Source organism: Hyla sarda, chromosome 2 (genome assembly GCF_029499605.1).
Source record: "Hyla sarda isolate aHylSar1 chromosome 2, aHylSar1.hap1, whole genome shotgun sequence".
Taxonomy (NCBI): Eukaryota; Metazoa; Chordata; class Amphibia; order Anura; family Hylidae; genus Hyla; species Hyla sarda.
Genome location: NC_079190.1, coordinates 366,519,007 through 366,591,095, shown reverse-complemented (window position 1 = coordinate 366,591,095; position 72,089 = coordinate 366,519,007). Strand labels below are relative to the sequence as shown.

Below are 72,089 nucleotides of genomic sequence, written 5' to 3'. Positions count from 1 at the left end.
CTACCGCAGCGCTCCGGGCAGCTCCACTGACCCGGTGCGCTGCGATACCGTCTCCAGCCGGGATGCGATTCGCGATGCGGGTAGCGCCCGCTCGCGATGCGCATCCCGGCTCCCGTACCTGACTCGCTCTCCGTCTGTCCTGTCCCGGCGCGCGCGGCCCCGCTCCCTAGGGCGCGCGCGCGCCGGGTCTCTGCGATTTAAAGGGCCACTGCGCCGCTGATTGGCGCAGTGGTTCCAATTAGTGTGTTCACCTGTGCACTCCCTATTTATACCTCACTTCCCCTTCACTCCCTCGCCGGATCTTGTTGCCATTGTGCCAGTGAAAGCGTTTCCTTGTGTGTTCCTAGCCTGTGTTCCAGACCTCCTGCCGTTGCCCCCGACTACGATCCTTGCTGCCTGCCCCGACCTTCTGCTACGTCCGACCTTGCTTCTGTCTACTCCCTTGTACCGCGCCTATCTTCAGCAGTCAGAGAGGTTGAGCCGTTGCTAGTGGATACGACCTGGTCACTACCGCCACAGCAAGACCATCCCGCTTTGCGGCGGGCTCTGGTGAAAACCAGTAGTGACTTAGAACCGATCCACTAGCACGGTCCACGCCAATCCCTCTCTGGCACAGAGGATCCACTACCTGCCAGCCGGCATCGTGACATGCATCCATATTCCTGTATTGTATCACCAATGGTTTCCATCTTGTGGTGAACCCTCTGTATTCACTCTGGTGAAGTCTTCTCTTGATTGTTGACTTTGACACACATACGCCTACCTCCTGGAGAGTGTTCTTGATCTGGCTTCAACTGTTGTGAGGGGGGTTTTCTTCACCAGGGAAAGAATTCCACAGTTGTTTTCCTTGGTCTTCCGGGTCTTTTGATGTTGCTGAGCTTACGGGTGCATTCCTTCTTTTTAAGAATGGTCCAAACAGTTGTTTTGGCCACGCCTAATCTCTCTGATGGGTTTGTTTAGTTTTTTCAGCCTAATGATGGCTTGCTTAATTGATAGTGACAGCTCTTTGGATCTCATCTTGAGAGTTGACAGCAACATATTCTGAATGCAAATAGCACACTTGAAAATAACTCTGGACCTTTTATCTGCTCATTGTAATTGGGATAATGAGGGAATAACACACACCTGGACATGGAACAGCTGATAAGCCAATTATCCCATTACTTTTGGTCCCTTAGCAAGTGGGAGGCACATATGCAAACTGTTGTAATTCCTACACTGTTCACCTGATTTGGATGTAAATACCCTCAAATTAAAGCTGACAGTCTGGAGTTAAAGAACATCTTGTTCGCTTAATTTCAAATCCATTGTGGTGGTGTATAGAGCCAACATTTTTAGAATTGTGTCGATGCCCCAATATCTATGGACCTGACTGTATATATGTGTGTGTGTGTGTATTTCATGCATTAGTTATACCTATCTATGACTATAGTGGAGAACAGAAATGGAAAAAAAATATTACGTAGTGTCTATCTACTGCTCATTATCAAAGGAAGTAATGTCTAAACTTACTTCACCACACATCCAGGAATAGTGGAATGGTCTTTAAAATATACGAATGGCTGCTGCTTGTCCAAACAAGAAAACCACTGTGTATTGTTTTTTTCTGTATATTACAGGATATGTAAATATATACAGTGCACTAGATGAAGCATTCTGACCTACTATATTTTACCAATGTTGTGGGGAAATAAAGATCAGATTGAGTGGCAAAGCACACAAATTACACTTTAGACAATTACACTGTCAGATCCCACAAAAAAAAAGAAATAATATGTTACTTTGTACCTTAGACCATGTATACCAAATTTTATGCTTCTATATTTATTATAAAAATACCTCTTTTCATTAGTTCACAATGTTAGAAAGGGGGCATGTTCCTCCTTTTGGTGGTGGGATGTGGTTTGTGTGTCCGCTCATGCAGCATTGTTCATGAATCATCTATTGTCCATGATTCATGGACAAGCTGCTGCTGCTGCTGCAGAACTGGTTAATGTTCCAGTAGATATAGGGAACCCTAGTGGTGGTATATTCAGGGGCCATTTTCTTCAAATGTTCAATTATTTATTTATTTTTTTAAACAACCATTTAACAAAAGGTCTTACATTTTCATCAGTAACAACATATAAAAAGTTTTTGGATCTGACATTTAAAGGCAATTCTACAAGAAAATCCATATTGTTCTGCAGTAACGCTGTATAGTGTATATTTACCCTATGAATCATAAGTTTTGGCATATCACAGTGCATTAAGTGTGAATCTCAGTTCTTACAGCACATTTTAGGATGACCTCCACAACTTTAGGTAAGTTTTTTGTATTAAAAAAAAAAAAAATCACATTTGGTTAATTATTCTAGCAAAGTAGAGACAAACATCTAATTGCCAAAAAGTGTATTTTTGACATGCAACATTGACTCCTTGCTGTCTACATCCATGTCACATTTACTTTCCTAATAAATCAGTAATTACTATCATTCAAAAAAAAAAAAATGTCATAGAGACTAAAACTCAGAACGAGTGGGGAGAAGCGCTGAGTTGACTTCTTCTCCCCACTCGTTCTGGCTTTCAGTACCTGGACCCAAACTGATAAAAAAAAAAAACTTTTGACATGTCTATATGACATATCAAAAGTTTTATACATGACAGTAAAACTTTACAGTGTCCAAATGGATTGGCAAGATCTCCCTGTCTAACTTGTTAAGTTGAGTTCACAATAAGAGAATAAACTCATACAATATATATATATTTTGACTACTCCAGAAATCAAGACTTATGGGCTCCCAGTAATAAAATCAGACCTCCCCATACAATCAGATGCTCCAGGGAAATTATTTTAATTACTTATTACCATTTAAATAGCTGTGTCCTACATGCACAGCATCTAGGCAGTTCTCTGCTTTTACCGTATATACTCGAGTATAAGTCGACCCGAATATAAGCCGAGGCCCCTAATTTCACTCAAAAAACCTAGGAAAAGTTATTGACTTGACTTCGTGGGAAATACATCATCCCCCCTGTCATCATCCAGACCCCCGTCATTAACACCCTCATCATCATCACCCTGTCATCATCCCCCCTTCATCATCACTGCCTGTCATCATCCTCCCTTCATCATTACCCTGTCATCATCCCCCCTTCATCATCCCCCCCTTCATCATCATCATCATCACCCTGTCATCATCCCCCCTTCATCATTACCCTGTCATCATCCCCCCTTCATCATTACCCTGTCATCATCCCCCCCTTCATCATCATCATCCCCCTGTCATCATCATCCCCCTGTCATCATCCCAGACCCCCCCTTCATCATCACCGCCTGTCATCATTACCCTGTCATCATCCCACACCCCCCCCCCCTTCATCATCACCGCTTGTCAATGTCTGATTTAACAGTGGTCTTCAACCTGCGGACCTCCAGATGTTCCAAAACTACAACTCCCAGCATGCCCGGACAGCCATCGGCTGTCCGGGCATGCTGGGAGTTGTAGTTTTTAAACATCTGGAGGTCCGCAGGTTGAAGACCACTGCCCGGGCCTTCGTCATCATCCAGACCCCTTCATAGGCCCCAATAGAGATTATCGAAAATAGATAACCCTAGTTTTCGTGATAATTTGGTAAAAATAAGATATTTATTGACACTTATAGAATAAATACCATGGAATCCACTAAGGAACCCTTTTACGCTCTTTAATTTCTTTCTCTGACCAATTAGAGAGTATTATTATTTATGTAACCTTCCTCAATTCTACCTTCTCATTAAAAATAGCAGGCCAGAACTAGACAAGAAATGCAAGAAATATCAGATTTGAGACGAAGTACCAAACCCACAGAAACATTTTCTTCACCACCCATAACTTTTTCCAACATTATTTTTCTTTAAACACAGGTTATGGAACAGTCTGACAACATGAATGTCTTGTGTAAGATTGCATCATCTCAGTAATGCCATTTACAGTCCGCTGAATCAGAATCATTTCTTAGTAATAAAAAAGGAGAAACTTCCCAATCACATTGTTATGCAGTGCACCTTAACCTTTCCATGTGCATTTTGCCCTAAATCTGTAGTAAATTCTTGGAAAAGGCTTTTAAAAAATAACAAAACACAGATGTTAGATTCTGAATTTAGGGGAAAAGTCAGCCATAGTCAATGCAATAATTTCCAAAAACTGTGATGACTTCCAGATAAGCATTTCCTCTTATACTACTCATTGTAATGTCATGCTGAGTTGTTATAAAGGAGGAGAAAAACAAAGCATTGTGCTACAACTATTTTATTCAATATTACAAATGTTAAGGCCCATTTATACTTGCATTGAGGATATGAGGGCCATTTAGTCCAGAACGATTATTTCAGTGAGCAGCATTATGGCTGGTGCCAGTTATGCCACCAATCATTTTTATAGCAGCGTTATCAAACAACAGTGCCTGGTAATCATAACTATAATTGGCCAATATACACAGGAATTCCAGTGCACCTGTCATTAGCAAAAACTTGTTATATAATGTAAAAAATAACGTTATGAGGGAAATGTATCTATTTTTATTTTTGTCTAAATATGTAGCATGAAAAGTCACAGGCTGGCCCTTTAATTTCATGTAGTACCTTTAAATGTCATTACCATGAAGTGTCCTTATTTAGAGCACTTTGTGGAGTGGTCGCTAATTTATCACGTGCGACTTTTTGTGAAATGTCGCAGAAATGTCTTAAAATTATTGTGCTGGCCCAATTTAGAAGATATCACAGGGAAAGTCAACCCTGCCCTATAGAACTCTATGAGGCAATTGGATTAAGGTCCATGCGACATTTCATACATTTGTTGCACGGCCCCACTTCTCATTTAATCAGGCTAAAGTAGAGCAGTTCTTCATGATTCATCAAACTCTGTGCGACATTTGATACATTTTGCGCATGCCTGCCACTTTCTCTGCAATATTTGTGGACTAATAGTGGCCAAAACTCACAGCAAATTTGATAAATTCCCATTTATATGTATATTTGTAATATACATTGGCTTAAAAAATGTGTATATTTTTGTCCCCGCAGACATTGCCTGTGTGTCTCTGTGAGGAGTCAAAATACAGTAAGTGTGGGTGGACAAGCAGGGCTCTGTACACTGAGGACAAGCAGGGCTCTGTACACTGAGGACAAGCAGGGCTCTGTACACTGAGGACAAGCAGGGCTCTGTACACTGAGGACAAGCAGGGCTCTGTGCACTGAGGACAAGCAGGGCTCTGTACACTGAGGACAAGCAGGGCTCTGTGCACTGAGGACAAGCAGGGCTCTGTGTACTGAGGACAAGCAGGGCTCTGTGCACTGAGGATAAGCAGGGCTCTGTGCAGTGAGGACGAGCAGGGCTCTGTGCACTGAGGACAAGCAGGGGTCTGTGCAGTGAGGACAAGCAGGGCTCTGTACACTGAGGACAAGCAGGGCTCTGCACTGAGGACAAGTAGGGCTCTGTGCACTGAGGACAAGCAGGGCTCTGTTCACTGAGGACAAGCGGGGCTCTGTGCACTGAGGACAAGCAGGGCTCTGTGCCAGGGGCGGACACAGACAGCAGACGGCCCCTGTGCAAAGAATGTGCCTGCCCCCCCCCCCAGCACTGTGCCCCCTCATGTACATAGACCCCACCGGGGGGCCTCCACTTACCCTGCGCGTGTAGTGTAGCCACTTGCCTTGTCCACCACAGGTGGATGGAACGGCCCACCTGGTGGGCTCCGGGTGGCCCCTGTCCCTCTCAGTGTGTGGCCCAGGCCCCGTGAGTACTCCCCCAGGTCAGCCTGACCCGTATCTAGCTGGGAGGCAGAGGGCAGTGCTCCCCTTTACATTCGCACCCCTGGACTTAGCACGACACTCCTTGGCACCCCCTGGTTCCTTGGCTTCTTATCCTTAGTGATAGAAGTGACTTACAGGCAGGGCCCGACTGGTACAAAAAATAGGCCAAGGCATTTTAAAATAAACAGCCCATTTTTATGGTGGGGGTCTGACTCATGGGACCCCCACCAATCACCTTGGTTCAAGCAGCTCCCCAGATGTTGGAAAGCTGTAACTCCCATCATGTCTGAAGTGACTACAGCTGATGGGACAGTCAGGAGACTACACAATGATATCAGTGACTACAGCTCTGATGGGACAGTTAGGAAAATACACAATGATATCACTGACCTGAGTGACGTCTTCTCTGTTGTCTTTACTTTTCTTCTTCATCTGGTCCAGACACCAGGATTTCTTCCATCTTCTCTGCAGAGTCTGACACCTGGACATCATTGGTTCCTTCATTTGTCAGTAGATCCTCATCCTCTGTATGATGACAATAATCATTATAACCTTGCCAAATACTGTACCCCCTGAATATAATACTGCCAACCACTGTACCCCTGAATATAATACTGACAACCACTGTACCCCCGAATATAATACTGCCAAATACTGTACCCCTGAATATAATACTGCCAACCACTGTACTCTATCAATATAATACTGCCAACCACGATACACCACTGAATCACCCCATACACCCCACGCACTCCATCCTCAGTCTCCTCATCACCCCATATACCCCACGCAACCCATCCTCAGTCTCCTCATCTCCCCCATAAACCCCACACACCCCATCCTCAGTCTCATCCCCCCATACACCCCACACAACCCATCCTCAGTCTAATCATCACCCCCATACACCCCACGCACCCCATCCTCAGTCTCATCACCCCGTACACCCCACACAACCCATCCTCAGTCTAATCATCACCCCATACACCCCACGCACCCCATCCTCAGTCTCATCACCCCATACACCCCACACAACCCATCCTCGGTCTTCTCATCACCCCATACACCCCACACACTCCATCCTCGGTCTCCTCATCACCCCCATATACCCCATCCTCAGTCTCCTCATCACCCCATACACCCCACGCACCCCATCCTCAGTCTCATCACCCCATACACCCCACACAACCCATCCTCGGTCTTCTCATCACCCCATACACCCCACACACTCCATCCTCGGTCTCCTCATCACCCCATGCACTCCATCCTCAGTCTCCTCATCACCCCCATATACCCCATCCTCAGCCTCCTCATCACCCCACGCACCCCATCCTCAGTCTCATCACCCACATACACCCCACGCACCCCATCCTCTGTCTCCTCATCACCCCATCCTCAGTCTTCTCATCACCCCATACACCCCACACACCCCATCTTCAGTCTCCTCATCACCCCATACACCCCATCTTCACTCTCATCACCCCATACACCCCACACAACCCATCCTCTGTCTCCTCATCACCCCATCCTCAGTCTTCTCATCACCCCATACACCCCACACACCCCATCTTCAGTCTCCTCATCACCCCATACACCCCATCTTCAGTCTCCTCATCACCCCATACACCCCATCCTCAGTCTCCTCATCACCCCATACACTCCATCCTCAGTCTCCTCATCACCCCATACACTCCATCCTCAGTCTCCTCATCACCCCATACACCCCATACACCCCATCCTCAGTCTCCTCATCACCCCATACACTCCATCCTCAGTCTCCTCATCACTCCATACACTCCATCCTCAGTCTCCTCATCATCCCATACACTCCATCCTCAGTCTCCTCATCACCCCCATACACCCCATCCTCAGTCTCCTCATCACCCCATACACCCCATCCTCAGTCTCCTCATCACCCCATGCACTCCATCCTCAGTCTCCTCATCACCCCATGCACTCCATCCTCAGTCTCCTCATCACCCCATGCACTCCATCCTCAGTCTCCTCATCACCCCATGCACTCCATCCTCAGTCTCCTCATCACCCCATACACCCCACACACTCCATCCTCAGTCTCCTCATCACCCCATGCACTCCATCCTCAGTCTCCTCATCACCCCCATACACCCCATCCTCAGTCTCCTCATCACCCCATGCACTCCATCCTCAGTCTCCTCATCACCCCCATACACCCCATCCTCCGTCTCCTCATCACCCCATGCACTCCATCCTCAGTCTCCTCATCACCCCATGCACTCCATCCTCAGTCTCCTCATCACCCCATGCACTCCATCCTCAGTCTCCTCATCACCCCATACACCCCACACACTCCATCCTCAGTCTCCTCATCACCCCATGCACTCCATCCTCAGTCTCCTCATCACCCCCATACACCCCATCCTCAGTCTCCTCATCACCCCATGCACTCCATCCTCAGTCTCCTCATCACCCCCATACACCCCATCCTCAGTCTCCTCATCACCCCATGCACTCCATCCTCAGTCTCCTCATCACCCCATACACCCCACGCACTCCATCCTCAGTTTCCTCATCACCCCCATACACCCCACGCACCCCATCCTCAGTCTCATCACCCCCATACACCCCATCCTCAGTCTCCTCATCACCCCATGCACTCCATCCTCAGTCTCATCACCCCCATACACCCCATGCACCCCATCCTCAGTCTCCTCATCACCCCCATACACCCCACGCACTCCATCCTCAGTCTCCTCATCACCTCATACACCTTAAGCACCTCATCATTATTAACCCCCCCACCAGTCCTTCTCATCAACATTGAACCCCCTAATCACTACACCCCTGACCCCCCTTCTGGTCCTCCTTATGAACACTACGCTCTGCCAGACCCCAAATCCTTCTTATCATTACACCACCAACCTCTTCAACACCCATCCTGTCCTCTTCTTCATCATTACAATCTCCCCCCCCCCCCCGCCCTGCACCCGACCGTCGCTCTCCTCACCTTATCTGCTCAGTGATGCGGCCGTGTGACGCGGGAGGGTTTGCTGCTCCTGTCGCTTCTGCCGGGGTCAGAGGACATGACACGTGACGTCAGGGGCTTGGAACAGACGTGCGTGCCTGCGCGGGGCACGTCTGTTCCCATCACCCCCCGCGCCTGTCTGTCTATCCCGGCCGGTTTAAAGGTAAATTACTGCTGTCAGCGGCAGGTCCGGGACCTGTTGCTGCAGCATATAGTATGAAGTACTGGCAGGGGGCCCTGCAGGGGCCCAGACTGTGAGGCCCAGGCTGTGACCTGGGCCACTAGGTGGGCCCCCTAACACGCTGGGCCCCTGTGCAGCCGAACCGGCTGAACAAGTGATATGTCCGCCCCTGCTCTGTGCACTGAGGACAAGCGGGGCTCTGTTCACTGAGGACAATTGGGGCTCTGTGCACTGAGGACAAGCAGGGCTCTGTGCACTGAGGACAAGCAGGGCTCTCTACACTGAGGACAAGCAGGGGTCTGTGCAGTGAGGACAAGCAGGGCTTTGTGCAGTGAGGACAAGCAGGGCTCTGTGCACTGAGAACAAGCAGGGCTCTGTGCAGTGAGGACAAGTAGGGCTCCGTGCACTGAGGACAAGCAGGGCTTTATACAGTGAGGCTCTGTGACAAACTCCAAGCTCAGAAAGCAGGATAATTGACAATCTAGGAGCCTGCACAGAGCCCTGCTTCTCCAGCTCTTATTTCCTGTATTTGGTCACCCCTCAGAGACCAAAATATACACATTTATTAACCATTGTATATTATACTTATACATATAATGCTATTAACTACATTTTATAAAAGGTTTTTGATTAAGACAGGTGCACTTTAAAGGGGTTGTTTCATGGTATAGGAACACTACAAAGGGGGCTCGCTTTCTCATTTGTGAGACAGAAATGGAACCTATGTAAGATAATGTAAAAATGGGCTGTCCTGGGGAGGCAACATTTTTAGTGGATTTTAAAGTTTTTTAATTAGTTTCCTATATGTATATTCAGATATAGTTCTTTAGAACAATATGATTTAAAGGGAATCTGACAGCAGGATCACCCACACTTACCTAAATATACAGGTTTATAGTGTGGGGGATTCTGATTAAAATGCTGTGTACTTTGTCCATATGCCTGCAGTCATCTTCATCAATATGAATATCCTCTTTACTCCTATGTCAGTCAGGGTGTTAGAGTCTAAGCACAAGTGACCAAAGGGTTTAGTATCCTGTGCGCATGTGCCGCTTACTGGTTATACCCGCAACTCAGGTGCATAGACTTTCATGTCCGAGCTGACATAAGATGGACTGGTCTGTCTGTACGATTTAGTATATATTTAGGATAGTTATTGCTAGTTTAAATACACATATGGGACTGTCTTTCTCCCCCTTCATCTACAGCAGTCAGTCACTTAACCCAACTTCTCTTTCTGCCTGGCTACTGTAGCCCCTCCCTATGTCCGCTGACCTCTCTCTCCATGCTCCTGTATCGGCGCAAAGGGAAGAGTGTGCTATATCTGCAGAAGATAGGAGAGAAGATATACTCAGGCATATATAGCAGTCTGGAGCCCTTTCTCAATGCTGCCAAGCTGCTGAGTAATCCTGCAGTCTGCCTTTATGTAACCACAGATCAGCGCTAGAATGGGCAAGCCCTACTGTTCCATTGTGTTTTTATTTTTTTACTAAGTTATGCTAGAACTTGTTGTGCCAAAATGATCCACTGTATATTTATTTATTACTACTGTAGGTTAGGCAGGGACTTAAAGGGGTACTCCAGTGGGGGAAAAAATTTAATCAACTGGTGCCAGAAGGTAAAACAGATTTGTAAATTACTTCTATTAAAAAATCTTAATCCTTCCAGTACTTATCAGCTACTGTATGCTCCACAGGAAGTTCCTTTCTTTTTTAATTTATTTTCTGTCTGACCACAGTGCTCTCTGCTGACACCTCTGTCCATGTCAGGAACTATCCAGAGCAGTAGAGGTTTGCTATTGGGACTTGCTCCTACTCACTGTGGTCAGACAGAAAAGGACAACTCATCTTCCTCTGGAGCATACAGCAGCTGATAAGTACTGGAAGGGTTAAGATTTTTATATAGAGGCAATTTACAAATCTGTTTAACTTTCTGGCGCAAGTTGATGAAAAAATTGTTTTCCACCAGAGTACCCCTTTAACCCCTTAAGGACCGAGCCCTTTTTCACCTTAAGGACCGGAGCGTTTTTTGCAATTCTGACCACTGTCACTTTAAACATTAATAACTCTGGAATGCTTTTAGTTATCATTCTGATTCCGAGATTGTTTTTTCGTGACATATTCTACTCTAACTTAGTGGTAAAATTTGAAGCTCTCTGCTTGTAAGGAAAATGGATATTCAAAATAATTTTTTTTTGGGTTCACATATACAATATGTCTACTTTATGTTTGCATCATAAAATTTATGAGTTTTTACTTTTGGAAGACACCAGAGGGCTTCAAAGTTCAGCATCAATTTTGAAATTTTTCACAAAATTTTCAAACTCGCTATTTTTCATGGACCAGTTCAGGTTTGAAGTGGATTTGAAGGGTCTTCATATTAGAAATACCCCATAAATGACCCCATTATAAAAACTACACCCCCCAAAGTATTCAAAATGACATTCAGTAAGTGTGTTAACCCTTTAGGTGTTTCACAGGAATAGCAGCAAAGTGAAGGAGAAAATTCTAAATCTTCATTTTTTACACTCGCATGTTCTTGTAGACCCAATTTTTGAATTTTTGCAAGGGGTAAAAAGGAGAAAATTTTTACTCGTATTTGAAACCCAATTTCTCTCGAGTCAGCACATACCTCATATGTCTATGTTAATTGTTCGGCGGGCGCAGTAGAGGGCTCAGAAGGGAAGGAGCGACAAATGGTTTTTGGGGGGCATGTCACCTTTAGGAAGCCCCTATGGTGCCAGGACAGCAAAAAAACACACATGGCATACCATTTTGGAAACTAGACCCCTCAGGGAACGTAACAAGGGGTAAAGTGAACCTTAATACCCCACAGGTGTTTCACGACTTTTGCATATGTAAAAAAAATATTTTTTTTTTACCTAAAATGCTTGATTTCCCAAAAATTTTACATTTTTAAAAAGTGTAATAGCAGAAAATACCCCCCAAAATTTGAAGCCCAATTTCTCCCGATTCAGAAAACACCCCATATGGGGGTGAAAATTGCTCTGCTGGCGCACTACAGGTCTCAGAAGAGAAGGAGTCACATTTGGCTTTTTGAAAGCAAATTTTGCTCTGGGGGCATGCCGCATTTAGGAAGCCCCTATGGTGCCAGGACAGCAAAAAACACACATGGCACACCATTTTGGAAACTAGACCCCTCAGGGAATGTAACAAGGGGTAAAGTGAACCTTAATACCCCACAGGTGTTTCACGACTTTTGCAAATGTAAAAAAAAATATTATTTTTTTACCTAAAATGCTTGCTTTCCCAAAAATGTTACATTTTTAAAAAGTGTAATAGCAGAAAATACCCCCCAAAATTTGAAGCCCAATTTCTCCCGATTCAGAAAACACCCCATATGGGGGTGAAAAGTGCTCTGTTGGCGCACTACAGGTCTCAGAAGAGAAGGAGTCACATTTGGCTTTTTGAAAGCAAATTTTGCTCTGGGGGCATGCCGCATTTAGGAAGCCCCTATGGTGCCAGGACAGCAAAAAAACACACATGGCATACCATTTTGGAAACTAGACCCCTCGTGGAACGTAACAAGGGGTAAAGTGAACCTTAATACCCCACATGTGTTTCACGACTTTTGCATATGTAAAAAAAATTATTTTTTTTTACCTAAAATGCTTGGTTTCCCAAAAATTTTACATTTTTAAAAAGGGTAATAGCAGAAAATACCCCCCAAAATTTGAAGCCCAATTTCTCCCGATTCAGAAAACACCCCATATGGGGGTGAAAAGTGCTCTGCTGGCGCACTACAGGTCTCAGAAGAGAAGGAGTCACATTTGGCTTTTTGAAAGCAAATTTTGCTATGGGGGCATGCCGCATTTAGGAAGCCCCTATGGTGCCAGGACAGCAAAAAAAAAAACACATGGCATACCATTTTGGAAACTAGACCCCTCGGGGAACGTAACAAGGGGTTAAGTGAACCTTTATACCCCACAGGTGTTTCATGACTTTTGTATATGTAAAAAAAAATTTTTTTTATACCTAAAATGCTTGTTTTCCCAAAAATTTTACATTTTTAAAAAGGGTAATAGCAGAAAATATCCCCCAAAATTTGAAGCCCAATTTCTCCCGAGTACGGCGATACCCCATATGTGTCCCTAAACTGTTGCCTTGAAATACGACAGGGCTCCAAAGTGAGGGCGCCATGCGCATTTGAGGCCTAAATTAGGGATTGCATAGGGGTGGACATAGGGGAATTCTACGCCAGTGATTCCCAAACAGGGTGCCTCCAGCTGTTATAAAACTCCCAGCATGCCTGGACAGTCAGTGGCTATCTGGCAATACTGGGAGTAGTTGTTTTGCAACAGCTGGAGGCTCCGTTCTGGAAACAGTGGCGTACCAGACGTTTTTAATTTTTATAGGGGAGGGGAGGGGGGCTGTGTAGGGGTATGTGTATATGTAGTGTTTTTTACCTTTTATTTTATTTTGTGTAAGTGTAGTGTAGTGTTTTTAGGGTACAGTCACACGGGCGGGGGTTCACAGCAGTTTCTCGCTGGCAGTTTGAGCAGCGGCAGAAAATTTGCTGCAGCTCAAACTTGCAGCCGGATACTTACTGTAATCCTCCGCCCATGTGAGTGTACCCTGTACGTTCACATTGGGGGTGGAACATCCAGCTGTTGCAAAACTACAACTCCCAGCATGGACGGTCTATCAGTGCATGCTGGGAGTTGTAGTTTTGCAACCGCTGGAGGCTCCGTTTTGGAAACAGTGACGTAGCAGACGTTTTTCATTTTTATTGGGGAGGGGAGGGGGGCTGTGTAGGGGTATATGTAGTGTTTTTCACTTTTTATTTTATTTTGTGGTAGTGTAGTGTAGTGTTTTTAGGGTGCAGTCGCACGGGCGGGGGGTTCACAGTAGTTTCTCGCTGGCAGTTTGAGCAGCAGCAGAAAATTTGCTGCAGCTCAAACTTGCAGCCGGATACTTACTGTAATCCTCCGCCCATGTTAGTGTACCCTGTACATTCACATTGGGGAGGGGGGAACATCCAGCTGTTGCAAAACTACAACTCCCAGCATGTACGGTCTATCAGTGCATGCTGGGAGTTGTAGTTTTGCAACAGCTGGAGACACACAGGTTGTGAAACACCGAGTTTGGTAACAAACTCAGTGTTTTGCAACCAGTGTGCCTTCAGCTGTTGCAAAAGCTACAACCCCCAGCATGTACGGACAGCGGAAGGGCATGCTGGGTCTTGTAGTTATGCAACAGCCGGAGGCATACTACATTGGCTGGGGATGCTGGGGATTGTAGTTATGCAACAGCTGGAGACACACTGGTTTACTACTTAACTCAGTGTGCCTTCAGCTGTTGCAAAACTACAACTCTCAGCAGTCACCGACAGCCAACGGGCATGCTGGGAGTTGTAGTTATGCAACCACCAGATGCACCACTACAACTCCCAGCATGCACTTTAGCTGATTGTGCAAGCTGGGAGTTGTAGTTACACAACAGCTGAAGGTACACTTTTCCATAGAAAGAATGTGCCTTCAGCTGTTGCAAAACTACAAGTCCCAGCATGCCCATAAGGGCATGCTGGGAGTTGTGGTGGTCTGCCTCCTGCTGTTGCATAACTACAGCTCCCAGCATGCCCTTTTTGCATGCTGGGAGCTGTTGCTAAGCAACAGCAGGAGGCTGTCACTCACCTCCAACGATCCAGCCGCACAGGTCAGTCCCTCGCCGCCGCCGCCGTCGCTCCTGGGGCCCCGATCCCAACATTGACGCCGGGGATCGGGGTCCCCAGCACCCGGGGTGCACGTCCCGCACCCGCTCACGTCCTCCGGAAGAGGGGCGCAGCGGGTTGCGGGAGTGACACTCGCAGCAGGCGCCCTGATTGGTCGGCCGGTAATCCGGCCGACGAATCAGGGCGATCGTGAGGTGGCACCAGTGCCACCTCACTCCTGCAGGCTCTGGCTGTTCGGGGCCGTCTCTGACGGCCCCGATCAGCCAGTAATTCCGGGTCATCGGGTCACTGGAGACCCGATTGACCCGGAATCCGCCGCAGATCGCTGGACTGAATTGTCCAGCGATCTGCGGCAATCGCCGACATGGGGGGACATAATGACCCCCCTGGGCGATATGCCGGGATGCCTGCTGAACGATTTCAGCAGGCATCCGGCTCCGGCTCCCCTCCGGCTAGCGGTGGGGGCCGGAAATGCTCAGGGCGTATCCATACGCCCTCGGTCCTTAAGGACTTGGAAACGGGGGCGTATGGATACGCCCTATGTCCTTAAGGGGTTAAAGTACCTCAGTATTTCAGTGTTTAATTTATTTTACAAAATTAAATAGGTACATAATGGTAGACAATGGTGAGAGACACCACTAGGTATTGGGTACAGGTCTGACATTCGGGACCACAAGGTTACCAGGCTGCTGGTCATACCAACAAGCTGTGCATGTGTATCCAATGGTTTTCTGCTGAGCAGGGGTCCTGGCTTTCAACCCAACACCGGTTCTCCATTGATGGTCTCAGCTTAGCATGGGCCATCAATATTTATCCCACACATTATGCATAATTCATCTGATCAGTTCTTCCTCATATTCCTGCCTTTACAGATATGTACTAAGTATGAGATGTTTCCAATTGCCGTACATGGGTGCAAACTTTAGTTTAAAACAAAAAGTACCAATAAGTCTGAATAATGTTTCTAAATTCCAAAGTCATTGAATCTTTAAAATACGTCAATGATGTAAATACTACCTTCAACGTTTAGTAAACTAACTAACGCTTTTGTCATTGCAGTCAACATTTTGCTACAAGATTTCACAATACTGTCATATGTGCTGGTGGGAGGCACAGCACTGACGTCTTTTTATTTTAAAATGTTCTTGTACCATCTGTGCCAGCCTGCAGCCAGCTGACAAATTACATCTGATTCACGTGAGCCCTAACATTCTTTCTCTTTCTCAATTGATTCACACTATGACTTCCGACAAAACCAGAGTAGAGAACTAAAGTCTCACACCTTCCCCTTAGGCAAGGGAAGAACCATCCTTGATGTATTCCTGTGTGTTCACCATAACAGCTGACTCGCGCACATGCTATTCTGAAAGCCGAAGTAAGTAAAGTCTTCCTTCAAAGACTAGTTCAAACTGACCATGCAGAACTTTGTATCTCACAGTAGAAGTTTATTCATTCACTATTATTCACCAAGCTGGTCCTAAAAATCATGAAATAGAGCCAACATCAGACATTTCGAAAAGGGATTTTGCAGCTGGTCAGTTACAGAACAAAGGAACTGGTATTGCCTGGTACATGAAAGAAGCATTGTTAGTAACAAAATATCAAACTGTACATCAACAATATAGTATTTAGAAGCTCTGATCTCCAGAGCAGTCCTAGTTCATCTTGTTTTTACTCTACCAAGTAGTACATTTAGGATCATGTACTGTACGATGCTGATCTCCCAACATCCTTGCAATTCATTAGGGATTTGTAGACATATAAGGGTGCGTTCACACTACAGAATTCCCACGGAATTCCACGAGCAGAACTCTGCGACAGACATTTCCGCCGCTGAAATTGTTCCACGCAAAGAAAGAACATGCATAGCTGCCAATGGTGACGGCTTAGTGCCCCGCAGCCCTAGCGCTGAAGCACCCTCGGCAGCGGCCGCCAGGCGGAATCTCCGCTCGCGGAATTCAGCGGGCGGAGATTCTGCATGTGAACGCACCCTAATAAAGAATATGCACACTTTTGCAAACAAGCATTTTAATAATAATAATAATAATAATAATAATAATGATAATAATAATAATAATAATGTCTAAAGTAAAATAAAAATAATCAACTTTGTAAAAAGTGTTCATTTGAAAACACTGCTCTTTTGTGTATATGGAGATCTCCGAGTATTGTTGTATCCTGCAGTTATGGTTTTACTCCTGTCTATCGGCCTCCTTTCCTACTGTAAGCAGGGAGAAGGGATAAAGGCAGTTGGATGTGGCTATAGGTCAGATGGGACTTTTAGGTCTATATCAATGACAAAATGCATAGACGTGCTTGTTAGGTAGAAGCAGCAATGTCAGTGCTGGTATGCATTCAATTTTATGGTGTAAAGACAGGCAGCTCCCCAAGAAACAGACCACAAGAAATGGAGCTTAATTTTTGCCTATTGGGAAGAATAGCATTACCAAAATGACTGCTGTAAAACTTCCCAATAGCTGGCAAGTTTGTAGCAGGAGAGAAGTTTGTCTTTCCTTTCTCACCTTTGTGTCGGGGCCTTTAACAGTAATGCAGTACGGACATGCACTGCAAGATTCAGTCCACTCTGTAGGGCGCTATCACAGTTTACAGCAAGCCAGTCGTCCAACCGTGTGTGTCAGGTATAAGATATTTGAGCTTATGGTGCCTTACAGATTTTCAGAAAGTTATGTTGCCCAACTTACAATACACTGGCTCAGTGGTTAATACTGTTGTCTTGCAGCGCTGGGGTCCTGAGCAGGGGTAAGTCCTGGGGAAAAAGTGTGGGAACTCAACCCAAGATTTCCCCTTAAAGGGGTACTCCGGTGCTTAGACATCTTATCCCCTATCCAAAGGATAGGGGATAAGATGCCTGATCGCTGTAGTCCCGCCGCTGGGGACCCCCGTGATCTTGCACGCGGCACCCCGATTAATATTGTAACTTGAGGGACCACTGTATTTAGACCCACTAAATAGTGTTTATTAAAAACAAAATAAAAATACTGTTTTGTGTATACAGTTCCTATGCATGGAAGGGAACTGAGGATGTAGTGGTACATGGTTCTTTGGGAGCTTCCTTGCTGTCACGCCCCCTCCCATAGAGGGGCTGAGCGTGACGTTACACGGGGGTGGAGGCGTGACGCCACGCGCCGTCGGTCCTGTGGTCGCCGGTAATCAGACCTGGAGCGAACACGCTCCAGGGACTGATTATAAACGGGGTGCCGCGTGCAAGATCACGTGGGTCCTCAGCGGCGGGACTCCCGCGATCAGGCATCTTATCCCCTATCCTTTGGATAGGGGATAAGATGTCTAAGCACCGGAGTACCCCTTTAACGGCTTGTCCTTCTAATGGGGATGGTGTTCCTGCTGTGGAAAAAATGCAGGAACTCAGATCCCACGTGTTCCTGCAGGGCTTGAGCCCTGGTGCTGAGTTCAGATCCCACCAAAGACAACAGTGGTTCCTCCAGGTACTCTGGTTTCATTCCACACTTCAAAAATGACCAGAAACATAAACCAGGGATAGCAAGGAAGCTCCCAAAGAACCATGTACCACTACATCCTCAGTTCCCTTACATGCATAGGAGCTGTATACACAAAACAGTATTTTTATTTTGCTTTTAATAAACATTATTTAGTAAGTCTAAATACAGTGGTCCCTCAAGTTACAATATTAATTGGTTCCAGGACGACCATTGTATGTTGAAACCATTGTATGTTGAGACCATAACTCCATGGAAACCTGGTAATTGGTTCTGAAGCCACCAACATGTCATCCAAAAATAGGCAAAAGTGAGGATTAAAGATAAATAAGTAGATAACTTATATAGATAAAGCAAGATAGTACATATAAAAGTAAGAAAGAGCTGCTGTAAATCACTGTCTATGTCAGTGTTTCCCAACCAGGGTGCCTCCAGCTGTTGCAAAACTACAACTGCCAGCATGCCCAGACAGTAAACACAGTGTCCTAAAAAAAATGGAGCTGCCCTTACCTGGTGTCCAAATGAGCAGCTAACCCTGGCACAGGTAAAGAGTACAGAACATGTAATACCTCCCTGTACTGTAGGGGGCGCTACCAGACAGCCAGTCAGTGCATGCACTTCAGTAATAGAGGGGTTTTACCAGTGAATGTCCATTCTGATTGGTCAGTTCTTCCAGCGATTGACATGTTTCACAGGTCTGGACTGTCTGTACATTGTATGATGAGTCTGGTTTCAAGTTACAATGGTCCAGAAAAGACCATTGTATGTTGAAACTATTGTATGATGAGGCCATTGTAAGTTGAGGGATCACTGTACAACATCTGTAAATTGTGTACCAGGCTATAATGTAATTAAAATAAAGTGTGAAGCTACAGAAACAATATGGCCCAGATTTATTAATCTTTTTTAGGACAGAAACTGTCTGGTATATCCCATAACAACCAATCACATCTCCGCTTTTATATATTAATGAGCTCTGGTAAAATGATAGCTGAGCAGTGATTGGTTGTTATGAGAAATACCAGACAGTTTTTTTCTCAGGCAGATTGATAAAGCTGAGCCTTAGAATTTAGAAAAAGGCAGGTATAGACATATTTGTTTGTAGAACAATACAGTTAAAAAATATCAGTTAACCTGTTGGGGACGAAGGGCATATGTATACGCCCTTGCGTCCTGGTACTTAAAGGACGAAGGGCGTATCCATACACCAGTGGGAGTTTCGGTCCCTGCCATGCGCTGGGCGGGGACCGGACTGGGGTGACTGCTGATATCGATCAGCAGGCAGCCCGTGCAAATGCCCAGGGGGGTCATTAGACCCCCCCCATGTCGGCGATCGGCGCAAATTGCAAGTGAATTAACACTTGCGATTTGCGCCGATTCCGGGTCATTATGGGTCTATGGTGACCCGGAATATAAGGGGGATCGTGGTTGTCTAAGACACCCACGATCCCCCTGAAGGGATAGGAGTGAGGTGGCAGGGGTGCCATCCCTCCTATCCCTGCTATTGGTGGTCTAGACGCGACCACCAATAGCAGATCGGGGGCGGGGGGGCTTTACTTTTGTTTTCCCTGTCCTGCCCACCCACAATAGGCAGGGCAGAACGGGGAAAATGAAGAGGACCGGGCGCCGATGTCCACTTACCCGTCCGGAGGCAGCGGAGTGATGGTGATCGGCGGGCGGCGACGGAGATCTGCAGCGGCGAGGGGCAGAAGAGGACGGCTCCCTGGATGCGACGGAAGCCGGTAAGTTGCCTAGCAACATCTAGAGGGCTACAGTCTGAGACCACTATAGTGGTCTCTAGACTGTAGCCCTCCAGATGTTGCAAAACTACAACTCCCAGCATGCCCAGACAGCTGTTTGCTGTGTGGGCATGCTGGGATTTGTAGTTTTGCAACATCTGGAGGTCCAAAGTTTGGAGATCACTGTTCACTGGCGTAGAATACCCCTATATCCACCCCTATGCAATCCCTAATTTAGTCCTCAAATGCGCATGGCGCTCTCTCACTTCAGAGCCCTGTCGTATTTCAAGGAAACAGTTTAGGGTCACATATGGGGTATTTTCATACTCGGGAGAAATTGCAGTACAAATTTTGGGGGGGCTTTTTCTCCTTTTACCCCTTATGAAAAAGAAAAGTTGGGGTTTACACCAGCCTGTTAGTGTAAAAAAAATATTTTTTACACTAACATGCTGGTGTTGCCCTTTACTTTTTATTTTCACAAGAGGTAAAAGGAAAAAAAGACCCCCAAAATTTGTAAATACCCCATATGTGGGCGTAAAATGCTCTGCGGGCGCACAACAAGGCTCAGGAGTGAGAGAGCACTATGCACATTTGATGCCTAAATTGGTGATTTGCACAGGGGTGGCCGATTTTACAGCGGTTCTGACATAAAAGCAAAAAAATAAATACCCAAATGTGACCCCATTTTGGAAACTACACCCCTCACTTAATGTAATAAGGGGTACACTGAGCCTTTACGCCCCACAGGTGTCTGACAGATTTTTGGAACAGTGGCCAGTGAAAATGAAAAATTTTATTTTTTTGTTTGTACAGCCCACTGTTCCAAAGATCTGTCAAACGCCAGTGGGGTGTAAATGCTCACTGTACCCCTTATTACATTCCGTGAGGTGTGTAGTTTCCAAAATGGGGTCACATGTGGGGGGGGGGTCCACTGTTCTGGCACCACGGGGGGCTTTGTAAATGCACATGGCCCCCGGCTTCCATTCCGAAAAATAATCTCTCTAAAAGCTCAATGGCGCTCCATCTCTTCTGAGCATTGTAGTGCGCTCGCAGAGCACTTGACGTCCAAACATGGGGTATTTCCATACTCTGAAGAAATTGGGTTACAAATTTTGGGGGGCATTTTCTCCTATTACCCCTTGTAAAAAAGTAAAATTTGGGGAAAAAACAGCATTTTAGTGAAAACATTTTTTTTTTCATTTACACATCCAACTTTAACAAAAAGTTGTCAAACACCTGTGGGGTGTTAAGGCTCACCGTACCCCTTGTTACGTTCCTTGAGGGGTGTAGTTTCCATAATAGTGTGCGATGTGGGGGAGGGGTTGCTGTCCTGGCACCATAGGGGCTTCCTAAATGTGACATGCCCCCCAAAAACCATTTCAGAAAAATCCCATTGTTGCTCCTTCCCTTCTGAGCCTGTCTACTGCGCCCGCCGAACACTTGACATACACATATGAGGTATTTTATTACTCAAGAGAAATTGGGTTACACATTTTGAGAACATGAAAACACCTAAAGGGTTAACACACATACTGAATGTCATTTTGAATTCTTTGAGGGGTGCAGTTTTTATAATGGGGTCATTTATGGGGTATTTCTAATATGAAGGCCCTTCAAATCAACTTCAAACCGGAACTGATCCATGAAAAATTCAGATTTTGAAAATTTAGCGAAAAATTGGAAAATTGCTGCTGAACTTTGAAGCCCTCTGATGTCTTCCAAAAGTAAAAACACGTCAATTATATGATGCAAACATAAAGTAGACATATTGTATATGTGGATCAATATATAATTTATTTGGTATGTCTATTTTCCTTACAAGCAGAGAGCTTCAAAGTTAGAAAAATGCAACATTTTCAAATTTTTCATCAAATTTTTGCATTTTTCACCAAGAAATGATGCAAGTATCGACGAAAATTTACCACTAACATAAAGTAGAATATGTCACGAATAAACAATCTCGGAATCAAATTTATAAGTAAAAGCATCCCAGAGTTATTAATGCTTAAAGTGACAGTGGTCAGATTTGCAAAAAATGCTCCCGTCCTTAGGGTCATAATGGGCTCTGTCCCCAAGGGGTTAAAGGGGTATTCCATAAAAAACTTTTTTCATATATATCAACTGGCTCCAGAAAGTTAAACAAATTTGTAAATTACTTCTATTAAAAAATCTTAATCCTTTCAATAATTATCAGCTTGAGTTGTTGTTTTCTGTCTGGCAACAGTGCTCTCTGCTGACATCTCTGCTTGTCTCGGGAACTGCACAGAGTAGAAGAGGTTTTCTATGGGGATTTGCTTCTAAACTGGGCAGTTCCCGAGACAGGTGTCATCAGAGAGCACTTAGACAGAAAAGAGCAACTCAACTTCAGCTGCTCATAAGTACTGAAAGGATTAAGATTTTTTAATAGAAGTAATTTACAAATCTGTTTAACTTTCTGGAGCCAGTTGATATATAAAAAAAGTTTTTTCCTGGATAACCCCTTTAATATGAGGGAGATTCAAGGTGTATGACAGCACATTCCTATTATCGACACCAAGGAAGCCTATAATAATAGAGATATAAATGGTGATGATGGGGTTTTCACAGCCTCATAATTGAGCCCTTAAACCAAAAGATTATCCTATAAGTAAAGTTACTGTTTACATTTACACAGCATTGCCATTGAGGAGTCATAGACGGTCTTTTAGTGCACTATTGCCATGATAATCGTACAGATTACACAGCACCTTTAAGAGCTTTCTACTTAAATTTCATAGTGGGAGTGAGGCTCATTTGACAGCTTGGTTTTTAATTGGGAATTACAACCTACTTATTAGTAGAATGTATTTTCCCTGAAACAGTTTGTTAAAGAGCCAACATGCTGTTGGCTGCTTGAAAAATCCTCCTCCTACATACTGAAATTTGTATATTCCCTTAAATTAAGTGAAACAGTTCTTCTTAAAGGTACTATCCACATATCCAAATAATGCCAGAAATGCAGAGGCGTGTACTAGGGATGTATCTTCCTTATTCAGGTCTAAAAATAAATTCAGTATTCTGCTGGTTTTCTGCTACAGATGTCCAGTGCATTCTGGGAGCTTCGATGACAGTTTCATGGCTACAGCTGATCTATTAGGTCATGTGTCAGACAACATATTGGAGCTCAAAGTATCTTTGTTTCCAGAGGTGACTAGGTTTTAAAATGTGAACTCAACATAAAATAACTCCATATTAACGAAAAAACAATAAAGCAAAGAGTATAGCATACAGTAGAGCAGATTTTCAGTACTTTAACCAGTTAAGGACGCAGGGCGTATGGGTACGCCCTAACGTCCTGGTACTTAAGGATACAGGGCCCCCGTTACCGGAGTTCGAAGCTTGCTCACGAGTTGAGCACGCTTCAAACCCGGTGGGTCCCGGCAGCTATCAGCAGCCAGGACCCAGGGTTAATGCCGGACATCGCTGATCGGGCCGATGCCCAGGATTTATCCTTTAGACGCCGCAATCAAAGCGTCTAAAATGCTGGGTTAACATGTCAGTTAGCTCAGGGCAGCTGATTGGGACAAATGCAGTGAAACTGTGATGTCCTGATCAGCTGAGAGGATGGCAGGAGGGCCCTTACCTGCCTCCTCGACATCCAATCGGTGCTCTGAAGCTGCCAGCCATGGCAGGCTGGAGCAGCAGAGCACCAATAACACTGATTAAAGCTGAGCCAAAGCTCAGCATTGAAAAGTGTATGCAACCAAAAGATTGCATGGTATTGCTCCCTATGGGGACAAAAAAAAAAAGGAAAATGTATATTAAAAAAGTTAATAAATGTGAATAAGCCCCTCCCCTAATAAAAATTTGAATCACCCCCCCCCCAGTTTCCATTTTTTAAATAAAATAATGTAATAAAAAATAAACATAAACATATGTGGTATCACCGCGTGCATAAATATCCAAACTATTAAAATAAAGGTTTACTAAGCTGCACGGTTGATGGCGTTACACATAAAAAAGTCCAAAATTAATACATTACAGGGGTCAGAAGATGACAATTTCAAACATACTAATTTTGGTGCATGTAGTTATAATTATTTTAAGTAGTGAAATAAAATAAAACCTACATAAATTGGTATCATTATAATCGTATTGACCTACAAAATAAAGATAATGTGTAATTTTTACCGAAAATTGCACTGCATAGAAACTGAAGCCCCCAAAAGTTACAAAATGGTGTGTGTTTTTTTTATTTAACCCCACAAATATTTATTTTTTTGGTTCGCTGCAGATTATGTTATAAATTAAGTGATGTCCCTACAAAGTACAATTGGTGATGTTAAAAACAAGCCCTTATATGGGTCTGTAGGTGCAAAATTGAAAGCATTATGATTTTTAGAAGGGGGAAGAAAAACAAAAGTGCAAAAATGAAAATTGGCAGGGTCCTTAAAGGGGTACTCCGGTGGAAAACATTATTTTTTTTTAAATCAACAGAAAGTTAAACAGATTTGTAAATTACTTATATAACAAAAATCTTAATCCTTCCAGTACTTATTAGCTGCTGAAGACTACAGAGGAAATTCTTTTCTTTTTGGAACACAGTGCTCTCAACTGACATCACGAGCACAGTGCTCTCTGCTGACATCTCTGACCATTTTAAGAACTGTCCAGAGTAGGAGAAAACCCCACAGCAAACATATGCTGCTCTGGACTGTTCCTAAAATGGTCAGAGATGTCAGCAGAGAGCACTGTGCTCATGATGTCAGCCGAGTGTTCCAAAAAGAAAATAATTTCCTCTGTAGTATTCAGCAGCTAATAAGTACTGGAAGGATTAAGTTTTTTAATAGAAGTAATTTACAAGTCTGTTTTACTTTCTGGCACCAATTGAGTTAAATAAAAAAAAAGTTTTCCACCGGAGTACCCCTATACGACCTTTACCCCTTAACGACCACGGACGTAAATGTACGTCCTAGTACGGCGGTACTTAGCATCCTATGTATTACCGTGAGCATCGGAGCGGTGCTCGCGTCATACACGGAAGGTTTCAGCTGCTAGCAGCAGCCAAGGACCCGCCGGTAATGGTTGACATCCGCAATTGCGCAGACGTTTGCCATTAACCCCTCAGATGCCGTGATCAGTACAGATCAGTGCACATGTTAAAATAGACGATCGGATCACCCACAGCGCTGCTACAGGAATCCAATCATCTGTGATTGCGGACGGAGGTCCCCTCACCTGCCTCCATCCGTCTCCCGGCGTTTCCTGCTCTGGTCTGAGATTGAGCAGACCAGAGCAGAAGATCACCGATAATACTGATCAGTTCTATGTCCTATGCATAGCACTGAACAGTATTAGCAATCAAAGGATTGCTATAGGTAGTCCCCTATGGGGACATAAAAAGTGTAAAAAAAAGTAGAAAAATTTTAAAAAAATAAAAAGTAAAAAAAAAGTGAAAAATCCCCTCCCCCGGTAAAAATGAAAATTGTCAGTCTTTGCCATTTTACCCCCAAAAAAGCGTAAATTTTTTTAATAAACATATTTGGTATCGCCGCATGCGTAAATGTCCAAACTTTCACAATATAATGTTAATGATCCCGTACGGTGAATAGCGTAAACGTAAAAAAATTTTTAAAAGTCCAAAAATGCAGCTTTATAGTTACATTTTATTCCAAAAATGTATTATCTAAAAGTTTTATATATGCAAATGTGGTATCAATAAAAAGTACAGATGACGGCACAAAAAATAAGCCATCATACCGCCCTATATATGGAAAAATGAAAAAGTTATAGGTGGTCAAAATAGGCTGATTTTAGATTACTGAATTTGTACAAAAAGTTTTAGATTTTTTTTAAGTGGTACAAAAATATAAAAGTATCTAGCCATGGGTATCATTCTAAACATATTGATTCACAGAATAAAGAACACATGACATTTTTACCGTAAAGTGTACAGTGTGAAAACGAAACCCTCCAAAATGTGCAAAATTGTGGTTTTCATTTAAATTTCCTCCCTAAAAAAATATTTTTTTGGGTTCACCGTACATTTTATGGTAAAATGAGAGGTTTCATTACAAAGTACAATTGGTCACGCAAAAAACAAGCCCTTATATGGTTCTGTAGATGGAAATATGAAAGAGTTATGGATTTTAGAAGGCGAGGAGGAAAAAACAAAAACGAAAAAATGTAATTGGCCTGGTCCTTAAGGTTAAAAGGGGCTGTGTCCTTAAGGGGTTAAAGATGTTAAAGTGGTTGAAAAATATTGTTTATTTTTTTCCAAAAACACTCTTGTCTATGATCTGGTATTGCAGTTCATCTCCATTTAAGGAAAGTAGGCAGACAAGAGTGGCACTGTTTCTGGAAAATAACCATGCTGGGGGTAGAGCAGTAGAGAATATGGGGAACTGCCCCTTTTTCTAACAATGTGGTTTCTATATACCCGTAATCTATATTTCTTTATCTTAGCTACACTGAGACCTAATTTAAAAATTGAATTTATCACCATTTTTACTAACTAAATCAAGATGAAACATAATTTTACTTTTATTCTTTTAGAACCGTGGAACGTGCTCTCGAATCACCCAAAGTGCAAGAAATAGTGCAAACATGTTGCACAAAAAACCTGCATAAAGGATGCGGTCTATCGCAAGCCCTTATCCGAAAGGAGAGAGGCCCCCTCGTATTGTTTCCTCGTATTGTAATCCTGACTAGGATGAAAATAGGATTACTGCTGAGAAGTGATCTCTACACAACTCTTGTGAAGCTCACCGGTCAGTGCAAAAACTGTGAAATGTTAGGATTTTTAAATATATATGGAAAATAAGAAACAAAATCACTTTTTTTTTTAAACATTTAACATGACTTGATGTTGATGTAAACAATAGGTCATTTGGATTTACAATATATCCCCCTTTAAAGGAGTAGTCCAGTGGTGACCCAGTGGTGAACAACTTATCCCCTATCCTAAGGATAGGGGATAAGTTACAGATCGCGGGGGGTTCGACCGCTGGGGCCCCCTGTGATCTCCTGTACGGAGCCCCGACAGACCGCGGGAAGGGGGCGTGTCGACCTCCGCACGAAGTGGCGGCCGAGACGCCCCCTCAATACAACTCTATGGCAGAGCCGAAGCGCTGCCTTCGGCAATCTCCGGCTCTGCCATAGAGATGTATTGAGGGGGCGTGTCGGCCGCCACTTTGTGCGGGGGTCGACACCCGCTATCTGGCCGGAGAGCCTGGCCCCCGTACAGAGAGATTGCCGGGGGCCCCAGCGGTCGGACCCCCCGCGATCTCAAACTTATCCCCTATCCTTAGGATAGGTGATAAGTTTTTCACCACTGGACAACCCCTTTAAGGCTAGGTTCATCCAGCATAAAATGAAAACGAAAAAACACATGTAAAATAGGTATAAAAAGCTACAGTTTTTTTTTATTTAATAAGTGTTGTATTAAAGGGGTTATCCAGGAATAGAAAAACTGAGCTAACTTCTTTTAACCCCTTAAAGGGGCACTCCACCCCTAGACATCTTATCCCCTATCCAAAGGATAGGGGATAAGATGTCTGATCGCGGGGGTCCCGCCGCTGGGGACCCCCGCAATATAGCATGCGGCACCCACCTGTTTCTTGTCCGGAAGCGCTGGAGGGTCTGGGTGGCGACCACGGGAACGGAAGTCTGTGACGTCATGACTCCGCCCCCGTGTGACTCTTACCTTTTAAAAATCATAACCCTTTCAATTTTCCACCTAAAAATCCTTATTATAGCTTATTTTTTGCGCCAACAAACTCTACTTTGCAGTGACATTAGTCATTTTACCCAAAAATCCATGGCGAAGTGGAAAAAAAATCATTGTGCGACAAAATTTAAGAAAAAATGCCATTTTGTTAAATTTGGGGGCTTCCGTTTCTACACAGTACATTTTTCGGTAACAATGACACCTTATCTTTATTCTGTAGGTCCATACGGTTAAAATGATACCCTACTTATATAGGTTTGATTTTGTCGTACTTCTGGAAAAAATCATAACTACATGCAGGAAAATTTATACATTTAAAAATGTCCTCTTCTGACCCCTATAACTTTTTAATTTTTCCGTGTACGGGGCAGTTTGAGGGCTAATTTTTGTGCCATGATCTGACGTTTTATCGGTACCATTTTTGTTTTGATCTGACTTTTTGATCGCTTTTTATTCATTTTTAATGGTATAAAAAGTGACCAAAAATACTCTATTTTGGACTTTGGAATTTTTTTCGTGTACGCCATTGACTGTGCGATATTTAATGCGATATATTTTTATATTTCGGACATTTACGCACGCGGCAATACCAAATATGTTTATTTTTATTTACACAGTTTTTTTAATGGGAAAATGGGGGTGATTCAAACTTTTATTAGGGAAGGGGTTAAATCACATTTATTTAAACTTTTTAAAACTTTTTTCACTTTCACTTCAGACGCGGTGGTCAACTTTGATCGCCGCGTCTGAAGGGTTAATACAGGGCATCACTGCGATTCTGGCTAACAGCTGATTGGCAGGTTGCTGGGTGTTGGTACCTTGCCGATATGATATTGATGGCCTATCCTAAGGACGGCTGTCATGCCCTTTCCCATAGACTTGCAGTGAGGGGGCAGAGCGTGACGGCACACGGGGGCGCAGTCGTGTCGCCACGCTACACACTCGGAGCCTCCAGCGCTTTCACAAAGGTGGGTGCGCAATGACAGATTGCAAGGGTCTCCAACGGCGGGACCCCCGCGATCATACATCTTATCCCCTATCCTTTGGATAGGGGATAAGAAGCATTAGGGCCGGAGTACCCCTTTAATTTAAAAAAGATTAGGGTATGACTTTTCTCTTTATAGTATAATGACTACAATATACATATGGTGTATTTATGTCCATGTGCTGCTTTGTCATTTCACGCAGGAAACATAAATAATAAATAAAAAAAGTCCAGAAGAGGGAAGCCACCATGACCCGAGCACAAATGTATTGTTTTACCATCAACCGTAATGTAATTTCACATTGGTAGATTCATTTATTTATGTCATAAACAACTGGAAAGGAAGCAGTCATATCCGAAAATAAAACCACTTTGTAATATTTGTGGTTGGATATTAGGTGTCAGTCCTAGCCAGTTCTTATTTCCTGAATATAATTGTCACCAGCAGGAAAAGTCCTTCATTATGTAATGCTTTGCATGTTACGACTAATGTTACTACTAGGATTATATTTACAGCCCGTCTGTCGATCTGTAATTTATAATCAATCTTACAATTCTAAACTTAAAACCTTCACTTACAAATAGCATTTTCTTCTCACTAGAGCTTTTACCAAGCAGTGACGTCGCTAGGGGGGGCAGAGGGGGCCATGGCCCCCCCTAGATCAGGCCGTGCCCCCCCTTGGGCCCCCCCAATTTAAAATTAATAGGGATGTCCCGATACATTGATGGCTCCGCCCCCAGCACAGGAGAGGACAGGCCGAGAGGTGACAGGTCACACAGCAGAGCGGCCGCTTCATGTGAGGTGAGTGATGTCCTGTGTCCTCCCTCTCTCCCTCTGATCAGCAGTATAAGGCTGGGTTCACACTACGTTTTGTCCCATACGGGAGCGCATACGGCAGGGGGGAGCTAAAAGCTCGCACTCCCGTATGTGACCGTATGCGCTCCCGTATGTCATTCATTTCAATGAGCCGACCGGAGTGAAACGTTCGGTCCGGTCGGCTCATTTTTGCGCCGTATGCGCTTTTACAACCGGACCTAAAACCGTGGTTGACCACAGTTTTAGGTCCGGTTGTAAAAGCGCATACGGCGCAAAAATGAGCCGACCGGACCGAACGTTTCACTCCGGTCGGCTCATTGAAATGAATGACATACGGGAGCGCATACGGTGACATACGGGAGCGCGAGCTTTTAGCTCCCCCCTGCCGTATGCGCTCCCGTATGGGACAAAACGTAGTGTGGACCCAGCCTAACCCGGGGCTGAGTAATGTGTATGATAGCAGTCCAGAGGGTCACCAACAGGCCACATTATCACAAACATTTTTGGGAAAAATCGCGGCAAAAATTGCGCGCTTTTACCGCGCTTTTTCGTAAATTGCGGTAAAACAGCGCAATTTTTGACGCGATTTTTCCATAAATTGTTCTGGTAATGTGGCCTGTTGGTGACCTGTGGACACTGGAGGAGGGAAAATGACCCCTCTGGAAGGACAACATGTGAACACATTAACCCCTCATTAACCCCTCAAGGGTACATTCACATGTACAGGATCTGCTGCATATTTTTGCTGCATGTTTTGTGCAGCTGATTTTGCAACCCATTAGCTTCAATAGGTAGCAAAATCAGCTGCAGAAAATATACAGCAGATCCTGTACATCTGAACGTACCCTAAGGGCTAATTCAGGGGTGGATCCACAGTGTATTTTATGCTGCAGATCCACCGACAATGGACCCTACAGTGCTGCCTCTATCTGTGCCTGATCATAATGGCAATCCTCCGCTACGAGCAGACACACTTTGATGTGTATACTCGCGCACATCATGGCCGCTCCTGCTCTCTGAGTTAGGCCGAGAGCAGGCGCTATGTGTGCATTGTTGGGGATCCGCAGCGTAAAATATGCAGGGGATCCCTCCGTGTAAATGAGCCCTAAGGACGCAAGGCGTATGTGTACGCACGGTTCTTGCTCCCACTGTGTTGTATAAATCATTAGCTAGAACCCTCGGCTAATGCCAGACATCACCAATCAGGCTGATGTCCGACATTAACACTTTAGATGCCGCTATCAAAGTTGATGGTAGTGTCCAAAAGTTTTAACGCCTTAAGGTCCGAGCGTTTTTCCATTTTTGCACTTTTGTTTTTTTCCTCCTTACCTTTTAAAAATCATAACCCTTTCAATTTTGCACCTAAAAGTCCATATGATAGCTTATTTTTGCGCCACCAATTCTACTTTATAATGACATCAGTCATTTACCCAAAAATCTATGGCAAAAACGGAAAAAAAAATATGTGCCCCCCCTAAATTTGAATGCTGGAGACGCCACTGTTACCAAGTCCAGACACCTTATAATATTATTAGGTTTTATCTGCATGCTGCCAGATGATGGTCATATTTACTGCTGGGAATGTTACTGGTCATAGTTCTCTTTGGGAAAGTTTATGGGGGAATTTATAAAACCTTATGCAAAGGATCAGATGAGCAATCCGACTGTTTATTTTTTATTTTTCACAGGGCAACTGCCCTACTGATTCTGTGCACAAGGCTTGATACATCTCCCCCTATAAGCTGTTCTCCCTACATACAGATATAGGTGAGAAACTCAAACTAGCCATACACATTAAATAGCTATAAATCAAAAGCTATCTTTCCCAATCCCACCATACACCTGCACGGTCGACCAACCACATTTCTGTTCTGAACAGGAAGAAGGGGAAAAGCCACATTTTCTTTATACAGAAAAAGAGTTAATGCATCTATATGAAGTACAGGGTGGGCCATTTATATGGATACACCTTCATAAAATGGGAATGGTTGGTGATATTAACTTCCTGTTTGTGGCACATAAGTATATGTGAGGGGGCGAAATTTTTCAAGATGGGTGGTGACCATGGCGGCCATTATGAATCCAACTTTAGTTTTTTCAATAGGAAGAGGGTCATGTGACACATCAAACTTATTGGGAATTTCACAAGAAAAACAATGATGTGCTTGGTTTTAACGTAACTTTATTCTTTCATGAGTTATTTACAAGTTTCTGACCACTTATAAAATGTGTTCAATGTGCTGCCCATTGTGTTGGATTGTCAATGCAACCCTCTTCTCCCACTCTTCACACACTAATAGCAACACCGCAGGAGAAATGCTAGCACAGGCTTCCAGTATCCGTAGTCTCAGGTGCTGCAGAATGGGCAAAACAAAATTTGGAACAGGACCCTCAGTTTACGCAGAAGATTTTATTTAGTGATGAGGAAAACTTTTATGTGAATTGTGAAGTTAACAAACAAAACCACCGCTATTGGTCTGACACTAACCCACATTGGATAGATCGCTCCAAGACTGTTGGAACACAAAAATTGATGGTATGGTTTGGTATATGGGGTACAAAGATAGTGGGGCCATTCTTCATCAATGGAAACCTCAAGGCCACTGGATATGTGAAATTGCTACATGATGATGTGTTTCCCTCTTTATGCACTGAAGCTGGCACGTTCCTTGAGTTTTTCCAGCAAGATGGTGCACCACCACATTATGGGTGTCAGGTCCGAGCATTCCTAGATGAACAGTTTCCTGGAAAGTGGATTGGTCATCGTAGGCCAGTTGAATGGCCCCCAAGGTCTCCTGATCTGACCCCCTTAGACTTTTATCTTTGGGGTCATCTGAAGGCAATTGTCTATGCTGTGAAGATAAGAGATGTGCAGCACCTGAAACTACAGATACTGGAAGCCTGTGCTAGCATTTCTCCTGCAGTGTTGCTATTAGTGTGTGAAGAGTGGGAGAAGAGGGTTGCATTGACAATCCAACTCAATGGGCAGTACATTGAACACATCTTATAAGTGGTCAGAAACTTGTAAATAACTCATGAAAGAATAAAGTTACGTTAAAACCAAGCACATCATTGTTTTTCTTGTGAAATTCCAAATAAGTTTGATGTGTTACATGACCCTCTTCCTATTGAAAAAACTAAAGTTGGATTCAAAATGGCCAACTTCAAAATGGCCGCCATGGTCACCACCCATCTTGAAAAGTTTCCCCCCTCACATATACTAATGTGCCACAAACAGGAAGTTAATATCACCAACCATTCTCATTTTATTAAGGTGCATCCATGTAAATGGCCCACCCTGTATATTCAAAATTGCCCTAATTAATATAGTATGAATAGATTGAGGGTAATGGGTAATCCAGTGAAAAGCCTTTGTTTAATGATATTCCCAGACTTAACAAACCATTATTTATCTCCCAAGCTCACCTCCAGTATCTCTGCTCCCAGCTCTGGTGCAATCCTCTCACTGGCCTTAGTGGTGTCCTGCCTCAGCCAGGCCCCAGCGCCATTGAGCCCCAGCACCAGTTTTCTTCCTGGTGCTCGGGCCCAATATATCACATTGCTGCTCAGCCAATCACTGACTGAGGCGGGACACTTTCACTTTTGCTTAAATGATCTGTATTAATTGTTGTTTAATAGTGTATATGAGGTCACCTGACAGGCTAGTTAGCTATCTGCACCTAATAGGAAGCCCCATGTATTGAAGGGGCCCAAAGCTCCCTGAGAATAAGCCTATGACACATCTGAAGTGTCAATAAGGGAGGACCACATGAATGATCATGCAGCTCTTTGGGGTAAACATCCATCAGCCGCCCATACCTATGTCACAGAAAATTGTGTGACAAACAGCCAATGATTTCTTTAGTAGGTCAAAACAACCCAATTTCGCCCCACAGCTCCAGGGAACTTGTTATTTAATATTATGTTTTTTTGTCCTATGTTTTATGCCATTGTATGTTGTTTATCTTGTATAAAGTGTAGAATGTCTTTAACGGAAAGGTTGCAGAGGTGTCATGTGATCACTATGGCAAATTAGAGTCTCCGACCGTAAGCCCCCTGGTCTGTCTGGACAAGGAGTAGTCAATTCTAGTTGGGGTACAGAAGGAGAAGGAGCTAAGTCTTGTCCTGGGCAAGAAGGAGAGGGGATTGCAAGCATCCCACTGTCCAGGTAAAGTCAATGAAAGTCCAGTTGTGGGGAAAAGAGCCAGAGAGCCGAAAGGGCCCCATAGCGCGAGTCAAGAATAGTGAGAGTGGCGTTCCTTGCGCCACTCCAGTCCATAAGTCAAAGTCCACCCCTGGCGGTAAACAATTCCGTGGGTGCATTGTGAAGTACCCCAAGACTGTTTTAGTTGCTTCCAAAGCCACAACAAAGTCAAGTCATAACAGCTGCACTCTAACTACCAGTCCCAGGGTGCCCAGTGATCTAAAGTGACTCTCTTTGCAACTTTATAGAAAGTTTTGCACTACCAAAGTTGGCCGTTATATTGCATGGACTTTAACATCTGCATGCAAGTACTTTCAGTAAAAGTGGTTTAAAGGGATACTCCGGTGAAAAATACATATATTTTTTAAAATCAACTGGTGCCAGAAAGTTAAACAGATTAGTAAATTACTTCTATTTAAAAATCTTAACCCTTCCAGTACTTATCAGCTGCTGTATGCTCCACAGGAAGTTGTTTTCTTTTTTAATTGCTTTTCTGTCTGACCACAGTGCTCTCTGCTGACACCTCTATCCATGTCCGGAACTGTCCAGAGCCAGATAGGTTTGCTAAGGGGATTTGCTCCTGCTCTGGACAGTTCCTTACATGGACAGAGGTGCCAGCAGAGAGCACTGTGGTCAGACAGAAAAGAAATTCAAAAAGAAAACAACTTCCTGTGGAGCATACAGCAGCTGATAAGTACTTGAAGGATTAAGATTTTCAAATAGAAGTCATTTACAAATCTGTTTAAAGGGGTACTCCGGTGAAAACCTTTCTTCTTTTAAATCAACTGGCGGCAGAAAGGCAAACATATTTGTAAATTACTTCTATTAAAAAAATCTTAATCCTTCCAGTACTTATTAGCTGCTGAATGCTACAGAGAAAATTATTTTTGGAACACTGATGACATCACGAGCACAGTGCTCTCTGCTGATATCTCTGTCCATTTTAGCAACCATGCATAGGAGATGTATGCTAAGGGCAGCATGGTGGCTCAGTGGTTAGCACTGCTGCCCTGCAGTGCTGGGGACTTGGGTTCAAATCCCACTAAGGACAACAATAAATAAAGTGTTATTATAATAACGTCAGCAGAGAGAACTGTGCTCATGATGTCATCAGAGAGAGAGCATTCCAAAAAGAAAATAATTTCCTCTGTAGTTTTCAGCAGCTAATAAGTACAGGAAGAATTAAGATTTTTTAATAGAAGTAATTTACAAATATGTTTAACTTTCTGGCACCAGTTGATTTAAAAGAAAAAATGTTTTCACCGGAGTACCCCTTTAACTTTCTGGCACCAGTTAATTTAAAATATATATATAATTTTCACTGGAGTACCCCTTTAAGTAACCCTACTTATGCTTGGATGTGGAGGTTAACGCTACCCTGCTGTTACAAATCTCTGTTTGTCCATCACACTATCCCTGCAGTACATATTACATGCCAACACCCCATTAGCCACCACAGTAGTTGCATCCCTCCCGATGGCCTGAGGACGCACTTTATGTCTTCAGTCACTAGGTCATCCTATATGTGGTGAACACATACACGATGATGTCACTCATGCTATAAGTGTGCATCTTGAAGGAAGAGAAACTCCAGACTTCAAGCATTCATTTTTGTAATGGGGAACCTACCTACCAAGGCATTTCTACAGGAGGAACCTACCTACTGGGGGCCATCTTAAGGGAGAAACTACTTACAGGGGCTATTTGGGGGGGAAACTTTTTACTGGTAGCACCTTACTAATGTGGGAAATTACATACTGTGGGGACCTGTCTATCTACCAACATACCTAGGGGAGACATACCTACCCCTTACCCCAACCCACTTACCTACCCACTTTACTGCAAGGAACACCAAGGGGGTGTTTTATGCTATTTGGGACACTATAAATGAAGGAAAGGTAAGTAGGTTGCCTGTTTTTCTTTTTATATAGTAGCAGTGCAGTGATAATATGTGCTCATGGTGTGGTGGAATTTTTGTGTTTTCTAACCCCCCTAGAGCAAATCCTACGTATGCTCATACTTGATAGTACAATTCTCAGAATGCATCACTCCCCCTCAGCCCTCCATTACAGTTCCACATGCAGTGCAGAACATTTCAGTATACAGCGGACTATTTCTTTTCAGTAAGTAAATTCGCTGTATTCACTCCGTCTTCTTATCTGCCTGTGGCATTGTTCAGCACAAAGTAAAATGCTTCAAACCCACCTGATTCTTCCCTAAATGTCCTAATATAGGTGTACAGTGGGGCAGGGACGGACACAGACAGCAGAGGGCCCCTGTGCAAAGAATGTGCCTGCCCCCCCCCCCCCCCCCCAGCACTGTGGCCTCCACTTACCCCGCGCGTGTAGTGTCGCCACTTGCCTTGTCCACCACAGGTGGATGGAACGGCTCCAGGGGTGGGCTCCGGGTGGCCCCTGTCCCTCTCAGTGTGCGGCCCAGGCCCAGTGAGTACTCCCCGGGGTCAGCCTGACCCGTATCTAGCTGGGAGGCAGAGGGCAGTGCTCTCCTTTACATTCGCACCCCTGGACTTAGCATGACACCCCTTGGCACCCCCTGGTTCCTTGGCTTCTTATCCTTAGTGATAGAAGTGACTTACAGGCAGGGCCAGACTGGGACCAAAAATAGGCCCAGGCATTTTAAAATAAACAGCCCATTTTTATGGTGGAGGTCTGACTCATGGGACCCCCACCAATCACCTTGGTTCAAGTGGCTCCCCAGATGTTGGAAAGCTGCAACTCCCATAATGTCTGAAGTGACTACAGCTCTGATGGGACAGTTAGGAAAATACACAATGATATCACTGACCTGAGTGACGTCTTCTCTGTTGTCTTTACTTTTCTTCTTCATCTGGTCCAGACACCAGGATTTCTTCCATCTTCTCTGCAGAGTCTGACACCTGGACATCATTGGTTCCTTAATTTGTCAGTAGATCCTCATCCTCTGTATGATGACAATAATCATTATAACCTTGCCAAATACTGTACCCTGAATATAATACTGCCAAACACTGTACCCCCTGAATACTGCCAACCACTGTACCCCTGAATATAATACTGCCAACCACTGTACCCCTGAATATAATACTGCCAACCACTGTATCCCTGAATATAATACTGCCAACCACTGTACCCCTGAATATAATACTGCCAAATACTGTACCCTGAATATAATACTGCCAACCACTGTACCCCCTGAATACTGCCAACCACTGTACCCCTGAATATAATACTGCCAATCACTGTACCCCTGAATATAATACTGCCAAATACTGTACCCCTGAATATAATACTGCCAACCACTGTACCCCTGAATATAATACTGCCAACCACTGTACACCTGAATATAATACTGCCAAATACTGTACCCCTGAATATAATACTGCCACACACTGTACCCCTGAATATAATACTGCCAAATACTGTACCCCTGAATATAATACTGCCAAATACTGTACCCCTGAATATAATACTGCCACACACTGTACTCTATTAATATAATACTGCCAACCACTATACACCACTGAATCAACCCATACACCCCACGCACTCCATCCTCAGTCTCCTCATCACCCCATACACCCCACGCACCCCATCCTCAGTCTCCTCATCACCCCATACACCTCACGCACCCCATCCTCAGTCTCCTCATCACCCCATACACCCCACACAACCCATCCTCAGTCTAATCATCACCCCCATACACCCCACGCACCCCATCCTCAGTCTAATCATCACCCCCATACACCCCACGCACCCCATCCTCAGTCTCATCACACCATACACCCCACACAACCCATCCTCGGTCTTCTCATCACCCCCATACACCCCCCACACTCCATCCTTGGTCTCCTCATCACCCCATGCACTCCATCCTCAGTCTCCTCATCACCCCCATATACCCCATCCTCAGTCTCCTCATCCCCCCATACACCCCACGGACCCCATCCTCAGTGTCATCACCCCCATACACCCCACGCACCTCATCTTCAGTCTCATCACCCCATACACCCCACACAACCCATCCTCGGTCTCCTCATCACCCCATACACCCCATCCTCAGTTTCCTCATCATCCCATACACCCCACGCACCCCATCCTCAGTCTCCTTATCACCCCATACACCCCACGTACCCCATCCTCAGTCTCCTCATCACCCCATACACCCCACACACTCCATCCTCAGTCTCCTCATCACCCAATACACCCCACGCACCCCATCCTCAGTCTCCTCATCACCCCATACACCCCACACACTCCATCCTCAGTCTCCTCATCACCCATTACACCCCACGCACCCCATCCTCAGTCTCCTCATCACCCCCATATACTCCATCCTCAGTCTCCTCATCCCCCCATACACCCCACGCACCCCATCCTCAGTCTCCTCATCACCCCATACACCCCACGCACCCCGTCCTCAGTCTCCTCATCACCCCATACACCCCACGCACCCCATCCTCAGTCTTCCCATCACCCTAAACACCCCACACACTCCATCCTCAGTCTCCTTATCACCCCATACACCCCACGCACCCCGTCCTCAGTCTCCTCATCACCCCATACACTCCACGCACCCCGTCCTCAGTCTCCTCATCACCCCATACACACCACGCACCCCGTCCTTGGTCTCCCCATCACCCCATACACCCCACACACTCCATCCTCAGTCTCCTCATCACCCCATACACCCCACGCACCCCATCCTCAGTCTCCTCATCACCCCATACACCCCATGCACTCCATCCTCAGTCTCCTCATCACCCCATACACCGCAGCATCAGTCTCCTCTTCTCCCCATGCACTCCATCCTCAGTCTCCTCATCACCCCATACACCCCACGCACCCCATCCTCAGTCTCCTCATCACCCCATACACCCCACGCACCCCATCCTCAGTCTCCTCATCACCCCATACACCCCACGCACCCCATCCTCAGTCTCCTCATCACCCCATACACCCCACGCACTCCATCCTCAGTCTCCTCATCACCCCACACACCCCATGCACTCCATCCTCAGTCTCCTCATCACCCCATGCACTCCACACACTCCATCCTCAGTCTCCTCATCACCCCCATACACCCCATGCACCCCATCCTCAGTCTCCTCATTACCCCCATACACCCCATCCTCAGTCTCCTCATCACCCCATACACCCCATGCACTCCATCCTCAGTCTCCTCATCACCCCATGCACTCCACACGCTGGGCCGTTCCTACCATCGGACCCAGTGCACAGGGCCACCATCAGGGGGTAAACCCATACACTTGTATGGGGCCCGGAGCTTCAGGGAGGCCCGGACGTCCCTGTACTTTTTTTTTTCCGGCTAGTCAGTGAGTGACTGCGACTGTCACTCACTGACTCCTGGCTGGGAACCTGTCAGAACTATGACCGGGCCTCATAGTCTGGGGGGTCCGCAGGACTATGATGCCCGCTCTTTCTAGGGCGCAGGCCCCTTAAGAAGTACGGCAGGGCCGGACAGGCCAGGGGCTGATGGGAGTCGACGTGCCTCGCGCAGGCACGCACGTCTACTCCAGTCACCTGACCTGTCCCGGCGCGATCTCCAGTCCAGCAGCCTCCCGACGGATCCTCCCCGTGCAGTGGAACACTGTGACAGGAGCAGCAGCTGCACCGAACCCCGGCAGGGTAAGTGAACGGGGGGGGGGGGGGGGTTATGGGTTGGATGGGGGCTATGTTGTTTGCAGACTACAATGGTGATGAGAGGTGCAGGGGAACAGGTGCTTGGGGTGTTATAGGGGTGATGAGAGGGGGGTTATGGGGGGTAACGAGAGGTGCAGGGGGGTGTTATAGGGGTGATGAGAGGGGGGGTTATGGGGGTGATGAGAGGTGCAGGGGGTGTTATAGGGGTGATTAGAGGGGGGTTATGGGGGTGATGAGAGATGCAGGGGGGTTATGGGGGTGATCAAAGATGCAGGGGGGGTTATGGGGGTGATGAGAGATGCAGGGGGGGTTATGGGGGTGATGAGAGATGCAGGGGGGTTATGGGGGTGATGAGAGGGGGGTTATGGGGGTGATGAGAGATGCAGGGGGGTTATGGGGTGATGAGAGATGCAGGGGGGGTTATGGGGGTGATGAGAGATGCAGGGGGGTTATGGGAGTGATGAGAGGTGCAGGGGGTGTTATGGGGGTGATGAGAGATGCAGGGGGGTTATGGGGGTGATGAGAGATGCAGGGAGGGTTATGGGGGTGATGAGAGATGCAGGGGGGGTTATGGGGGTGATGAGAGATGCAGGGGGGGTTATGGGGGTGATGAGAGATGCAGGGGGTTATGGGGGTGATGAGAGGGGGTTTATGGGGGTGATGAGAGATGCAGGGGGGTTATGGGAGTGATGAGAGATGCAGGGGGGTTATGGGGGTGATGAGAGATGCAGGGGGGTTATGGGAGTGATGAGAGGTGCAGGGGGTGTTATGGGGGTGATGAGAGGTGCAGGGGGGTTATGGGAGTGATGAGAGGTGCAGGGGGTGTTATGGGGGTGATGAGAGATGCAGGGGGGTTATGGGGGTGATGAGAGATGCAGGGGGGGTTATTGGGGTGATGAGAGATGCAGGGGGGGTTATGGGGGTGATGAGAGATGCAGGGGGGTTATGGGGGTGATGAGAGATGCAGGGGGTTATGGGGGTGATGAGAGGGGGGTTATGGGGGTGATGAGAGATGCAGGGGGGTTATGGGAGTGATGAGAGATGCAGGGGGGTTATGGGGGTGATGAGAGATGCAGGGGGGTTATGGGGGTGATGAGAGATGCAGGGGGGGTTATGGGGGTGATGAGAGATGCAGGGGGGGTTATGGGGGTGATGAGAGATGCAGGGGGGTTATGGGGGTGATGAGAGGGGGGGTTATGGGGGTGATGAGAGATGCAGGGGGGTTATGGGGGTGATGAGAGATGCAGGGGGGGTTATGGGGGTGATGAGAGATTTAGGGGGGGTTATGGGGGTGATGAGAGATGCAGGGGGGTTATGGGAGTGATGAGAGGTGCAGGAGGTGTTATGGGGGTGATGAGAGATGCAGGGGGGTTATGGGGGTGATGAGAGATGCAGGGGGGGTTATGGGGGTGATGAGAGATGCAGGGGGGGTTATGGGGGTGATGAGAGATGCAGGGGGGGTTATGGGGGTGATGAGAGATGCAGGGGGGTTATGGGGGTGATGAGAGGGGGGTTATGGGGGTGATGAGAGATGCAGGGGGGGTTATGGGAGTGATGAGAGATGCAGGGGGGTTATGGGGGTGATGAGAGATGCAGGGGGGTTATGGGAGTGATGAGAGGTGCAGGGGGTGTTATGGGGGTGATGAGAGGTGCAGGGGGGTTATGGGAGTGATGAGAGGTGCAGGGGGTGTTATGGGGGTGATGAGAGATGCAGGGGGGTTATGGGGGTGATGAGAGATGCAGGGGGGGGGTTATGGGGGTGATGAGAGATGCAGGGGGGGTTATGGGGGTGATGAGAGATGCAGGGGGGGTTATGGGGGTGATGAGAGATGCAGGGGGTTATGGGGGTGATGAGAGGGGGGTTATGGGGGTGATGAGAGATGCAGGGGGGGTTATGGGAGTGATGAGAGATGCAGGGGGTTATGGGGGTGATGAGAGATGCAGGGGGGTTATGGGAGTGATGAGAGGTGCAGGGGGTGTTATGGGGGTGATGAGAGGTGCAGGGGGTGTTATGGGGGTGATGAGAGGGGGGTGTTATGGGGTGATGAGAGGTGCAGGGGGGGTTATGGGGGTGATGAGAGATGCAGGGGGGGTTATGGGGGTGATGAGAGATGCAGGGGGGTTATGGGGGTGATGAGAGGGGGGTTATGGGGGTGATGAGAGATGCAGGGGGGGTTATGGGAGTGATGAGAGATGCAGGGGGGTTATGGGGGTGATGAGAGATGCAGGGGGGTTATGGGAGTGATGAGAGGTGCAGGGGGTGTTATGGGGGTGATGAGAGGTGCAGGGGGGTTATGGGAGTGATGAGAGGTGCAGGGGGTGTTATGGGGGTGATGAGAGATGCAGGGGGGTTATGGGGGTGATGAGAGATGCAGGGGGGGTTATGGGGGTGATGAGAGATGCAGGGGGGTTATGGGGGTGATGAGAGATGCAGGGGGAGTTATGGGGGTGATGAGAGATGCAGGGGGTTATGGGGGTGATGAGAGGGGGGTTATGGGGGTGATGAGAGATGCAGGGGGGGTTATGGGAGTGATGAGAGATGCAGGGGGTTATGGGGGTGATGAGAGATGCAGGGGGGTTATGGGAGTGATGAGAGGTGCAGGGGGTGTTATGGGGGTGATGAGAGGTGCAGGGGGTGTTATGGGGGTGATGAGAGGGGGGGTGTTATGGGGTGATGAGAGGTGCAGGGGGGGTTATGGGGGTGATAAGAGGTGCAGGAGGGTGTTATGGGGGTGAAGAGAGGTGCAGGGGGGTGTTATGGGGGTGGTGAGAGATGCAGGGGGGGTTATAGTAGTGATGAGGAGAGGTGCAGGGGGATTATAGTAGTGATGAGGAGAGGTGTGGGGGGGTTATAGTAGTGATCAGGAGAGGTGTGGGGGGTTATAGTAGTGATGAAGAGAGGTGCGGGGGGTTATAGTAGTGATGAGGAGAGGTGCGGGGGTTATAGTATTGATAAGGAGAGGTGCGGGGGGTTATAATAGTGATGAGGAGAGGTGCGGGGGGGTTATAGTAGTGATGAGGAGTGGTGTGGGGGGTTATAGTAGTGATGAGGAGAGGTGCGGGGGGTTATAGTAGTGATGAGGAGAGGTGCGGGGGTTATAGTAGTGATAAGGAGAGGTGTGGGGGGTTATAATAGTGATGAGGAGAGGTGCGGGGGGGTTATAGTAGTGATGAGGAGAGGTGCCTGGGGGGGTTATAGTAGTGATGAGGAGAGGTGCGGGGGGGTTATAGTAGTGATGAGAGGTGCCTGGGGGGGTTATAGTAGTGATGAGGAGAGGTGCGGGGGGGTTATAGTAGTGATGAGGAGAGGTGTGGGGGGTTATAGTAGTGATGAGGAGAGGTGCAGGGGGTTATTGTAGCGATGAGGCGAGGTGCGGGGGTGGTTATAGTAGTGTTGAGGAGAGGTTTGGCAGGGGTTATGGGGGTGATGAGGAATGATGAGGACACAGAGGATAAGAGGTATTATATTTAGTGGGTATAGTGTGTGGCAGGATTATATTTAGTGGGTACAGTGTATAGCAGTATTATATTCAGGGTACAGTGTGTGGCAGGATTATATTTAGTGAGTACAGTGTATAGCAGTATTATATTCAGGGTACAGTATATAGCAGTATTATATTCAGAGTACGGTGTGTGGCAGGATTATATTTAGTGGGCACAGTGTATAGCAGTATTATATTCAGGGTACAGTGTATAGCATTATTATATTCAGGGTACAGTGTATAGCAGTATTATATTCAGGGTACAGTGTGTGGCAGTATTATATTCAGGTTACAGTGTGTGGCAGGATTATATTTAGTGGATACAGTGTATAGCAGTATTATATTTAGTGGGTACAGTGTACAGCAGTATTATATTCAGGTTAGAGTGTCTGGCAGTATTATATTTAGGGTACAGTGTGGGGCAGTATTATATTTAGTAGGTACAGTGAATAGCAGTATTATATTTAGTGGGTACAGTGTATGGCAGTATTCTATTCATGGTACAGTGTGTGGCAGTATTATATTCAGGGTACAGTGTGTGGCAGTATTATATTCAGGGTACAGTGTGTGGCAGTATTATATTCAGGGTACAGTGTGTGGCAGGATTATATTCAGGGTACAGTGTGTGGCAGGATTATATTCAGGGTACAGTGTGTGGCAGGATTATATTCAGGGTACAGTGTGGGGCAGTATTTTATTTAGGTTACACTTTCTGGCAAGGTTATAATGATTATTGTCTTCATGCAGAGGATGAGGATCTGCTGACAAAGTGAGGAGCTAATGATGTCCGGATGTCAGACTCTGCAGAGAAGATGGAGCTGGAGGAAGACCTGGTCTCTGGACGAGATGAAGAAGAAAAGATTACAGAGAAGATATCACTTAAGTCAGAAGACGTCACTCAGGTCACTGACATCATTGTGTGTTCTTATGACTGTCCCATCAGAGCTGTAGTCACTTGTAAGTTCTGCAGTGATGATGGGTAAAACTGTGTCCAATCTGTGTCTCTTCAGCTGTTACAAAACTACAACTCCCATTGCCAGAGGCTCTTCAGACATGATGGGAGTTTTAGCTTTCCAACAGCTGGAGAACCACTTCAACCAAGGTGATCGGTGGGGGTCTCAGGCCTTGAGTTGTGTAAGGGGCCCCCGAAATTTCTGATGGCAGCCCTGCCAGTGCACATATGACAGGGAAACCAGTCTTGCCCAGTCACTAAACTGCTACTTACATCTGCCCATGGGGACTTCCTGGCTGAGGTGCGTGCGGTGAGTGACGTCATCGCAAGCACCTGGACGCTGACGTCCAGCGCAGAGCGTTCGATAACGTCACTTATAGCGCGCACCTCTGCCAGGAAGTCCTCTCAGGCAGATGTAAGTAGTGCAGGCAAGGTAAGAGTGTGTGGGTGAGTGAGAGTGTGTGTGTGTGTGTTTGTTTGTTGGGGTTATCCTACACTACCTTATGTGGGGAATATATGCTATGCTACCTAATGTGGGGAATATATGCTATGCTACCTAATGTGGGGAATATATGCTACGCTACCTAATGTGGGGAAATTATGCAATGCTACCTAATGTGGGGAATATATGCTACATAATGTGAGGAAACTATGCTACCTAATGTGGGGGAACTGCTGCCTACCTAATGCAGATTAATGTGAGTTGCAGTGCAATTTTATGGCATATTACTTTTTTTTTTTTGGGGGGGGGGGGGCCCAGGCACATTCTTTGCACAGGGGCCCTCTGTTGTCTGTGTCCGCCCCTGACTCCACGCACTCCATCCTCAGTCTCCTCTTCACCCCCATACACCCCACACACCCCATCTTCAGTCTCCTCATCACCCCATACACCCCACGCACCCCATCCTCAGTCTCCTCATCACCCCATACACCCCACGCACCCCATCCTCAGTCTCCTCATCACCCCATACACCCCACGCACCCCATTCTCAGTCTCCTCATCACCCCATATACCCCACGCACCCCATCCTCAGTCTCCTCATCACACCATACACCCCATGCACTCCATCCTCAGTCTCCTCATCACCCCCATACACCCCACGCACCCCATCCTCAGTCTCCTCATCACCCCATACACCCCACGCACCTCATCCTCAGTCTCCTCATCACCCCATACACCCCATGCACCCAATCCTCAGTCTCCTCATCACCCCATACACCCCACACACTCCATCCTCAGTCTCCTCATCACCCCCATACACCCCACGCACCCCATCATCAGTCTCCTCATCACCCCCATACACCCCATCCTCAGTCTCCTCATCACTCCATACACCCCACGCACCCCATCCTCAGTCTCCTCATCACACCATACATCCCACGCACCCCATCCTCAGTCTCCTCATCACCCCATGCACTCCATCCTCAGTCTCCTCATCACCCCATACACCCCACGCACCCCATCCTCAGTCTCCTCATCACCCCATACACCCCACACACTCCATCCTCAGTCTCCTCATCACCCCCATACACCCCACGCACCCCATCATCAGTCTCCTCATCACCCCCATACACTCCATCCTCAGTCTCCTCATCACTCCATACACCCCACACACCCCATCCTCAGTCTCCTCATCACCCCATACACCCCACGCACCCCATCCTCAGTCTCCTTATCACCCCCATGCACCCCATCCTCAGTCTCCTCATCACCTCCATACACCCCATGCACCCCATCCTCAGTCTCCTCATCACCCCATACACCCCATGCACTCCATCCTCAGTCTCCTCATCACCCCATACACCCCACGCACCCCATCCTCAGTCTCCTCATCACCCCATACAGTCCACGCACCCCATCCTCAGTCTCCTCATCATCCCATACACTCCACGCACTCCATCCTCAGTCTCCTCATCACCCCCATACACCCCACGCACCCCATCCTCAGTCTCCTCATCACCCCATACACTCCACACACTCCATCCTCAGTCTCCTCATCACCCCATACACCCCACACACTCCATCCTCAGTCTCCTCATCACCCCCATACACCCCACGCACCCCATCATCAGTCTCCTCATCACCCCCATACACCCCATCCTCAGTCTCCTCATCACCCCCATACACCCCACGCACCCCATCCTCAGTCTCCTCATCACCCCATACACCCCACGCACCCCATCCTCAGTCTCCTTATCACCCCCATACACCCCATGCACCCCATCCTCAGTCTCCTCATCACCCCCATACACCCCATACACCCCATTATCAGTCTCCTTATCACCCCATACACCCCATGCACTCCATCCTCAGTCTCCTCATCACCCCATACACCCCACGCACCCCATCTTCAGTCTCCTCATCACCCCATACACTCCACGCACCCCATCCTCAGTCTCCTCATCACCCCATACACTCCACGCACTCCATCCTCAGTCTCCTCATCGCCCCCATACACCCCACGCACCCCATCCTCAGTCTCCTCATCACCCCATACACTCCACGCACTCCATCCTCAGTCTCCTCATCACCCCCATACACCCCACGCACCCCATCCTCAGTCTCCTCATCACCCCATACACCCCACGCACCCCATCCTCAGTCTCCTCATCACCCCATACACCCCACGCACCCCATTCTCAGTCTCCTCATCACCCCATACACCCCACACACTCCAAACTCAGTCTCCTCATCACCCCATACACCCCACGCACCCCATCCTCAGTCTCCTCATCACCCCCATACACCCCACGCACCCCATCCTCAGTCTCCTCATCACCCCCATACACCCCATCCTCAGTCTCCTCATCACCCCCATACACCCCATGCACTCCATCCTCAGTCTCCTCATCACGCCCACACACTCCAACCTCAGTCTCCTCATCACCCCATACACCCCACGCACCCCATTCTCAGTCTCCTCATCACCCCCATACACCCCATTCACCCCATCCTCAGTCTCCTCATCATTCCATCCTCAGTCTCCTCATCACCCCATACACCCCACACACCCCATCCTCAGTCTCCTCATCACCCCATACACCCCACGCACCCCATCCTCAGTCTCTTCATCACCCCCATACACCCCATGCACCCCATCCTCAGTCTCCTCATCACCCACATACACCCCATGCACCCCATCTTCAGTCTCCTCATCACCCCATGCACCCCATCCTCAGTCTCCTCATCACCCCATACACCCCATGCACTCCATCCTCAGTCTCCTCATCACCCCATGCACTCCACACACTCCATCCTCAGTCTCCTCATCACCCACATACACCCCATGCACCCCATCTTCAGTCTCCTCGTCACCCCATGCACCCCATCCTCAGTCTCCTCATCACCCCATACACCCCATGCACTCCATCCTCAGTCTCCTCATCACCCCATGCACTCCACGCACTCCATCCTCAGTCTCCTCATCACCCCCATACACCCCACGCACCCCATCCTCAGTCTTCTCACCACCCCATACACCCCACGCACCCCATCCTCAGTCTCCTCATCACCCCATATACCCCACGCACCCCATCCTCAGTCTCCTCATCACCCCATACACCCCACACACTCTATCCTCAGTCTCCTCATCACCCCATACACCCCACGCACCCCATCCTCAGTCTCCTCATCACCCCATACACCCCATGCACTCCATCCTCAGTCTCCTCATCACCCCCATACACACCATTTTCAGTCTCCTCATCATCCCATACACCCCACACACTCCATCCTCAGTCTCCTCATCACCCCATACACCCCACGCACCCCATCCTCAGTCTCCTCATCAGCCCATACACCCCACGCACCCCATCCTCAGTCTCCTCATCACCCCATACACCCCACACAGTCCATCCTCAGTCTCCTCATCACCCCCATACACCCCATTCTCAGTCTCCTCATCATCCCATACACCCCACACACTCCATCCTCAGTCTCCTCATCACCCCATACACCCCACGCACCCCATCCTCAATCTCCTCATCACCCCCATACACCCCATGCACCCCATCCTCAGTCTCCTCATCACCCCATGCACCCCAAGCACCCCATCCTCAGTCTCCTCATCACCCCATAGACCCCACGCACCCCATCCTCAGTCTCCTCATCACCCCATACACCCCACGCACCCCATCCTCAGTCTCCTCATCAGCCCATACACCCCACACACTCTATCCTCAGTCTCCTTATCACCCCATACACCCCACGCACCCCATCCTCAGTCTCCTCATCACCCCATACACCCCATGCACTCCATCCTCAGTCTCCTCATCACCCCATACACCCCACACACTCCAACCTCAGTCTAGTCATCACCCCCATACACCCCACGCACCCCATCCTCAGTCTCCTCATCACCCCCATACACACCATTTTCAGTCTCCTCATCATCCCATACACCCCACACACTCCATCCTCAGTCTCCTCATCACCCCATACACCCCACGCACCCCATCCTCAGTATCCTCATCACCCCATACACCCCATGCACCCCATCCTCAGTCTCCTCATCACCCCATACACTCCACACACTCCATCCTCAGTCTCCTCATCACCCCCATACACCCCACGCACCCCATCATCAGTCTCCTCATCACCCCCATACACCCCACGCACCCCATCCTCAGTCTCCTCATCACCCCCATACACCCCATGCACCCCATCCTCAGTCTCCTCATCACCCCATACACCCCATGCACCCCATCCTCAGTCTCCTCATCACTCCATCCTCAGTCTCCTCATCACCCCCATACACCCCACGCACCCCATCCTCAGTCTCCTCATCACCCCATCCTCAGTCTCCTCATCACCCCATCCTCAGTCTCCTCAGCACCCCATACACCCCATCCTCAGTCTCCTTATCACCCCATACACCCCATGCACCCCATCCTCAGTCTCCTTATCACCCCATGCACCCCATCCTCAGTCTCCTCATCACCCCATACACCCCATCCTCAGTCTCCTTTTCACCCCATACACCCCATGCACCCCATCCTCAGTCTCCTTATCACCCCATGCACTCCATCCTCAGTCTCCTCATCACCCCATATACCTTAAGCATCTCATCATTATTACACAGCTGACACCCCCCCCCTCAGTCCTTCTCATTAACATTAAACCCCCTAATCACTACACCCCTGACCCCCCTTCTGGTCCTCCTTATCAACACTACGCTCTCCCAGACCCCCAATCCTCCTTATCATTACACCACTAACCTCTTCAACACCCCTCCTGTCCTCTTCATCATCATTACAATCCCCTCCCCCACCGCCCTGCACCCGACCGTCGCTCTCCTCACCTCATCTACTCAGCGATGCGGCCATGTGAGGCCGGAGGGTTTGCTGCTCCTGTCGCTTCTGCCGGGGTCAGAGGCCATGACACGTGACATCAGGGGCTTGGAACAGACGTGCGTGCCTGCGCGGGGCACGTCTGTTCCCATCAGCCCCTGGCCTGTCCGTCTCGGTTTAAAGGTAAATTACTGCTGTCAGCGGCAGGTCCGGGACCTGTTGCTGCAGCATATAGTATGAAGTACTGGCAGGGGGCCCTGCAGGGGCCCAGACTGTGAGGCCCAGGCTGTGACCTGGGCCACTAGGTGGGCCCCCTAACACGCTGGGCCCCTGTGCAGCCGAACCGGTTGAACAGGTGATATGTCCGCCCCTGCAGTGGGGCAAAAAAGTATTTAGTCAGCCACTAATTGTGCAAGTTCTCCCACTTAAAAAGATGAGAGGCCTGTAATTTTCATCAACCTCAATTTACCTCAACTATGAAAGACATAGGGGGTTATGTATCAATTTTGCCTGTTGACAGTTTCTTTTTACCATTTTTTCTTCCACTTTGGTTTTCGTGGACATGCACCAAATTTATCATTTGGTGCAAGTTGTTAGTAATTTTGGCTCAAATGTTGATATCAGCTGTTCACAGCGCCTTTTACACAGAACTTACCTCCAAAGAGGACGGCGTGAAATGGATTTTATTTTCAACTTGGGTAGTTTTTTTTTTTTTTTTGTTACTTTAGTGCAGTGGTCTTCAACCTGCGGACCTCCAGATGTTGCAAAATATAATTCCCAGCATGCTGGGAGTTGTAGTTTTGCAACATCTGGAGGTCCACAGGTTGGAGACCACTGCTTTAGTACTTACCTTTCCTGAACCTGTGTGGCCATGTCTAATGCTGGCTCAATGGAGGGTGAAGGTCTCTCAGAGACAACTATGTCGCAGGACAGTATTGAGCAGCACTAGAGGCGTCGCTGCTTTCACCCAAAAAATTTTTTAATGTATTTTGATGCCTTTACATTTTCTGACATTGCTAAGTGTGTTTTCCATGTGCAAAATTTCTTGGCGGGGATTTGCGCCAAAAAAACGGGATTTGCCCTAAATTGCGCCAAAGATTGATTGGCGCAAATGATGAATTACTGACTAAAGTTAAAATCACACACAGGACCATGTGATTTTGAGAAAGTTGTAAAAATGACAGTGGAGAAGATTTGCCAAATTTTGGCGCAAAAAGACACTGCGCCAAAGTATTGCGCCAAAGTTACGTGAAAAAAACACATAAATCCTTTGATAAATACCCCCCAAAATGAGAAAAAAAAAATCCATAAAATCACATTGTCTGATTTTTTTTATTTGGGAAAATAAGTATTTGGTCACCTACAAACAAGCAAGATTTCTGACTCTCACAGACCTGTAACTTCTTCTTTAAAGCGCAACTGTCATGAACTTTTACTGCAATAACCTGCACACAGCATGTGTATTGTGTGCAGGTGTTTTTTTTTATAACAACCTTTCTACCTAATGGTTCCTGGCTTTTATTACCCTAAAAAAGGCTTTTTATGAAAGCCACGGACAGTCGGGTAGGCGTGGCGCGAGGTCCGTGATGCCCCGCCGCCAGCCACACCCACCGACTGTAATTCATCACTGGGACTCTGTGTGATTGACACACAGGTCCCAGTGCATGCGCCGTTCATTTCTTCTAACGTGTGCGCCGCTGCGTATAATGCTTGCAAGCGCTCGCTCCCCCAGCTCCCGCTGCGGTCTTTCTTCTCAGGGCACCTGCGCAGTGCGCCCTGAGTAGAAAGACGGCGGAGGGAGCGAGCGCTTGCTGGGGGAGCGAGCGCTTGCAAGCATTATGCGCAGCGGTGCACACGTTAGAAGAAGTGTACAACGCATGCGCTGGGAGCTGTGTGTCAATCACACAGAGTCCCAGTGCTGAATTACAGTCGGTGGGCATGGCTGGCGGCAGGGCATCGGGGACCTCGCGCCACGCCTACCCAACTGTCCGTGGCTTTCATAAAAATAATAAATAATAATAATTGATTTGGATGGGAACATATATCCACTAGGTCTCTGAAGGAGAGTTCCACTTGAGTTGGCACCCAAACATGGACTCCGAGTACTGGTACCGGGAGGTAGTCGCAAGACAAAGCATTGGGCCAGACCAATCTAATTGCAGACAGGATACAGATGAGTTTGATCAACACTAAAAGTACAGTAGGACAGATTTCTTGTAACCTAGTCAGTACTCTGTCTCCCCTGCTTGGTCTGTGCCTTTATGACTTAGCCGACTGGCTTACGGCCAACAAAAGACAGGTAACAGTTCTTGCTCAGAGTTTTTTGTTTGCTGAACCTTTCATCTGTTGCCCAAGTATACGTGTAGTGTGTGTGTGTGTGTGTGTGTGTGTGTTCCCGGGAGGAGGAAGGGCTGGGTCTCAGGGGGATTTAATAGGAGAGAGCACTTATAACTGCTGCTACAGATATTTCTGTTAGTCAGAGTATTAGTGGGTAGGTGCTGGACACCAGTAGTTCAACACAGCCACTGCAGTATGGCGTTTCTTTAACAAGTGTGTATACAGGAAAGTATAACACGAGAGTTTCTCTGTCTATAAGACATTTCCGTGACCCTCCCTGTCATAACTGTCTGTGTGTGAATGGGATCCCAGAAATAACGACAGAGTCTCGGGGGGGGGGGGGGGGGGGGGGGGTTGAATTCCAGAGAAAAACTAATAATCACTCCTCCAGAAGTCTGTGAGAGAAGATATTATTGAATTTAGCAAGACACCAGTAGTTTAATAGAGATCCAGTTGTATAGTGTCTCAGGTACGTGCACGCGCACAGGGTTTCTCTGATAAGAAGACATCTCTGTGACTTATCCTAGTGTGTGTATATTGTATGTTATCTGTATATGTGTTATGTCATGTCATGTCCAAATTGTGTCTGTGGATTAATGGTAGCAGTTTCAGATAAAAGTTGGAGATTGCTTAAAGTTATTAGCCCTGGTTATCCGGGTGGATTGTTGGGACGTCACCCAATTAGAACAGAGTGGGAAGATTTTGTGGTTTTCAGACTGTGCACTTTTCAATAGATTGGGATCTGGGGCTATCTTTGGAGGAAATAGAAAGTAGAGCAAGAGTAAAGGGGAGTAAGCCAGTTAGTTGCCCCTGCCACAAGGAACAGCCAGAGGACTGTGTGACGGAAGAGCAAAATAGAGCAGCAGATCTGTTTGAGCTCCCACTGGGATGTCCAGAATAAGGATGGGACAGAAAAATGTGAAGCCAGAGAGAGGGATTTTAGCACATGATTTGGTCGCAGAAAGAGAGGGAATGAGAGATATGAAACCAGTAATGGGGGAAAGGTTGTAGCCAGAACAATGGTGGAAAGTTCTCAGAAAGAAGGATGGACATGCTTCAATTGTGGTGCCCAGAACGCCCCCTGGCGAGATACGTGTTATAGTTGTGGTGCCCCATAGGCCACACCCAGTTTCCGCCCCCAGTAATGACCTAAAAACACCTGCCGCGAACTGGCGGCCATCTTGGTATACCTGGAAGTATGGGTACTCCCACTTCCGCCCCTGGCAGCCATCTTGGGACACCCAATACTCCTACTTCCCCTACCTCTGGCCCTACCCCTGGCAGTGATCTTGCTATACCCAAAAGGCCTACTCCCATGTATTCTGTGCTTAATCCTGATGGCTCCTACCCTGTCCCTACTACACCAATCTTCCCTTTCTCTGTCAATGGCGAGGAGGAGGAGGAGCATCTCTCAGAGGACAACAAGACCAATGTAGCCAACCCTACCGGGTGGCTACGCTTCCGCCCCAGGGGCTGCCCTCATAGCAGGTGCTCAAGCACCCGTGACCAGTCCCAAGCAGCAGGTAGACCTGATTACACCCGGTCGCTTCCGCATGTCACCCTTCAACTCAGCCAGCTCTTCCCAGACCCCTATCAGAAATACCTTTTATATCCTGAGGCGGCTTTATGTACATGCATGGGGCAATGCCCCTCCTCATGTCCCTACTATGTATGTTATTTTTAATCCATCCCAAGCAGCTACCCTTGTACCTCTACTCCCTGACCAAGAGAAACAACCAATGTGCTTCTAATGTAGGATCAGTTAAATCCAACAATCTTACTCTTCTTCATTTAAGGATCTACAGAGTCAGATTAAGGCTGGTGATGCTTACTGGCCAATTATGGAGCCAAATCTCCAGAAAGGAATTTACCCTGAGGAAACTATCTACCAGTCAAGCACCTACTTCTGTGCGCGCCTATTAAAATGGGCCCAAGACAGATTAGCAGATCAAGAAACTAGTGTCCATGATATTAACCAAGACAAAGGTGAATCTGTTGAAAAATACTATGCCCGACTCAAGCAACTTTTACATGATCTTGAATTTGACTCATCCAACAAATCACCTTCACAGATGTTGTCCTCTGCTTTTGTTAATGACTTAAAGGACCCAGTAAAGAAGGGCCTTGTTCTGTAACACCCAGAATACAGAGTGTTGACACTTGATACCCTACTCCTAGTGGAAAAAGGCTTAGGAGTCCAGCCAAGCTCTCACCAAGAAACCTGCCCCTCTTATGATGACTGGGGATTTCCCCACCAACTGCCCACCGCCAGGACGGCGCCAATCTCTAGTCTGCTACAACTGACACAAGCCCGGCCACTATAAATGTGACTGTAGATCCCCAAGAAGATCTGGACCCCCACAAGGTCAATTACCAATACCGACAACCCAATGGCCCACCTGACACTCAAGAGCCCAGATACTTCCCAAACCAAGGGCAAAGACCTACCCAGGATCATCAGGATCTGCTACCATAGGATTTGGGCAAGCCTGTGTCTCACTTACCTTCTATGGCAGTATGCTCAACCAACATGAATGGCTCTCTGGCTAAAGTGACACTACCCATTGAAGGGCACCCTACAAACTTTCTTATAGACACAGGTGCAGCCAGAAGTGTAATTAGGGCCCAAGACCTGCCAACTGAGTCTTTCCTCTCAAATATACACTGCTCAAAAAAATAAAGGTAACACTTACACAACACAATGTAACTCCAAGTCAATAACACTTCTGTGAAATCACAATGGCCACTCAGGAAGCAACACTGATTGACAATCAATTTCACATGCTGTTGTGCAAATGGAACAGACAACAGGTGGAAATTATAGGAAATTAGCAAGACACCCCCAATAAAGGAGTGGTTCTGCAGGTTGTGACTACAGACCACTTCTCAGTTCCTATGCTTCCTGGCTGATGTTTTGGTCACTTTTGAATGCTTGCGGTGCTTTCACTCTAGTGGTAGCACGAGACGGGGTCTATAACCCACACAAGTGGCTCAGGTAGTGCAGCTCATCCAGAATGGCATATCAATGTGAGCTGTGGCAAGAATGTTTGCTGTGTCTGTCAGCATAGTGTCCAGAGCATGGAGACGCTACCAGGACACAAGCCAGTACATCAGGAGATGTGGAGGAGGACGTAGGAGGGTAGCAGCAGGACCGTTACCTCTGCCTTTATGCAAGGAGGAGCAGGAGGAGCACTGCCAGAGTCCTGCAAAATTACCTCCAGCAGGCCACAAATGTGCATGTATCCACTCAAACAGTCAGAAACAGACTCCATGAGGGTGGTATGAGGGCCCGACATCCACATGTCGGGGTTGTGCTTACAGTCCAACACCGTACAGAATGTTTGGCATTTGCCAGAGAACACCAAGATTGGCAAATTTGCTACTGGCACCCTGTGCTCTTCACAGATGGAAGCAGGTTCACACTGAGCACATGTGACAGACGTGACAGAGTCTGGAGACGCCATGGAGAACATTCTGCTGCCTGCAACATCCTCCAGCATGACCGGTTTGGCGGTGGGTCAGTAAAGGTGTGGGGTGGCATTTCTTTGGGGAGGGGGGAGCACAGCCCTCCATGTGCTTGTCAGAGGTAGCCTGATTGCCATTAGGCAGTGAGATGAGATCCTCAGACCCCTTGTGAGACCATATGCTGGTGCGGTTGGCCCTGGGTTCCTCCTAATGCAAGACAATGCTAGACCTCATGTGGCTGGAGTGTTTCAGCAGTTCCTGCAAGAGGATGGCTGTCACCATCACACCCTATCGGTCCAGCCAAGACGCTAGAGAGAGTGTGATAGTGCAAGGGTTAAAGCCGCCAGACCTCTGGGTATCCACTACTAGTCCCAGCAAGTCACCAAATTAACCCTTAGATAAACGTGTTTTACCAGAGCCTCCTTCAGAAAGGCGAGCTCATATATTTAGAGATCAAAGACCAGAGCTGATTAATTAAACATTTAATCTGATAAAAGGTATCACATTGCTGACTATAAAAAAATACAGAAACAAATGACATACAGTTACAAAAATTTCCAAAGAGTTTAGCAAGTTCAGAAAGCAAAAATGAAGTTCTTACAGCATGATATTATAGCAGTCCATGAGAGTGGGTCTCCAGCTTTTCTTAGGATGGTCTTGTCAGCTTGGGGCACAGATCTTAACAACTGACTCTAGCATTGTTAAATATTATATATCTCCTTTTTGGAGGGACTCCATTCCCCCCTCCCCCTCTGGTCCCACCAGGGGAGGGAGGGGGGGGAAGGCATCTCTTATCTCATATATGGGACCAGAGACCCCTTACATCCTGCTACTTCAAAGAAAACTCCTGACTTCAAAAAGAGGAAAACAGCAGACAGGCCCCAATTGACTGCAATACACAAAAACAAAGGATACACTGTCTGAATGACCCCTCACCCCCCAGGTCTAAGTTTATACATAGATGCAATTATAAGACACATGTATGTTCCCATAATCAGGCCTTGGGCCTGACAATGGCATTGATGCTATGGACTGGCCTACCCGTTCCCCAGACCTGCATCCGATTGAGCACATCCACCAACGCCATGTTGCACCAGAGACTATCCAGGAGATGGCAGATGCTTTAGACTAGGTCTGGGAGGACATTCCTCAGGAGACCATCCGCTACCTCATCAGGAGCATGCCCAGGCATTGTAGGGAGGTCATACAGGCACGTGGAGGCCACACACACTACTGAGCCTCATTTTGACTTGTTAGAAGGACATTACATCAAAGTTGGATCAGCCTGTAGTGTGGTTTTCCACTTTGATTTTGAGTGTGACTCCATATCCAGACCTCCATGGGTTGATACATTTGATTTCCATTGATAATTTTTGTGTGATTTTCTTGTCAGCACATTCAACTATGTAGAGACGAAAATATTTTATACGATTAGTTAATTCATTCAGATCTAGGATGTGTTATCTTAGTTCCCTTTATGTTTTTGAGCAGTGTAGATGTTTCATGTGTAGGGGTTAATGGCATCCCCCGAACGAATCCCCTCACAAAGCCTCTCCGCATAGCCAACTTCCCCCACCTACTGGTCAGGTTTGTAGTTTCAGACACTTGTCCACTCAACCTGTTAGGAGCAGACGTTCTCTCCAGACTCCAAGCCTCCATTAAATTTAGCAAAGATGGAACTATATCCATCTCCTCCCCACTGGAGATTGAGGATGTCTCTGCTCTATACTCCATCCTGATCATGTTGGCTCTCCATAAAACTCCCACCTCCACAATCCCATCAGATGTACTTGCCCAAATACCCCTTTTTAACCCCTCCACCCTGCTTCCACTTCCTGAGGGAGGAAATGAAGGTGATGAAGAGGATCAAGGTGAACATGATCAGGGTAACCACTCCCATGATTGTTTTGAGCTGATGAAGATGGAAACAACACACTTGCCATCTTAAGTGAAACTCTACTGCCCAATCCAGACCTCACCATCTTTGTGGATGGCTCGAGATTTGCATACAAGCATGGGAGATACCATACAGTATATGCTGTAATGACAAAAAATTCGGTCCTAAAAGTGGAGGTCCTGCCTCCTACTGTCTCTGCACAAGAAGCTGAACTTTAGGCCCTCATCATGGCATGCAAATTGGCATAAGGCCAAACAGAAAATAGTTACACAGATTTGGCTAATGCATCTGGCGCCACCCATAATTTTGGATCACTCTGGAAAACCAGAGGCTTCCTGACAGCAGCAGAAACACCAGTAAAACACAGCATGGCCATGAAGGATCTGGTGGATGCCTTACTCCTCCCAACTCATGTGGCAATTCTGCATTTATAATCTGTTGTGTGCTGCCATGCCTGAAGAAGATGTGTGAAAAAGCCATGGACAATGCTACTCCCATGATGACTAACCTCGACCATGATGGACCATATACTCTATTACAGAAATTCCCGAATACAGAATCATTGCATGTGTAATGGACAGCATCTGAAAATCTATGTACAAAATCTGTGGCAAGGGGGGTCATGGAATAGCCATGACTCATCTAACGTACAGAAAGAAGAAAAGGAGTTGGAGAAGTACATAGGACAGATTAGCTAGGACTACATGTTAGGGAAATAATGTAAAATAGGCATTTTCAGGGGGAAATTGTAATGGATTTAATATATATAATCATATATATTTTAATTGGTATAAAATGTCTTCTTTTTCATACCAATTCATACCAATTCAAACCAGTTCTTTGCTCATTATTATCTGACCTGACAGAAATCAGTCTCTCCCCCAATGAAGCCTGACAATCAAGATTGAACTGTTTGCAGAGAAATAAAATAATGTCATTATGACATCTGGGGAGAAGTACAAGGTTCTAATTGCTTAGCGCTAAGGAGCAAACAAGTCAACTTGCGCATGACAAAATCACAAACACACACGTCACTAATAATAATCAATAATGTGGATGGTAATTTATGTTGATTCTGAATATAAGCTGTGAAATATGCTGTAATCAACACGAGGAAGAAGTACATTACCCTGAGCAAATCGTGTTAGTGTGTATTATTCACTCTGATGCGTGCATCAACTCTAATGATAATAATTGATTTGGATATAATTTGGACTGGAACAGATATCCACTAGGGCTCTGAAGGAACCCTTTAGGCAGATCTCACATCCTGCAGGAACACACGGGAACTGAGTTACTGCACTTTTTTCACAACAGGAACACCATTCCCATTAACAGGAGTCCTGAAGGACCAACCTTTGAGTTGAAATCTTTAGTGAGTTCCCACTTTTTTGTTCCCAGGACTTGACCCATGCCTTTAGGGTAGGGTCACATGTAGTGCATCTGCAGCGTATTTGATGCTGTGGATGCACTAGTGACCATCTTTAGAGTGTGCTTCCTGCTGTGCCCGTGTGTCCTGCCTTGTCCACTCGCAGCAGCAATCTGCTGCTACAAGTAGACACACAGGGATCTGTGAGTCCCGCTTGCCTGTGCAGTATTCTCACAGACATTGTGACCATTTTCAGCCTAGCTCAGGGAGCAGGGGGAACGAGCAGCCAGAACATGGGAGTCATGTTTAGAGTAGGGTCACACTTGGCAGACGTGCTGTGGATTTTCTACACATAATTTCAGTGTGGAAAATCCACAACATACACAGTAGCATTGTAGTGGATGGGACTTTTAAAATAAAGAAAAAACAATTAAAAGCAGAAATTGAAAAACTCTACAGCGTATCAATTGTTGTTTCAGATCTGCTGCTGACTTTTGGGGATTTTCCCCAATGACTTTAAAGAAGTACTGTACTCAAAATTCGCAATTGCGGGTGTTGCAGTCACAATTTCTTTAGGCCCAGCCTGAAGCCCTGAATGATCCAAGTAAAGCTATGGGGTTCTTGTCTATGTCTCCTCGTCATCTTCCTTCTTGCTTCCTCAGAAATGGACTAGGATGAAGTTCACAGGAATGTCACTTTGACTCTACAGAAGCTGGTATGCCCCAAGCAATCCTAAGGCTTGAAGCCTACCTCCCGATGAAGGGAGGTTAGTTGTTTCTCACTCTTTCTCACTCTAAGCTACACTTCAAGTAACTGAATTTCCTCTCTCTGGGGCGAGATGCTGGGCAGAAAACTAAATTGTTCCAAATGTTATGTAAAAGTAAGCGAATGGGCTTCCTCACTTACAGCCAGTACAAAATATAAACAATGTAAAGCAGCATACAACAGTTCACAATAGTAAAATACCCTACACACATGACAGTAATGAAGACAAATGTCTGACAACCAATTCAGATGTCCTGCAGAGATAGGCAGTGGGACACTGCATACATATACCAGACGTTGAACACGTTCTGTGGCCTAGGTTTTCAATACTTTTGCTTTGTCTGAGGTCTGTGAGATTATGGGTTGAAAGAATGGGAATGATGGAAATGTACACAATGATAAGCTCCACTGACACACCTAAAAACAGTTTATGAAGTGTTATTGGGGTATCTGATATATACTTAAGAAGGTATGCATTGTGATTGCTTTTCCATAAAAATGTTAATTCACTTACAGCATTTATCACCTTTGCACTGGTGTTAAATTTATCGGAGGGTCTGACTGATGGGTCCCCCTTTGATCAAGAGAATGGCTATCTCCGTTGCCCCTGTGATTTGACAGGTAGTATGTCTGCTTGCTGCACCTCCATTCACTGTCAATGAGACTGATGAGTCCAGCACTTACCTATCTCTGTCAATCCCATAGATAGTAAAAGCAGCAGTTGTCACAAAGGCACACTATACACAAGAGGCACTTGGGGACAATCTTTTTCATGATCAGTGGGGGTCCCAGTGGTCAGGCATCCAGCAATCATACATTTATGATATATTCTGTAGATAGTTGCTAGTGGCCACCCTCTTTTAAGCAGAGCTACCTTTCAGTATAATTTCACTACATATTTATCGCAGAGTATACAACCTTCTCACATATATCTTTGAATACCTTGAACTCTTGCCAAAAGTAATAATTATACCAACCCAGAGAGCCTCAGGGGTACAATGGCTGCACGTGTACATGTGTAGACACAGATTCCCTCATAGTGTTTATCGTTTCATTTGGCAGGATGGGTATGTGTAGATTCTTGCCTGGTATCGGGAAAACTTATTACAAAATATCACATGTTTATTTGCCTGCTTACAAAAAAATTCCAGAAAGCTTAACAAAAACACAAAGTTATTTATAGAAAGGAAATTGTCTACAGGGTAAAATTGCATAATCTCCATACTGATCCTAAATCCTTAAAGAATATAAAGATGAAAATCTCAGATTTTTCAGTTATTAATATTTTATACAATTTAAAAGTATTATTTAGATTAAAGTGGTGATCGGACCACAAACTGAGGCCTGTACTAGAGCCCTGTCTTTCTAGTCAATGAAAGCCTTAGCCATTGTACCCCCATCAATAAAACACTTAAAGGGATACTCCGGTGTTAAACTATTTTTTTTTAAATCAACTGATGCCAGAAAGTTAACGGGGTACTCCGTCCCTAATACATCTTATCCCCTATAAAAGGATAGGGGATACGATGTCTGGTCGCGGACGTCCTGCTGCTGGGGACCCCCACAATATGTCATTGCGCACCCACCTTTGTGACATCTCAGCAGCGCTGTAGGCTCCAAATGTGTGGCGTGACGACCACGGGCCCGGAGTATCATGATGTTATGACTCCGCCCCCATGTGATGTCACACCCCGCCTTCAATGCAAGTCTGTTGGAGGTGGCGTGATGGCTGTTCTGAAAATGGACAGAGGTGTCAGCCGTCACACCCCCTCCCATAGACTTGCATTGAGGGGCAGGGTGTGATGTCACACGGGGGCGGAGTTGTGGCGTAACCATACTCTCGACCCTTGGTCTTCATGCTACACATTTGGAGCCTCCAGCGCTGCGGAGAGCTCACAAAGGTTAGTGCGCAATGACAGACTGCGGGAGTCCCCAGCGGTGGGACCCCCGCGACCAGACATCTTATCCCCTGTCCTTTGGATAGGGAATAAGATGTATTAGGGCCAGAGTACCCCTTTAAACACATTTGTAAATTACTTCTATAAAAAAAAAATCTTAGTACTTATTAGCTGCTGTATACTACAGAGGAAATTCTTTTCTTTTTGGATGTCTTTTCTTTCACGACCACAGTACTCTCTGCTGACACCTCTGTCCATGCCAGGAACTGTCCAGAGCAGGAGAAAATCCCCATAGCAAACATATGCTTCTCTGAACAGTTCCTAAAATGGACAGAGGTGGACAGAGGTGTCAGCAGAGAGCACTGTGGTCATGACAGAAAAGAAATCCCTAAAGAAAAGAATTTCCTCTGTAGTATACTTTAAGAGAAGTAATTTAAAATCTAAGAAAAAAATTAACCACACCTCAAGAATACCACCCTTCTGGGTACACTATAAATAATTATTGGAGACAAAATTGCTAAAACAAACAATTACTAAAACAAACAATTGCTAGTAATATAAAACTATTAATAAAATTATCAGAGCAATGGTAATATTAACATCAACTGTCATTGAGCCCTAATGAACACATAGGAAAAATATTGTAAAATTATCTGCAGAATTTAAGAAGTAAATGTCGATAGTCCGGAATGGACTAATAGTCCGGCACATATGATGATAATAACAAAAGTCACTTGTTTTTGAGAACTAATATGAAGTAACCTGTCCACAGTCTCTAGATGGATAAATGGTTAAATCTCACCGTAGCCGCTGGTCCCGTACTGCGACGGGCCGATGTATGCGAGTCCTGTGCTAGCTGTAATGGTTCCGGCGTGCAAGCCTAGGCAGAAAAAGGGCTCCGGCAGGAGACTCCCATATGAACGGTCCGTGATGTCGGCAAACACCCGTGCAGTTATCGGACCCTCGTTGTGTTAGTTGTAGCTAGATTCTGGTAGTAGAAGCAACAGGTTTGCAGTGCGCTTGGTGAGAAGAGATGGTTGGTAAGTGCAACAGGTGCAAATGAATGGTTGTATTAAGTTGTTCCGTGCCAGCTTCATTCAAAGTAGTGCAGATGAATAGTGCTCTGTTCAGACTGGATAATGGCCTAGACGCGTTTCAGGGTGCTAATAACGACACATTCTTCAGTAGTCAAGTATACATCTATACTTGCCTACTGAAGAAGGGGTCGTTATTTGCACCCTGAAGCACGTCTAGGCCGTTATCTGGTCTGAACAGAGCACTATTCATCTGCACTACTTTGAATGAAGCCGGCACGGAACAACTCTTAGCAAATCTTTGCTAATTTTATTAAAAAGGAAAGACAAAAATCTTGCATTGACATAAGTATTCAGACCCTTTACTCAGTACTTAGTTGAAGCACCTTTCGCAGAAATTACAGCTTCCAGTCTTCTTGGGTGGGATGCCACAAGGCGTGCACACCTGGATTTGGGGGTTTTCGTTTCGGTTTAAGTCAGGTCTCTGGCTGGGCCACTAAAGGACATTCACAGCGTTGTCCCTAAACCACTCCTATGTTGTCTTAGCTGTGTGCTTTAGGGTCATTGTCTTATTGGAAGGTAAATCGACTGCCAGTCTGAGGTCTAGAGAATTCTTGAACCGGTATTGCTCCATTCAGCTTTTCCTCAACCCTGGCTAGTCTCCTTTTCTCAGCTGCTGAAAAACACCCCCACAGCGTGATGCAGCCACCACCATGCTTCACTGTAGGGATGGTATTTAGAAGGTGTGGGGAGTGCCTGGTTTCCTCTACACACAATGCTTAGAATTGAGGAAGAAAAGTTCAATCTTGGTTTGCATTGTCAGCTGTCAGACCTGATATAGACAGGGCGGTGTGTTTCCAAATAATTTCCAATAAACTACCACAAGTGACTCAAACCATGCTGTAGAAACATCTCAAAGATTATGAAGAAAAATAAGAGTCCCCCAGAGCTAAATGCTAATTGTCATAGTACAGGGTCTGAATACTTACATTAATGCAAAATTAGATTTTTACTACTAAACTTCTATTTTTACATTCTTATTAAGTGCAGAATGCTGAGAAAAAAATAATTCCAAATGCATTTCAAGTATCTGTTGCTGGAATCGCAATGAAAATGGAATATGTATGATTAGAAAATATTGCTGCTTTCTTTCAAAAACTATGACACATTTGTATGTGGTATAGCAGTTACCCCACTTTACTTCAGAACAGCTGAATTGCAATACCAGACAGCTGTAGGTAGGACTTCTCTGCAGGTAGTTTGCCTCAACAATCCCCCCGCCCCCCCCCCCCCCCATTAGGTAGGAACACTTGTAGGTAGATCTATAGTATTTCAAAATAGATTAGCTCGGCACTACTGTGAACGTTGATATGCCTACTTATGGCATATATATATCTATCTATCTCCAAAACCCTTCCAGGTAGCAGGCTAACTAATGGTGCTCACTGACATATACAAAATCCAATGACATAATATTCCATAAGAATAGAAAGTCAGGGCACTCACCCACGTCAGGTTTTCAATCTTCTTTATTTCAAGATGTATCAAACAAACATCAGTGCCTAAAGCGGAGCTACCCCCGCCATTGCCTTTTCCTCTATTTCCCTGTTTAAGCAATGATGTTTGTTTGATACATCTTGAAAAAAAGAAGTTTGAAAACCTGACGTGGGTGAGTGCCCTGACTTTCTATTCTTATGGAATATCTTGTAGGTAGATCGCTCATCCCCACCATGTAGTTTCCCCAATGTAAGTAGTCGCTTCCTACCTACCAACCCCCCCCCCCTCGTCATAGGTAGAAGCCCCCTGTGAGGCACTTATGTGGTGTCCCGGCACCGTATTTCATACTGTGCCTTAGTTATTAGTCCCCAAAGTTAGAGTCCCTAGGACTGTCAGGGTTCGCTTCCCTAATTAACCCCTAGTCACTCCTTAGTAACTTGATATTTAGAAATATTATCTATATAAATATATGTATATGGTGTTACTTACTTGGTTTGGCGTCGCAGGGGCCCAGCCCCTGTCCATATAAGGGAGCATATAAGGGAGCTGCGCCATTTTGTCACGCTCTTGGGTTGCTGACTCTGGACGAGGTAGGATCTCTGGACCTAATCCAACCCCTAAATCCAGCAGATCTATGCAAATACAATCCTCCTAATCTTAAGAGAACTTTCCGGTCCTAAGCAACTGTCAGTCACTGCTGTGCTGTCTATATAGACTCTGTTATCTGGACTGTTACCGATACTGCATGTACAGAAAATCTTCAGTAAAGTTCCTGCAAGTTTTAAGTTCAGCACTGCTGTGGACAATCCATTTATTTTACACTCACCTATCGCTCTTAGGAAGGGTGGCGATAGGCCCAGCATCACTACAGAATGTTAACCCCTCACCCTGGCGTCACGAGTGACAAGGGTTAAATTAACCCCTCATATTCTACAGCAACACCCCAACTACCCTACACCCCCACCAGGCTATTACAAAGCCTTTTTGGCGTCTGACTAACAGGAGTCGGGTGTGTGCCTGCTGCTGTTGCCACTAGTGAAATTGTATTCCCCCCAATATAACGGACTTTATTCATGTGCTGTAAACCGCATTATTGTGTACAAGAGCGGTGCGCGTGGAACGCATTACAAGGGGCCACGCGAAAAGTAAGGGGGGAGGCGAAGATTTATCTGCTGCAAGAATGTGTAAACTGCGAAATGAATACATGCTACGATCCTCTGGTCCGGTCAGCACAGGAAGAGTTAACCTGCTGCCGGAGAAGCGAGCAAAAAAGTCCTGCGCCACGTCCCGCCCCTGGGCATGGCTATCAAGTTGCTGTGTCACAGCCAAAGGGAACTTGGAAACAGAGTAGTCGTTTCTGGGAGGACAGGAAGTCGGGGCTGCACCGATGACGTCCTTCCTGCTGGCCTACATTTTGGGGAAGCCCAGTATAAAGGACACCCTGCACAGCGACCTCTTCAGTCTACACAAGGAGCCGGAGAGTACAGACATGGAGGAAAGCAGCGTTCCACGTGCTGAGAACAGCAAAATGGCGCCGGAGCAACGGAAAGTTGTGGCGGCCGCAGCCCAACTATTCCAGGATATCGCTGACCGTCTGCAATGGTTGTCATTGGACGAAGAGGGGGCTTGCAATCTTCCCCCCACTGCCCGATGATGATGATGATTGGCCGGATACACCTCCAGGAGACTGCGCTGGGACACCTGGAGTAGCATCGCCGGTGAGATTGTCCCCTCACCACAGGACTTGGGGCTCGTGGGCCCAGATCCCATTGGAGGAGTCTGCAGTGAGTACCCCGCCAGAGGCGGCCTTTTCTACCTCCTCCAACCCTGAGCCTGAGATACCTTTATCCAACTTGCCGAGTGCACGACGGCGCTCACCAGATTTGCCCCAGTGGATTTTTGGGGACAAGCCGGGACTCATCGAGTATATGCACGCAGTTCTACAACCTATACCTGGGAAGCCATTCCCACCAATTCCAACCGCACAAAGAGAAAGGGCCCGTCAGGAAGCCAAGCTGGCTGAGTTGAACAACAAATTAAAGGCCCGACACAGAGAACTGTACGTCCCTAAGCATATGTTTGCCTCCTGAGGAGAAAATTCGTTATCAGGAGAATACTAAAGAAATGGAAGCACTCTACATCCGCAAGTGGGATCATCCCCGAGAAGGGGAGGAGCCTCTAGAACGACGAAGAGCAACTGTGGCCAAGTTGGACAAGGTCAGAGGTTATGGGACACACCTAGATTGCCATACAGGGCAAACCATCCTCGTAAACTGGCGAGCAGTACAGAGGCTATATCTACATAAAAGTTCTACTTTCCGGAGGTGGGTGAGATAGTGGAGTACACCCCCGTCCAGGGCCTGCGTGGAGAATGGGCTGCTGTGGTCACAAGACCAACGGCCCCAACACAGCTTCCCTTCAAATACTTTCCATCTACAGATTGGGAATCGGATCCCTTTAACCTGAGGCTGAAATGGTCTGCTCCAGATGCCTCCACCAACGTAGTCAAGGAGGAGGAGCCTCTACATCATCAGTCATCTGTTTCGTGTAGCACAGTGCCAAGGCCTGCTCAAGACCAAGAAAGTAAGCCCAAATTGCGGGCGCCAAAGACCGTACCTAGACCCTCTCGGAGCAATGAGAGTTTGTCTGTATCCGAGGTACCAACGTATGTACCTAGGCCCTCTTGGAGCAATGAGAGTTTGCCTCCTGCAACGGTACCAACGAAAGTACTCTGGCCCACTCCTGGCATGGAGGTGGGGCTGAAACCTTATTCACCAACCTTGATCCCGACCAGTAAGCCCCTGGTCACTTTGAATCCCACTGTTACCCATTCTACTATCACCGATGTGGTGTAGGAGAGCTATTTTAACTCCCAGCCAGCCCCTGATGTTGGAAGGGCTAGGGGGTCTACAAGAGGCACAAGAAGAGTACGGAAGAATATTTTCTAAAGGACTGTGAAGTAATGACTGTTGCTTTTCTTTGCTAACCACTTTTGTTTTCCAGTAACAAAGTTCAAGACATATGTACCTAGCAGGACTATGCTAAGACTGTTCAATTTCCAAGTTCAGCAACGTAACCATTAAGCTTTGTGCCTGACCATCAGGTCAAGAGACTCCTAGCCAGTAGGAGATTCGTAAGTTTTGTGCCCGGCTGATTTGTGGCAGCCGTGAAACATAGACTCCTAGTGTAGGTGGACTGCAGATCCTTACACGCCAATTTTGTGTATATACCTCTAGACTTTCTTGCTAAAAATTGCACTTATCAGGTGTATGAGCCTGAACCTTGTTGGAGTGTTAATAAATACGTAAGTCTGTGTGATAAAAATGTATATGGTTCTTGTACACAGAAAAAAATTGCTTTGTGTCTGTGTACATAAAAAGTAAGTAAAGGTTGTACACGGAAATTGTCCGCTAGATGCACGTGTACACTAAAAACAAAAAACGTAAATAATTATTGTATACATGTACATACAAATGTATAAAAATACTAAAAAGGTGTTTTAGTAGTTGCTAGATTGGTGACTCTACCGGCCCCTCCGAGAGTAGCATTCCGGTCGCCAATCGCTAGCACCTGTCAAAAAAAATAAAAAATAAAAAATACCCTTAAGGTAACAAGACTAACTACTAGCAGTACTTGCACACATAGTACCTTAAATTGCTCACTTAAATGTACTTCTCCAGTACATACACAAAATAAAAATATGTCTCACACTCAAGAAACACTTTAGGAATTGTAGCCTATTGATATCCAATTCCTGCCACTGTTAGGTACACTAATCTTCTCTCTCTGTTATTACGTGTGTGAGATGCTCTACTTGGCCAGTAGGTGCTCTTGCGAGCTTAAAATTAAACACGTATTTCCAAAGGTAACTGTTACGCCTAGCGCTCCGGGTCCCCGCTCCTCCCCGGAGCGCTCACGGCGTCTTTTTCCCTGCAGCGCCCCGGTCAGTCCCGCTGACCGGGAGCGCTGCACTGTCATGGCCGTTGGGGATGCGATTCGCACAGCGGGACGCGCCCGCTCGCGAATCGCATCCCAGGTCACTTACCCGTCCCGGTCCCCTGCTGTCATGTGCTGGCGCGCGCGGCTCCGCTCTCTAGGGCGCGCGCGCGCCAGCTCTCTGAGACTTAAAGGGCCAGTGCACCAATGATTGGTGCCTGGCCCAATTAGCTTAATTGGCTTCCACCTGCTCCCTGGCTATATCTGATCTCCTCCCATGCACTTCCTTGCCGGATCTTGTTGCCTTGTGCCAGTGAAAGCGTTTAGTGTGTCCAAAGCCTGTGTTACCTGAACTTCTGCTATCCATCCTGACTTCGAACCTTGCCGCCTGCCCCCGACCTTCTGCTACGTCTGACCTTGCCTCTGCCTAGTCCTTCTGTCCCACGCCTTCTCAGCAGTCAGCGAGGTTGAGCCGTTGCTAGTGGATACGACCTGGTTGCTACTGCCGCAGCAAGACCATCCCGCTTTGCGGCGGGCTCTGGTGAAAACCAGTAGCCTCTTAGAACCGGTCCACTAGCACGGTCCACGCCAATCCCTCGCTGACACAGAGGATCCACTACCTGGAAGCCGAATCGTGACAGTAACCTAGGTAAGGCTATACTGTTGTGTTCTAGGGGTAAGTAGCGTGTAGCCGATAGACCCTAGTAGCTAACCTTATTGGTAGAGAGCCTTAGGCAAGCCAATATACCCTTTTTGTGTACTAACAGGTAACTCATCGTGGCAAAACAAAAGTAAATGTGGTGAGATTTCAAAAATGTTTAGTCAGCTTGAAACTAAAGGTATAGAGATCTGTACTAATGTCTAGTTAGCCTCATAAATGTATAGAGAGCTATAAAAATGTCTAAGGATCTAGAAACTAATGTCTAGATAGCTTCCTAATGTCTAGATAGCTTCATAATGTCTAGATAGCTTCATAGTTGTGTAGTAAGGATACTAGTCAGATTAAAAGAATATGTCTTCAGAATGTATATAGAATGTTTATAATTCTGTCCTTGTCCTAGTCCCTCTACCTTAGGGTACAGGCGTCGGGGTCGACTTGTTTTAAGTAAGGGGGTTTGTGGTGTCCCTAGGACTTTCGGGGTTCGCTTCCCTAATTAACCCCTAGTCACCCCTTAGTAACTTGATATTTAGAAATATTATCTATATAAATATATGTATATGGTGTTACTTACTTGTTTTGGCGTCGCAGGGGCCCAGCCCCTGCCCATATAAGGGAGCTGCGCCATTTTGTCGCGCTCTTGGGTTGCTGACTCTGGATGAGGAAGGACCTCCGCAGCTTTCAAGACAATTACTAGGCCAAAGCCTTGTGGCCTAGGCCTGCGCTAGAGACGGAAAGTTCTTACAATTCCCCGCTATCTCCGCAAGATCTCTGGACCTAATCCAATGCTTCTCAAATAGTAGGGGGCGAGGCTCCGTAAAGGGGGGCTCGTTTGACCTCGGCAAATACTGTCATATTGGATGTCTAGATCGGATTATCCGACTCACTCGCATGCGGCGTCCCACACGGCGTCGGTTGCCTAGCAACTCTACGGCTGGATCTTACTTACGGCCCTGGGTTGTCAGTGTGGCTGCCTGGGAGAGGCGCTTTGAACTCCGGCGTGGCGCGCTGCTACGTTCAGACGTGAGGTCAATCCCTGCTTGTCCTCCATGTAAAGAGCCCTGCTTGTTGTCAGTGTACAGAGCCCTGCTTGTTGTCAGTGTACAAAGCCCTGCTTGATGTCAGTGTACAGAGCCCTGCTTGTTGTCAGTGTACAGAGCCCTGCTTGTTGTCAGTGTACAGAGCCCTGCTTGTTGTCAGTGTACAGAGCCCTGCTTGTTGTCAGTGTACAGAGCCCTGCTTGTTGTCAGTGTACAGAGCCTCATATACGTTAATAAGGATACAGTGTTATGTAGAGGTGTACAGACAAATTATACTATTTACAGTTGCGCGAAATGTTTTCTTGTTCCTAGGGGGGGGGGGCATGACAGAAAATAATTGAGAAGCACTGACATAATCCAACCCCTAAATCCAGCAGATCTCTATGCAAATACAATCCTCCTAATCTTAAGAGAACTTTTCGGTCCTAAGCAACTGTCAGTCACTGCTGTGCTGTCTATATAGACTCTGTTATCTGGACTGTTACCGATACTGCATCTACAGAAAATCTTCAGTAAAGTTCCTGCAAGTTTTAAGTTCCGCACTGCTGTGGATAATCCATTAATTTTACACTCACCTATCGCTCTTGGGAAGGATGGCGATAGGCCTAGAATCACTACAGAGTTTTAACCCCACACCCTGGCGTCACGAGTGACAAGGGTTAAATTAACCCCTCATATACTACAGCAACACACCAACTACCCTACACCCCCACCAGGCTATCACACTTATATTCTGTCTGTGGCCCCATTTTGTAAAACTGTAGTTCTGTTCATGGAGTCCTATAATGTCCATGTGCCCATAGACATCACTCTGTACTATGTAGGCACAATGGAGGAAGCAGAGTGATGTGTATGCTTACCTTCTGCTTTATAGCACTCCATGATATGTATAGTGAAACCAGTCAGCACACCACTGATTAGGGGGAGCGGACGGAGCTAAAGTTTTCCAGATCGGGGCTGCAGACAGAATAAAGTGTTTTCATGTGTCAAAGCACACCGGTTGAAAAACACTGAAAATTGGTCATTTGTGTTGAAATCTGCAGGTCATGATGACATTGCCCTAATGTTTTTGGAGACATTTAGACATTTGCACTGTAGTTTCCGCACACTACTACTTGTGGTGTAGTGTAATCGCAGCAAAAAAGCTGCAGTACTGCAATGAAGCTGCAATGTGTGACCACATTCTTTCGGCTACTGAAGTTCCCACACATAAGCTCATTTGTATGTCCAAATGACCCACCCAGGAGCTTTATTCATCCTTAATTATAGCAATAACCTTCATTAGCTGGGTTACACATAAATGTCCTTAGGCTTCCTTCACATAAAAGGAAGTCGTCTCGCAGCTTTTTTACCTGCTTGTAAAAATGGCATGAATTTCAAGTGTTTTTGGGTATTGTTTTTTTTATTTTTATTTAGACAATTTTTAACATGCATTTTTTACAGGTGCTTTTTAACAAGTTCTATATGGAAGCCTAAGGGAAAATGACTAATAGAAAATGCAACAAATTTAGCCTTGGACACAAATGCATAAAAAGTGAACAAAAATGCAACAACAAAACATAATGCTGCTGCTGCAAAAAAAATAAAAAATCCACAAGTGCATTTTTTAAAATACTTATTTTTTTTTTACATTTTGCACAACTTTTTTTTTTTACTTTTTTTAACGCAACACATTTTTAAAAATGCATTGCGAATCTGCACCAATCTACATGACAGAACGATATTTATCAAAACCTGTCTAGAGGAAGAGTGGTGCAGTTAACCATGGCAACCAATCAGATTTCATTTCATTTTTAAAGAGACATGTGAAAAATGAAAGAAGCAATGTGATTGGTTGCCACGGGCAACTGCACCACTCTACACATCTACACAGGTTTTGATAAATCTACTAAATTTGATAAAACAGTGTTGGTTTACTACTGTGAATTTGGAATGGAAATGCTGCATAATTAAGCTGCTTGTGGCCATAACCTTAGACTAGGTTTCCACTTAGATTTTTTTTTTACCAGCAAAAATGGCAGAAAAACTGACACAGAATTTTGGCATTTTTCTGGCATTTTTGCTGATGTGAGGAAATTTTGTATCCTGTGGCAGTTTTTCACTGCCTTTAGAGTACCACCCCATGCGTTGGATGCAGGATGCCCGGCCCATGGAGTGTAAGGAGGTAAGTAGTGATGCGGTTTTGAGTTGAGTCGAAAATCCGCTGCAGATAAAATTGATTTCAATGCAGTATGCATCAGATTTTCTGCTGTGGAAATTCTACGGTGGAAAATTTACAGGTAGCCCACCCATATGAAATTATCTTAAAGGGGTACTCCGGTGGAAAACTATTTATTTTAAATCAACTGGTGCCAGAAAGTTAAACAGATTTGTAAATTACTTCTATTAAATAATCTTAAACCTGCCAGTACTTACCAGCTGCTGTTTACACAGAGAAAGTTCTTTTCTTTTTGAATTTCTTTTCTGTCTGACCACACCTCTGTCCATGTCAGGAACTGTCCAGAGCAGCATATTTTTGCTATGGGGATTTGCTCCTGCTCTGGACAGTTCCTGATATGGACAGAGGTGTCAGCAGAGAGCACTGTGGTCAGACAGAAAAGAAATTCAAAAAGAAAAGAACTTTCTCTGTAGTATACAGGAGCTGATAAGTACTGGAATGATTAAGATTTATTAATAGAAGAAATTTAAAAATCTGTATAACTTCCTGGCACCAGTCAATTTAAAATAAATTGTTTTCCACCAGAGTGTGCATAAGTACAGGTGAAACTCAAAAATTAGAATATCGCGCAAAAGTCCATTGTATTTCATTAATGCAACTTAAAAGGAAAGGAAGCATGAAGTGCTCCAAAATCTCTTGGTAGACGGATGCGTTGACCCTGGAATTAAAGGGGTTATCCAGGAAAAAAACTTTTTGTTATATATCAACTGGCTCCAGAAAGTTAAACAGATTTGAAAATTACTTCTATTAAAAAATCTTAATCCTTTCAGTACTTATGAGTTGCTGAAGTTGAATTGTTCTTTTCTGTCTAAGTGCTCTCTGATGACACGCGTCTCGGGAGCTGTCCAGAGTAGAATCAAATTCCCATAGGAACTGCACAGAGTAGAAGAGGTTTGCTATGGGAATTTGCTTCTACTCTGGACAGCTCCCGAGACACGTGTCATCAGAGAGCACTTAGACAGAAAAGAACAACTCAACTTCAGCAGCTGATAATTATTGGAAGGATTAAGATTTTTTTTATAGAAGTAATTTCCAAAT

General features: G+C 46.3%; 1 long non-coding RNA gene across 1 annotated transcript; it reads left to right on the top strand.

The window, feature by feature from the left end:
• Positions 1-15,886: 15,886 nt before the first annotated feature.
• Positions 15,887-58,741, top strand: LOC130357958 (uncharacterized). Its single transcript, XR_008889340.1, has 3 exons — positions 15,887-16,021; positions 26,375-26,589; positions 58,668-58,741. It is a non-coding gene; the product is annotated as an uncharacterized LOC130357958 (long non-coding RNA).
• The last annotated feature ends 13,348 nt before the right edge of the window (positions 58,742-72,089 follow it).